Source organism: Canis lupus, chromosome 24 (genome assembly GCF_011100685.1).
Source record: "Canis lupus familiaris isolate Mischka breed German Shepherd chromosome 24, alternate assembly UU_Cfam_GSD_1.0, whole genome shotgun sequence".
In the NCBI taxonomy this organism is placed as follows: Eukaryota; Metazoa; Chordata; class Mammalia; order Carnivora; family Canidae; genus Canis; species Canis lupus.
The window spans coordinates 5,323,205-5,385,040 of record NC_049245.1 but is presented as its reverse complement, the minus strand read 5'-3'; the positions used below and the strand labels follow the sequence as shown (position 1 = coordinate 5,385,040).

The 61,836-nt window shown below is 41.7% G+C and overlaps 2 protein-coding genes and 1 long non-coding RNA gene across 4 annotated transcripts; 2 read left to right on the top strand and 1 right to left on the bottom strand.

Annotated features, from left to right (window-relative positions):
• Window positions 1-15,281: 15,281 nt before the first annotated feature.
• On the bottom strand, window positions 15,282-22,221 carry LOC111092039. The gene is made up of 2 exons (XR_005377511.1): window positions 20,368-22,221; window positions 15,282-15,973 (listed from the first exon to the last, which is right to left on the bottom strand). It is a non-coding gene; the product is annotated as an uncharacterized LOC111092039 (long non-coding RNA).
• A 60-nt stretch (window positions 22,222-22,281) lies between these two features.
• LOC100688040 (protein PET117 homolog, mitochondrial) lies at window positions 22,282-25,628 on the top strand. Of its 2 annotated transcripts, none has more exons than XM_038571521.1 (2): window positions 22,282-22,479; window positions 25,444-25,628. In XM_038571521.1, exons 1-2 carry the CDS (start codon window positions 22,384-22,386, stop codon window positions 25,591-25,593), a joined length of 246 nt encoding a protein of 81 aa, XP_038427449.1. In that variant the 5' UTR covers window positions 22,282-22,383; the 3' UTR covers window positions 25,594-25,628. The 2 variants fall into 2 exon arrangements, 1 of the variants encoding a protein (XP_038427449.1); XR_005377510.1 differs by lacking the exon at window positions 22,282-22,479 and adding an exon at window positions 22,656-22,906 and having other exon boundaries at window positions 25,444-25,581.
• A 248-nt stretch (window positions 25,629-25,876) lies between these two features.
• Window positions 25,877-60,869, top strand: KAT14 (lysine acetyltransferase 14). Its single transcript, XM_038571520.1, has 10 exons — window positions 25,877-26,156; window positions 28,103-28,221; window positions 33,036-33,157; window positions 39,197-39,378; window positions 41,427-41,843; window positions 41,977-42,545; window positions 54,093-54,229; window positions 55,748-55,923; window positions 57,262-57,452; window positions 60,162-60,869. The coding sequence occupies exons 1-10, from the start codon at window positions 25,898-25,900 to the stop codon at window positions 60,333-60,335; spliced, it is 2,346 nt and encodes a 781-aa protein (XP_038427448.1). The 5' UTR covers window positions 25,877-25,897; the 3' UTR covers window positions 60,336-60,869.
• Window positions 60,870-61,836: the final 967 nt, after the last annotated feature.

The window sequence follows — 61,836 nt, the reverse complement described above, 5'->3', positions numbered from 1 at the left end:
ATTCCACAAAGATTGGTTCATCCTTTTATTTTTTTTTTATTTTTTTCATCATCGTTTTAAATTTCATTTGCTTTTACTGACCATGTGGTAAATTCTGTAATAAATGATACATTGCCAAAAATAAATAAAACACAGCTTTCGCCTCCAGGAATTTAAAATGCAACACCAGTGAAGAAATCTATAAGTGTGGCTAATTCAATCATAATAATAATACAAGAATTATGCAAACTACACAGGAATATATAGGAATTTTTTAAGACTCCTACAAGAACATCAGAAACAGAGGTGATACCGGAAGATATAAAATGATTAAAAGCGATTGCGCTAGGTTTATTTTATTGCCTTTTTGGTAAAAAGGAGGGAAAATATTTGTAGTTGCTTACATACATTTACTCTGGAAAGATTCATGAAAAACTAAAACAGAGGTTATCCTGGGGCAGAAAGAGAACTGAACAAATGGGAAGAATAGCTTTCATTCACAGAGGGTCCTCTTATACTTGGAAATCTTGTGAAATGAACAAGGGTGTTTTAAAATGTACACAGAATTTTTTTTTTGTTTTTTCTTAATTTTTCTTAAACAAATATTTTTGTACATGAAATTTGTTTGAATCAGTTATTGTAGGACACACAGACATGGAAATGACTTCCACAGAGGAAGAAATTTGTACTAGTAGTCCCCTAGAAACAGGAAGAACAGCATGTAGGGGAAGCACTCGGGGAAGCACCAGAGTTGGTCAAAACGCAGAGGGAGACAAGAGGAAAATGTGGGCAAGCATCTTTACTGTGGTTTCTAAGGAACCAGTGAGGTAGGATCAGCAGGCTTGATATTGGCTAGTTTGATTATTTCAGTGGGCTCTGGGGCCTAGGGGCTGTCCCTACTTTCCTATTACCTGGTTAGAGTGTAAAAACCTGACAAAGAGGTGGTTGGGGTATGGACTCTGGATTGGTGGTTTACATGTGAAAGGCACACTTGCTGATAAGTCCTTCACTAGCTCTAGGAATGGCTAGCTCTGGGAGGAGAAGTATCTCTGGGTTCAGCAAGATGTCAAATCATCAAGAAATATAAAAAATAAAAAAACACGTTTCCCACAATGTGTGAAATGATTAGATAATCATTAATGTGAATGAATTTGCTCCTTCTTGTGATAGCTGTCTGGCATACAGCTCCACCTTCTCTGATACCCAAGATGGCCCCTAGCGGTAGTGTCTTCAATATTACATGATGGTGCCTGGCCATGGCTGATTGGTCCAGAGGAAGCTCATGATGGACCAATGAGAGTCTCTCTTCTGGAATCTGATGCTTGAAACAGAGAGGCAGGCAAAAAAAATTCTGGAGCTGAGCTTTTTCAAGGACAATAACAACTATTTTCCATACCTAACTGCCCAATATGGTAGCCACTAGCCACATGTGCCTATTAAGTACTTAAAATGTGGCTAGTCTGAGTTGAGATATACTGTAAGTGCATCAGATTTTGAAGACCTAGTACAAAAGCAGAATGCAAAATATCTCATTAATAAATTTTTATATTATTATATGTTCAAAGGATAATATTTTAGGATATATTGAGTCAATAAAATATATAAAAATTAATTTCACCTGTTTTAAATATATATATGTAGGACTAGAAAATGTAAAATGTTATCTATGACTCATGTTCTGTCTCCTGGACATCATTGCTTTAGACAAAGGGAGATCTGTGAACATTCAGTGGATTTTTTTTTCTTTTTATTATCCAGTGAAAAATTTCTTTCATCTTCCCTTCCCCTATTTTGGTCATTCAACTCTTCAATTATGTGAAAAGCTCACACGCTTCATATATCTATGTGTATAGACTAGCTGGAGTTCATTTCTATTTCTTGCCACAAAATTAAATGATACGATGCTGTGAGTGCTTAGAAAAGGATTAACCCAATCAAAGAGGGGTGATCGTAAATTAAACATGTGAACACATAAGTTAAATATATGAACATATATATTTATCCCCATTCATCCCTGAGTACACTGAAGTAATGACATAAGGATTTAAATGAAACCAAACCAAATCAAAACAAAACCAAACTAAGCAAACCCTACGAGGACACAGAGAACAGAAGCAACAACATGCAGACAAGAGATGTCAACACGGTTTTGAAAGATGGAAAGTAGATGGACAAGCTAGAAACATCAGAACACTGGAAAAACCTGCAAATTAGAACTACAAGAGATTGCCGGATAGGGGTATATTAGTTATCTACTGCTGAGTAACAAATTTATCCCTAAAGCTTAGTGGCTTAAAACAAATAGAATATCATTTGTCATGGTTCCAGTGGGTCAGGAATTCACACAGCAAACTGTGAGGACAACTGGTCTGTGCTCTATAGTGTCTGGGACTCAGCCAAAAGACTAAAAGGTGGGGGCTGGAGTCATCTGAGCATTTATGCACTGGCAATTAATGCTGGCTGTTGGTTGGGATCTTAGCTAGTTAGAACACCCACAAGTGGCCTTTCCACATGGCTCAGGCTCCTTCAATCTGGGTTCCATGGTAAATATCCCAAGAAAGAAGAAACTCCAGGATAAAGTCATATTACTTTCTGTGACCTAGCTTGGAAGCCATAGAGCATTACTTTTGCATGCATTCTGTTGTCAGTCAAGGTAGTTATAAAGATCCATACAGACTCAAGAGGAGGGAATATAGACCCCCCACCTCTCAATGGAGGTGAGTCAACATCAGTTTGTAAAAAGTATGGAGTGGGATATATATTTATGTGGCCATTTGGGGCAATTGAATCTGCCATAGGGATAAGAGATAAGACATATCACATGGATATCTATATAAGGAAGGTGCTGTTAGAACCATAAGGCCTCGGGATCCCTGGGTGGCGCAGCGGTTTGGCACCTGCCTTTGACCCAGGGCGCGATCCTGGAGACCCGGGATCAAATCCCACGTTGGGCTCCCGGTGCAGGGAGCCTGCTTCTCCCTCTGCCTGTGTCTCTGCCTGTCTCTCTGTGTGTGACTATCATAAATAAATAAAAAATAATAATAATAATAAAAGAACCATAAGGCCTCTCCCCTGTCCCATGCTGTCCACCATCTTGTTTTGCCCTGCCCTGAGAATGAAGAACTTGAATCACTCAGGGACACCAGGCACAGATGAGGCCTTACTGAAAATAGCAGACTTGAACAAAAGTCTACCTATGAATGGGGGATTCCTGGCATCCTTCTCCTACTGGGCTCCTAGGATGTTGACTTCCAGACCTATTACCTCCCAATCAGGACATTAGAAGATTTTTTTCTGAAGAATTTCTCAACATAAGAGAAAAGACCTATAGATATAAACATTCAGGGTTCCCCATTGAAGTGAAAAATGAAATCTTGTTTAAAAAAGGGGGGGGGGGGCGGCAGCCCAGATGGCTCAGCGGTTTAGCGCCGCCTTCAGCCGAGGGATCGTGTCCCACGTCAGGCTTCCTCCATGGAGCCTGTTTCTCCCTCTCTCTCTCTCTCTCTCTCTCTCTCTCTCTCTCTCTCTCTCTCTCTCTCTCTCTCTCTCGTCAGGCTTCCTGCATGGAGCCTGTCTCTCCCTCTGTGTGTGTGTGTGTGTGTGTGTGTGTGTCTCTCTCATGAATAAATAAAATCTTAAAAAAAAAAAAAAAAAGGATTGCTTGTAAATGAAAAAAAGGGATCTTCCCGTCCAAAAATGATGAAGTAAAGTCAACATTTCTTCTTTCTGATGTGAAATATCCCAAGTCAACTATGAGGCTAAGAAACAGAAATGCAAACTCATTGTCAGGAAAGATTAGACTACTCTGAAGCCTTAAACCAAAATTTGAGGTTATAACAGCCAAAGTGCAGAAAAGATATGGAGAAAGAATATTTACAACTGCAGAGATTAGAAAATAATCAGCCTTGAACACTTCTCTAAAATAAGTGTTGCATCTTGAGACTCTAAAACCAACAACCTCCTGTTGTAACAGCAGGAAAAAGTTCTATAGGCTGTTGGTAGCACCTTCCCTGGACCCTTCAGCTAGAAGTCTTGAGACACACTCCTCCTCAGGCTTTTTATCCCCATTGTTGGCATCAAGAGAGAACCTAGCATCCTTAGCTCTCCTTTCCTCCAGGGCTCAGGAAAGATCAGGGCTGAGGATCAGGAAAGATCCCCAAACCCCCATTTCTATCTATGTCCAACTTTTACAACATGCTTTTACAACATGTCTTGAATCCAGGACTTACATCATTATCTTCACTCATGTCTCAGAAGCCCTGGAGGCCTAGCTCACCCCTCATCACCCACACTTCTGTCCCTGAAAAGCTCTGCACATTCTTTGTTCTGTCCTTTTCCCCTCTACTGCCTACTCAAACCTCTCTTCTACTGCACAAAAACAAAACCCCCTGTATCCTTAATTTCTCTCAACAGTTCCTTCATTCATGCTCTAGTGGAAGTCTGACTTTCCCCTGAGGACATTGTAATCCCTTTGTCACTGTATCCCCTTCATCCCTTTTAAGGGTGGCTGTTTTTTCTCCCACACTGGGGAGGAGGTAAGGTAGGTGTCCTCCTTGCTCCTCATTGCTGCTTCCAGATCATTCTTCCTCTTTCTTCCTCAAATCTCAGCTTTAAATATCCTCTATCACCTTGTATTACCCACTATCCACTATGGCTATCACCTATTTCCCTGGGTGTACCCCCATCCCTTGACATCTCTTGACAATCTTAGACCTTGGCTCAAAATCACTCTCTCTGAAACTTTTAACTCTGAGTGACTTCAATATACATGGAGGTGATCTTTCCAACCTCTGGTCTTTCACTTTTCTGAACTTCTCCAACAACTTTGGTCTTTATCTAACCTCAGCCACTCATTTCTATGACCACACACTAGACCAGTGCTACTTAGTGTGGGCCATGGGCAAGTGCTAGTGAAGGAATTCTTATCAGTAGTTCTCAAGAGGTAAGCCAGAAATTCTAGAAGAAGCATTTAGATACTTACATAGCAATTTGACATTGCTGTGACATACAACCATGTGACCAGTGCTTTTTTAGTCAGTGTATTTTATAAAATATCTTTTAAAAAAACTACATCTGTTCCAGCTGTGTGTATCAGGTGGGTGGGTGGGGTTGTGATGGATTGCATGAAGGAGAAGAAAGAAAAACATTCGCTGTATCACTGCAGCTGGCTAGCTGGCTTGAGATACCCTGCCTAGACCTTGTCACTACCAATAACCGCTTCTGTGACATAATCTCACTCTTTTTTTTTCTTTTTAAGATTTTATTTATTTATTTGAGAGAGAGAGAGAGAGAAAGAACAGGAGGAGGAGGGGCAGAGGGAGAGGAAGAGAGAATCCCAAGCAGACATCCTGCTGAGCAGGGAGCCAGTTGTGGGGCTCAATCCCAAGACCCTGAGGTCATGACCTGAGCTGAAGTCAGATGCTTAACTGATTGAGCCACCCAGGCACCTGCATTTTTTTTTCTTTAAGTGTGACATAATATCCCTTTTCATGCATTCCACTTCTTACTACCATCCCTTATTGTATCTCCAACAATCATTTGACCCACTAGAACCCCCAATCCATTAATCTGGCCACTTGTTCACCTTCCCTCTTGCCTTTTGTTCCATCCCCACCCAGCTTACTTTCCATGACCAGTAATTATCATCACACCCTCCCCTTGCTTATCCCTCTTTAATTTCAACATACTCACTTGGCAAAGCCTCAAAACTGATTAAATCCACCTCTCCACTTGTTCTGGCCATGTGCCCATGGAGCTGAACAAGCTGGAGAAAAACACTTTAAATGCATGTCAAGAGCTTTAGTTGGATCCCTGATGCTGCCCAGGATTCAAACTATATTTCACTTGTCCATTCACTCCCCTATTCTAGATGGCCATTGCACACATTCTCCTTGGTCCTCAAATATCTGACACCTCCCTCTCTGTCTTCACTCTTAACCGATGGCCTTGCTTCCTACTGCAGGGATCTTAAAATCTTAGCATGTAGCTTCTACATCTCCCACTACCCCATCTACCCACCCTTACCATTGGCACTCATATACTGTTGCCATGGATGCTGCAATCACTATTCATGCCCTTATCTAAAATAAATCCCTCCTCTTGAACATTAGATCCCATCCTCTCTTGTTCATTCAAAGAAATCACTCCAGTGATTCTCTCCTTCCTTTCCCACACCATCAGTGTTTCCCTCTCTACTACTAGATCATTCTCATCTGGACATAAGTAAGGTGTTGTTGCTCATACCTTAAAAAAACAATATAAAACAAAAAGTTATCTTAATTTTACTTTAATGATCATCTACCACTCTATCTCTTTACTTTGTAGCCAAATTCTTCTGAAGGGTCGTCTGTGTAACTGTCTTGGTTTTTTTCTACATTCTCTCTGAAATCCTCTCTACTCTGGCTTTCACACTCACATAAAAAATTCTTGAAGTGGTTCTTTTTATGATCACCAGTAACTTTCACATAGAGAAATACAGTCTTAGTCCTCTTCTTCCTTAAACTATTAGCAGTTGACACAGTTGATCACTCTTCTACTTCACTGGGCCTTAGGACATCTGGTCTCTTGGTTTTCTTTCTACTCATTGGTCATTCTCAGTCACCTTTGCTGGTTCTTCATCTTCAACCACCTCATGCTGGGTGTCCGAAGATTCTTTCCTTGGTCTCCTCTAGTTATGCTTATTTCTGCAGTGATGTCATCCAATCATATGACCTCAAATTCCAGGTGTATAAAACCCCCCAAATTTATATATCTAAATAGACTTCAGTCTCAAATTCCAGATTATGTACTCAAATGCTTACCCAACATCTCTATTTGAATGTCTAGTACACACCTCACAATAACCATGCACAAACTGAACCATTGATCTCTGCCCATAAGGTCCTGTATCCACAGCCTTTCCCATGGTGAACTCATCATTCCAATTAAGATGAAAACTTTGGAGTCATTCTTGATGGTCTCCTTCTCTTAAACCCCACACTCAATACATCAGCAAATCTGGTAGATTCCATCTTCAAAGCACATCTAGAATTAACCTACTTCTCATCATCCTTGCAGCTGCCTTCCAGGAGTAAGATACCACCACTTCTCGTTAGGATTAACAAGATGACTTACGACTGGCCTTTTGCTTCTACTCTTATAGTCTATTATCTACTCAGCTGCCAGAGTGATGCTTTCCAGTGGTAAATCTGACTGTGTCAATTCTCTTCTGAGAATCCTGCAATGGCACTCATTTCATTCAGAGTAAAAACCAAAATCTTTCCCATGTTCTACAGGGCACTAAATGATTTGGCTCCACCATTACCTTTCTAATTCCCTCTCTTATCATTCTCTACCTTGATCATTTCACCCTCACCACACTACTCTCTTTGTTGTGCTGCAAACATGTCAGGCATGGCCCCTCCTCAGAGCCTTCACACCTACTCTTCCCTCTGTCTGGAACACTCTTCTCTCAAAGGGCCACCTGGTTCTTCTGTCAGCTTCTTCCCATCTTTGCTTAATATCATACTGTCAGTGAGGTCAACACAGATCATCATATTTGTAATTGTAATCAGACTTCTCCCCACTGGCACTCCTAGTCTTCCTACACTGCTTGGTTTCTCTTACTACATTCCAACAGATACGCTATGTTAGGGCAGCCCTGGCGGCTCAGTGGGTCTAGCGCCGCCTCCAGCCCAGGGCGTGATCCCGAAGACCCGAGATCGAGGCCCACATCAGGCTCCTTGCATGGAGCCTGCTTCTGTCTCTGCCTCTCTCTCTCTCTCTCTGTATGAATAAATAATAAAATGTTTTTTTTAAAAAAAAAAAGATACGCTATGTTACATTATCTGTTTTCTCCACAAGAATCTCTTAAGTTTAGATATTTATCAGTTTTGTTTATATACATATATTCCAAGTACCTAAAGCAGTACCTGACACTTGGTAGGCACCAAATAAATATTTGTTGGATGAATTTAGACTCATAGATACAGGAAATAAACCAATGAACACAGAGTGGGGGTGTGGGCAGCAAAATAGGTGAAAGGGATTAAGAGGAACAAATTTTCAGTTACAAAAGAAACGTCAGGGACATGTAATGTACAGCATGGGAATATAGCCAATAGTATTGTAATAATTTTGTAGGGTGATAGATACTAACTAGACTTATTGTGGGGATCATTTCATAGTGTATAAAAATATCAATATACATCTGAAATAGGATGTTATATATCAATATTCCTTCAATAAAAAAATACTTGTTGAGTGAAGGAGTGAATGAATGAAGAATAAGAACAGAGATGAATAAGAAATCACCAGAGAATTCTTATTTGCAGATTCAATCTATCAGTAAGGTTGGGGAGGATGAGGGGATAGAGAGAGATTTCTGACTGTGAGTAGTCAGTCTTGGTTGGTTGAGGAGAGGTAAAGGCTAAAATAATTCACTAACCATGAACCCTATGTTATGAGTAGAACTCTTCATGTCTTATATTATGTCCTGACCTTTCTTCCATACATTTCTCCTGCAAATAGCACCACAGAGAACTCACTTCCTTCAAAGATTAAATGATGATGATAATAATTGCAGGAGAAGAAGAAGAAATGGTAAAGGATGTATACAGATACGCACAAGGAAATAAAAAAGGAGAGGGGCGGCTCAGTCGGTTGAGCATCTGACTCTTGGTTTCAGCTCAGGTCATGATCTCATGGGTTGTGGTATCTAGCCCTATGAGCCATAGTATAGTGGGCTCCTTGCTCAGCAGGGAGTCTGCTTGAAAGGTTTTTTTCCCTCTGCCCTTCCCCCTGCTTGTGCTCATGCTCTGTCTCTCTGCCTCTCTCTCAAAATAAATAAATAAATTTTTTTAAAAAGGAGAAAAAAACAGGAAAAAATGGTAGATGAAGAGCTTTTGCTCTTCCAGGAGTAGACCAAAATTTGACCATATGTAAGCTCAAGAGCATAAATTAGAGCTCCACAAGATTAAGTAAGCTATAATGAGACAACAAAAGGAAATGAAGGGAGTGACATGGGTAAAATGATGGACTAGAAAGCCCTACTTCAAGGAATCTCATTTACCTACAGAAACATTGAGAAAACAATCAAATGTTGTCTGAATAAACATTATAGGAGCTCTAGAAACCAACAGAAGATTTTCAGCAACGAACCAAATATTCTATCAAGCAAAAACACCTTCTCAATGGTGAGAAAGTTTTATGGTAAAGGTAAATACATAAATAAAAATAAAATCCATATCATGATAGTATTTCATATTTTATAATATATTAAACTTTAACATTTTACATTTTATAATTGCAACACTGTAACTCCACTTTTTTTTAAGGTTTTATTTATTTATTCATGAGAGACACAGAGAGAGAGAGAGGCAGAGACATAGGAAGAGGGAGAAGCAGGCTCCCTGGGGGGAGCCCGATGTGGGACTTGATCCCAGACCCCAGAATCGTGCCCTGAGCTGAAGACATATGCTCAACCGCTGAGCCACCCAGAATCTCATGTAACTCCACTTTTTATTTCCTGCAGGACTTAAAAGACAAACGCATAAAAATAATTATGTTAGAGTGCACAAAATTACATAAAGATGTAATTTGTGACATTAAGGCATAAGAACATAAAGAAGAATAAAGCTTTATAGGAATAGAATTTTTTTTTTATTTTTTATTTATTTATTTATTTATGATAGGCACACAGTGAGAGAGAGAGAGGTAGAGACACAGGCAGAGGGAGAAGCAGGCTCCATGCACCGGGAGCCCGATGTGGGATTCGATCCCGGGTCTCTAGGATCGCGCCCTGGGCCAAAGGCAGGCGCCAAACCGCTGCGCCACCCAGGGATCCCAGGAATAGAATTTTTGTGTGTAATTGGGGTAAGTGGTATCAATTCCAATTAAATAATAATAACTATAAGATGTTGTATGTAATCCCCAGGGTATCACAAAAAATATCTATAGAATATACATCAAAGTAAATGAGAAGGACATAAAAAATTAACTAAACACAAAAGAAAGTAGTAATGGAAGAAATGAAGGACAAAAAGGTTATAAGACCTACAGAAAATGAATAGCAAAATGGCAGAAGTCATTCTTTATCAGTAATTCATTTTTTAAAGACTTTATTTTGGGGGGCACCTGGGTGGCTGAGTGGTTGAGCATCTGCCTTTGGCTCAGGCTGTGATCCTAGGATCCTGGAATTGAGTCCTGCATCAGGCTCCTTCCAGGGAGCCTGCTTCTCCCTCTGCCTATGTCTTTGTCTCTCTATGTTTCACATGAATAAATAAATAAAATCTTAAAAAAAAAAAAAAAAAGATCTTATTTTTAAGTACTCTCCACACCCAACATGAGGGTCAAACTTGCAACCCTGAGATCAAGAGTCACATATTTTACCAACTGAACCAGCCAGGTACCCCTTATCAATAATTACTTTAAATGAAACAGATTAAACTCTCCAATCAAAAGGCATAGATTAGCAGAATGAATTTAAAACATGATCAAACTATATGCTATCTACAACAGACTCACTTTTGATTTAAAGATGCAGAATAGGGCAGCCGGGGTGGCTCAGCGGTTTAGCACCGCCTTCAGCCCAGGTTGTGATCCTGGAGACCCAGGATCGAGTCCCGTGTCAGGCTCCCTGAATGGAGCCTGCTTCTCCCTCTGCCTGTGTCTCTGCCTCTCTCTCTCTCGTGCTCTGTGTCTCTCATGAATAAATAAATAAAATCTTAAAAAAAAACTGTTATAAGAGACAAAGAAGGACATAATATGTTGATAAAAGGGCCAATTCACCAAAAGGATATAACAATTATAAACATATGTACATCAAACATTAGAACATCAAAATAGAAGGAAACATTGGCAGAATTGCAGGGAGAAATAGACATTTCTATAATAATAGTAGAAGACTTCCACATACTACTTTCAATAGTAATAGACACTCAATAAGGAAATAGAGGACTTTAACAACGCCATTAAACAAACATATATAGAACACTCCTCCCAACAATAGCATATACATTTTTCTCAACTGACTTCCTGAACACTTTCCAGAAAGACCATATGTTAGGCTGAAAAACAAGTCTTAATGAATCTTAAAGGATTAAAATTGAAGTATCTTTTCTGATCATGATGTAATGACCCAAGAAATCAATGACAGAAGGAAAACTGGAAAAGTCAGAAATAATTGCAAATTAATCATCATGCTTTTACATTAAATTCCACACCTGAAACTAACATTACACTGTATGTTAATTAACTGGAATTTAAAGAAAAACTTGAAAAAAGAAAAAATAAACAGCGTGCTTTTATATAAACAATGGATCAAAGGAATAATGACAAGGAAAATTAGAAAATACCTTGAGACAAATGAAAACAAAGACACAACATACCAAAATGTATGGGATTCAGTGAAAGCAGTGCTAAGAGGGAAATTTATAGTGATAAACGCATACATTGAAAAAGAACACATATCTCAGATCAATAACCTAACCTACACTGAAAAGGAGAGCAAATTAAACTCAAATCTAGCAGAAAGAAGAAAATAATAAAGATTAAAGCAGAGATAGAAATGAAATAGAGAATAGAAAAACAATAGAAAGAAACAGGAAAAAAAACCACTAAAACTAAAATTTCTTCAAAAAAAATCAATGAAGTAAACAAACTTTAAAAAATATCTAGGGGATCTCTGAGTGGCCCAGCGGTTTGGCGCCTGCCTTTGGCCCAGGGCATGATCCTGGAGCCCCGGGATCGAGTCCCACGTTCGGGCTCCCGGCATGGAGCCTGCTTCTCCCTCCTCCTGTGTCTCTGCCTCTCTCTCTCTCTATGTCTATCATAAATAAATAAATCTTAAAAAATAAATAAATAAAAATATCTATTTTATTTTAAGTAATCTCTACCCTCAATGTGGGGCTTAAACTTACAACCCTGAGTTGAGAGTTGCATGCTCCACCACCTGAGCTGGACAGGAGCCCCTAAACAAACTTTTAGTTCAATTGACTGGGAAGAAAGGATATAAAAGACTCAAATCATCAGAATCATAAATGGAAGTGTGGACATTATTACAAATTTTGTGGATATAAAAATGATTGTAAGAGAATATTATGAATGTTTATATGCCAGTAGACAGGATAACCTAGAGGAAATGGACAAATTTCTGGAAACAATCTAACAAAACTAAATCATGAAGAAATAGAAAATCTGAATATATCTATATTATTGAGATTGAACCACTAATCAAAAACTCCCAACAAAGTAAGGTCCTGGGTCAGATGACTTCACTGATGAATTTTACCAGATATTTAAAGAATGAACACTAATCCTTCCCCGACTCTTTTAAAAATTGAAGAAGAGGGAATACTATCTCACTCATTCTATGAGACCAGTGTTACCCTGATACCAAAAGCAAAGACACTATAAGAAAAGAAATTTACAGGCGTAAAAAGAAAAAAAGAAAAGAAAAGAAATTTACAGACCAATATCCCTGATGAAAATTGATGCAAAAATCCCCAATAAAATACTAGCAAACTGAGTACAAATGATACTTAGCCATGCAAATAAAAAGTTGGATATGTTAAAGAAAACATACCAGCAAACCAAATTCAGCAACATATTAAAAAAAGATTATCCATCTTGACCAAGTAGGATTTATTTCTGGAATGCAAGCCTGGTTCAATACACGAAAATCAATCAGTATAACACATCACATTAATAGAATGGAGGAGGAACCCACATGATTATGTCAGTTGATACAAAAAAAAATTTGACAAAATTTAACACACTTTTTAATAAAAAAAGAAAACCACACTTAATAAACTAGGAACGGAAGGAAGCTTCCTCAACAAGATAAAGGCCATGTATGAAAAACCAATAGCTAACATCACCCGCAATGGTAAAAGACTAAAAGTTTTCCCCTAAGATCCAGGACAAGACAAGGATGCCTTTTTGCCACTTCTACTCAACATAATACTGAAGTCCTAGCCAGGGCAACCAGGCAAGAACAAGAAAAGTCACCTACATTGGAAAGGAAGAAGTGAAATGATTTCTATTCACATATAACGTACTTTTATATGCAGACCCTTCTGTAGAAGTTATACACAATAAAACAGAGCTAATAAATTCTGCAAAGTCGCAGATACAAGATCAATGTAAAAAATCATGTGCATTTTTAGGGATCCCTGGGTGGCGCAGCAGTTTGGTGCCTGCCTTTGGCCCAGGGCGCGATCCTGGAGACCCGGGATCGAATCCCACGTCGGGCTCCCGGAGCATGAAGCCTGCTTCTCCCTCTGCCTATGTCTCTGCCTCTCTCTCTCTCTCTCTGTGTGACTATCATAAATAAATACAAATTTAAAAAAAAATCATGTGCATTTTTAAAAAAAATTTATTTATTTGAGAGAGAGAGAAAGCATGAGTGTGGGGGAGGGGCAGAGGGAGAGGAAGGGAGTCTCAAGCAGACTCCCCACTGAGCACAGAGCCCCATGCAGGGCTTGATCTCAAGATCCCAAGTTCATGACCTGAGCCAAAAGCAGGAGTCGAACGCTTAGTCGAACGCTTAACTGAATGGGTCACCTGGGCACTGCTCGCTGCAATTCTATACATGAAAAATGAACAATCCAAGAAAGGAATTAAGAAAACAATTCTGTTTAAAACAGCATCAAAAGTAATAAAATACTTAGGAATGAATTTAACAAAGGAGAAGAAAGACTTGTACATTGGAAATGCAAAACATTACCCCCCCCTCAAATTACAGAAAGAGATAAACCAATGGAAAAAGATTTCCTGATGAATTGAAAGACTTAGCACTGATGGTGACAATATTCCCCTACGTGATTTACAGATCCTATGCAATCCTTACCAAAATCCAACTGGTACTCCTTGCAGAAATAGAAAAGCCAGTTCTAATATCCCTATGCAATCTCAAGGGACCACAAATTGCCAAAGCAATCTTGAAAAATATCAAAGTTGGAGGATTCAGATTTGATTTCAAAACTTATAAACCTACAGTAACAAAACAGTATTGTTCCGTCTGGCATTAAGACAGACATACAGACCAATGGGATGGAATAGAGACCCCAGGAGTAACCCCTCACATGTATGGTCAATTTTTAATAAGGGTGTGAATTTTAATAATAATTCATAACAAATGATGCTGGGTGAAATTGGGGGAAAGGGGAGTCTTTTCAACAAATGATTCTGGAGCATCTTTTTTAAAAAATATTTTATTTATTTATTCATGAGAGACACAGAGAGAGAGAGAGACAGAGACACAGGCAGAGGGAGAAGCAGGCTCCATGCAGGGAGCCCGACGTGGGACTCCATCCCAGGTCTCCAGGATCCCGCCCTGGGCTGAAGGCAGCGCTAAACCCCTGAGCCACCCGGGCTGCCCAATGCTGGAGCATCTTGTGCCAGAAAGTAAGCAAGTGTAAAAAAAAGGAAAACCCACATTGGTAGGGATGTGTCACGAGTACAGGAGCCAGCTGAAGGAGCTCTCAGTGGTCAAAACTGGAATAATTTGAGCCACAAGATAAGGTGATGCTGCGTTATGGCTCAAAGTGTAAAATAAATATGTGTGTGAATCCATACTGATATAAATAAATGATTGAATATGTTACTAAATGGGAGAGAAGAGACAAATCTCCTACACAGAATTCCAAATAAATTAAAACAGCTCCTTTACTGAATTCACAGCAATCAGTTTCAGTGCTAGAGGAAACACTGGGTTGGGCTTATTGAAATGAAGTCTATTGTCTCCAACATATTCCCTCCTAAGGGATTTTCAAGGGCACTTTCAATGGTGATTTTTGCTTTCCATGCTTTCCATGCTGAGGGCTGACTTTAGAAGTTAAATCTGAAGAAGATCGGGCCCTATTATAAACACTGCCTGTTAAAGCCCACTACAGGGCCATACTCGAGGCAGGACTCCACGTTTGCTTTTTAAATAGTTCTAAGGGTGCTTTATGGGGTATCATGTGATGTGATGTTTCTACAGTCATTTGGTGCTGAGACTGGAACATTGACCCCAAAATCAGATGCTGGTACCAATTCAGCTGACAGCCTCCACCTTCTTCCTAAACAAATCAGCCCCTGGCTGCCTCCTTTCTCTATCAGAGCCCTGCCCCATACAACCTTCTCATTCATTGCCTTAGGTGTCCAGCCTCGCATGTTACATTTGTGCCCACCCATCTATCCCACTTTATACCTATGTCTTCCTGTGAACACTTCCCACTAGAGGACTGATGATTAATAGTCCCTAAAACAGAAGTGACTTGGAAACCTGGCTTTCCCATAATAGCTGCAAAGACCTGGCACCGATTCAAGCCCACAAAACACGAGCCAAATTACACACTGAGTGGTGAAGGCATTTTTTTTTTTTTTTCAAATCTCGCCCTTGTATGAATTAAGGTGGAACAAGCATTATGTGACCACATTGTTCAAATATAGGGAGATGATTGTACTCCCCTCCCCAACTTTGTTTGCATTTCTTGGTTCTTCTCCAACCCCCTGATTTGCAACTATACTTCTTTTTGATGCCCCCTCTTTCTTAGAAGAGGCCAGAGGGGAGGGTAGAAGGCAGTGTGGGGCTTCATCCCCTAGGAATGCAGAGCCAGTGAGAGGTCTTTAAGGAGGTCAGATTTATATTTTTGTGTTAGAAATCAAGCTCACTCTGATGGCAGTTGTTGTGTCTCCCAGTGATTTTACATAGGAAGAATTATCATGCAAGCAATCAATCTCAAAGGGATGTCAAGGGTTGAAAACCCAGCGAGGGTAGAGTATCCTGAAACCCACAGGCTCCAGTACACCTGAGTTTGAGCAGATATACTTCTGAGGCTTCCTGTTTTAATATCATCACTAGCCCCCTTTTTTCAATCAAAACTAACATTGAAGGGACAGGAATTGTGAATGGAGCACCGTTGTCCTTCTATGGTGAGAGGAATAGAGAGCAGTGGTCACTCTGGTCATATCTGGGTCAGTCGAAAGTTGTGAGAGGTGGGAGCTCATGTGAGCTCAGGATACCAGGACACTAGAAGAAAGGCAGAGACATGAGGTTCAGACATTCTGGTCCACGAAACAAACTGTACTAAACTAGCCATGTTTCCAAATCTTTGTCCCATCCTGATATACATAAAAAAGGGATATTTGCATAGCGCACTGGGATCAACTTGAGGGAGCTTGGATAATTCTAAACAGAGCTTCATGGAAGGGAGCCTGGCTAGCTCAGTTTGTAGAGCATGGGACTCTTAAATGCAACCTCACAGATAATAATTATTTACATAGTCTTTATATATATTCTTATAAAAATAAAAACAAAAAAATCTATGGTATTCTATGAGAAGAAAAATGAAAACAAAATGTTGGGGCAGATTTAAATATTGAATCCATGTAAAATTTCCTGATAACAACTCTGTGTTGTTGTTGTTGTTTTTATTTTTATTTTTATTTTTTTGTTGTTGTTTTTAAATGAAACTATAGCTTGTTTCTCTGTGTCGTTTTTATACCAATTTTTATGTTTAAACCTGCACAGAGGGGTGGCTGGCTGGCTCAGTCAGAAGAGGGTGTGTGACTCTTGATCTCAGGGTCATGAACTCAAGCCCCATGTTGGGTGTAGAGATTACTAAAAAATAAATAAGCCTTAAAAAAATAAAAATAAGGAAATGAAAAAACGTCTGCACATAAATCCTGATTAAGACATTTTAAATGATAATCTTTTCTGTTCTTGATAGTTACGAGAAAAAAAGTTCCTTGGCACAAGAAGCAACGATGATAAGACATAAAGCCATTTTTTTCTATCATTTCGTACTTTTATGTAAGACTTGTATAGAAGTAGGTCATATAGTAAAATCTATGTGCCACTTGATTAATTTTCATGAACTCCCAGTACCACAAGCAGATGAAGAAACAGAATGATACCGGGGCACCTGAGTGGCTCAGTAGTTTAGCATCTGCCTTTGGCTCAGGTCATGATCCTGGGATTCCGGGATTGAGTCCTGCATTGGGCTCCCCGCAGGGAGCCTGCTTCTCCCTCTGCCTGTGTCTATGCCTCTTTCCCTCTGTGTCTCTCATGAATAAATAAATAAATAAATAAATAAATAAATAAATAAATAAATAAAATCTTTTTTTTTTTTTTTAAAGAATGATATCAGCATCCCAGAAGCCCCACACATGCTTCTCACAGCAGATACTCCCTCTGCCCTCCCAGGAGGGTAACCACCATGCAGACTTCTGGAAGTGTAATTTATACAGATATGCTTGTGCCCCTGTCTTTTGGTGCACATGTGTATGCGGTTCCGTTGAGCCTATATCTGGGGATGAAGATGCTGGGTCATGGCGTTCACATCTGTTCAGCTCCAGCAGAGATAGTTGAAGTGCTTCCAACCCACAGGAGTACAGAGCGTTCCAGCCGTTCCAGGTCTTTGCCAACATGTGGTAATGTCAGTTAAAGTCATTATTTTTTTAACAACGATTTACAAATTTACAGCAGTCGAAATTATATTTAAAGGCTATAAATAAATAAATAAAGGCTCTAATAGCTCTTTTCTTCCATTAACAACGGTAATGTTAACTTTTTTTTTTTTTTTTTTTTTCTGATAATGGGACGGGATTTTGAATCCAAAGGAACTCAGTCACACCAAGTATTTGGAAATGATGAAACTAATGCATAGTTTGGGCAAGCTGGGTGGGAGCCCTCCCTGCCACCCCAGCTAAGATGTCACCGAAAGGCCCACTCAGCTACAAACAAAGAGATATTGCCCAAATATATGAGGCAAGGATTCGGGGCCACTCTCAGCAGTAGTAGTGACAGGAGCCCGCCCCCTCCCTCCAGGGCCGAGGGGTTCCCATCTTCAGGCTCCCTAGCAGGAATGCCCCAACTTGCATTATGGCCACATGCCTGTCTTTGGTGCAGCCATGATACTAATTCACTGTCTCGGTCAGAAAGCCATGGAGGTAGCAGATATATCATTGTCACCACAGTACAGAGGAGGAAACTGAGGCCCCAAAGGTAAAGGATTGTCCCCTGAGTGAAGCCAGAATCCCTGCTTCCCACCCCCTCCACCCCCACCGTTTATTCCTGCAGAGCCGTGCTCACAGTGTCCATCTTCTGAGAACAATATTCTGTTGGATGCTGCAAGGCTCTCTTATCAAAGGGAGGAGTAGAAGACCCAAAAACAGAACTCCAAGGGGCTACATGAATGGGGCACATTTCTCAGAAGTCCATTTTCCAGTGAACATCCCAGGGAGGCGAATGCTATTGTCCCAGAACCACGGAGAGTTCCTGTCAGTTTCCCTGTTCTCTTCCATTCTCTCTCTCTGCCCCCTCTCCCATCAGGTGCCTAGTCCGGTCTTCCTCTCTCTTTCCTCTCCCCCCTCTCCAGCCTAGCTCTCTCCTCCTATTTTTTAAGTAGCTAAAATACAGGATTGGAAGATTCTAGACACACGTGTTCTCCTTGTATCTATTGACAGAAGATATATGTTCTCTGTTTTAAACTTTAAACCAGGCACATTTAATCTTTTATGTCTTCGAAAATAAAATTAAAAACCAATTAGGTTGCTCTGTAACTTTCTGGCTGTGGATTCTGGGTGCTTTATGTACCGCTCTGTGCCTCAGTTTCCTCATCTGTAAAACAGGAACGCAAACAGCACCTATTTTGTAGAGTTGTTGTGAAGATGAAATGAGTTGATACTTAAAAACAGCTTTTTTCACTTACTTGAACAGCTTCAGTGAAATAATTAATGTGCCATAGAATTTACTCTTTTAAGGTGCCCAATTCAGGGGTTTTAGTAGAGTCAGAGTTGTGCACCCATCATCATGATCTAATTCTAGAACATAATTATTATCCCCAATAGGAAACTCATTTGCAGTCACACTCTCTATCTCCCAAATCCCCCAGCCTTTGGCAAACAGTAATCTGCTTTATGTCTACAGATTTGGACACTTTCCTATAAATGGAATCATACAATACCTGGTCTTTTATGTTTCTTTTACTTAGCATACTGTTTTCAACGCTTCAAAGTTCATCTATGTTGCAGCATGTATCAATACTTCTTTTCTTTTCATGTATACATAATATATTTTTTCACCTTGGTGCTTAAAAATTTTAAATTCTAAAATTTTCCTACAATTTATTTTCTTCCTAACTTTATTGAGGCATAATTCACAAATAAAAATAGTTTATATTTACAGTATACAATGTGATGATTTGATATACCTATACATTATGAAACAATTACTGCAATCAAACTTTTTTTTTTTTTAAGATTTTATTTATTTATTCATAGACACAGAGAGAGAGAGGCAGAGACACAGGCAGAGGGAGAAGCAGGCTCCATGCAGGGAGCCCGATGTGGGACTCGATCCCGGGTCTCCAGGATCACACCCCAGGCTGCAGGTGGTGAAACCGCTGCGCCACCGGGGCTAGCCTCAAGCTCTTTAATACACCCATGACTTCACATGGTTATCTTTTTGGTGTGTGGTGAGAACACTTAAGAACTACTCTCTAAGGAAATTTCAAGTATACAACACAGTGTTATTCACTATAGTCAGCATGCTGTACTTTAAGGTCCCTAGAACTCATTTGTCTTATAACTGAAACGGCCAATAGGTAGATGACAAGGTTCTCGACATCACTAATTGTCAGGAAAACACAAATTATAACCACAAAGAGGTATCACCTTACACCTGTTAGAGTGGCTGTCATCAGAAAGACAAGAAGTCACAAGTATTGGCAATGGTGAGGATGTGGAGTAAAGGGAACCCTTGTACACTGTTGGTAGGAATATAAAGTGGTACAGCCATTATGAAAAACAGTATGCAGATTCCTCGAGAAATTAAAAATAGAACTACCATTTGATTCAGCAGTTGCACTTCTGGGGTATACATCCATAGGAAATAAAATCAGGATTTTGAGGAGCTATCTGTACTCCCATGTTAGTTGCAACATTACTCAAAATAGCCAAGATATGTTAACACTGTGACCACTGACAGATGAATGGATAAGGAGTATGTCATTCTCTCTCTCTCTCTCACACACACACAGGAATATTATTCTGCCACGAAAAAGAGGGAAATCCATTTTCTTTTTTTCTTTTCTTTTTTTGGGGGGCGGAATCCATTTTCAACAACATGGATGAACCTGGAGGGTATTATGCTAAGTGAAATAAGCCAGACACAGAAAGACAAATACCATCTGATCTCACTTCTATGTAGAACCTACAAAAGTCAAAGTCACAGAAGAGAGAGTAGAATGGGGGGAATGGAGATGCTGAGAAAGGGATAAACAGCTTTGAAATGCACACAGCACACTGATGTCCTAAGTGTCCTTCAACGTTACGAAGTGATTTTCTTTAACCCTCCCAGTGGGTCCGTGGGTCTCAATTTTACGCCCTCTCACTTGTCGTAGGAGCTCTGCCCCTCCTTACCTCTGTGATTATTTCAGGAGCACCTCTTGCTGAGATTCTCTGATGGTTAAGCAGGACTCTTCCATCTAGTTTACCACTGAGAAAAAGAAAGCAAGGAATTCAAGACCACTAAGTACCTGGCTCCTGGAGGAGAGTTGCTAGAAGGTTCTGACAGAAAACTGGGTCTTGAATCTTGTATGTTAGATGTGACTCTGGAGCAGGATTCCACACCCACACTTGACCTTGGGGAACAGTTCATTGCTGTTTTAGCTTGGGTTGCTGTAACAAAAATACCGAAGACTGCATAGCTTAAACAACAGAAAATTGTCGTTATGGAGGCTGGGAAGTCTGAGATCAGGGTGCCAGCCTGGGTGGGTTCCAGGGAGGGCCCTTCCTGGTTTACGGATGGCCATCTTCTCGCTATGTCTTCATGTGGTGGAGAGCAAGCTCTAGTCTCTTGCTCTTCTTATAAGGACATTAATCCATTCTGCGGGCTCTACCTTTATGACCTTATCTAAACCTAACTACCTCCCAAAAGCCCCATCTCCTATACCACCCCACTAGGGGGTTAGGATTTCAACCTAAGAGTCTCAGCAGGGGGCACAAACATGGAGTCCATAACTACTGCTACTTGCCTACTTTTCCTGTCTTTTTTTGTTGTGATTTTTGGATATAGGAGTCTGCAGTCATTTTCTCACATACCAGTCATTTATGTGACAATGACCACACAAAATATCCTGCTGAGGTTCATAAATAATTAAACAGATAATCCACGTTTTGACACTGTTAACATATAAATGATTTTTAAAAGTAGAATAAAACTACACTTCAAGAAGACAAATTGAAAAATCAGTCACGATAGAACGGAAGGCCATCTAATTCTGACAAATTCTAAGGCCATGTAGGTCTGTCTGCTGAAGGCTCACTGGCTTACAGAGAAAAATATCTGGAGTCCATCACAAGTAAAAAGCAGTCTAATGCAGTTTGTTTTGTTTTTTTCTTCTATTTGGAAAGTATACAAATATACTTGAATTAAAGCGCTTCCCGTTCCATAGTCCATTAAGGCAGGAACCCAGGTTTCCAATTCAATGGTACATCTTTCTCTGGCTGAGAAAAATGACATGGACGAAATGTGATTTGAAAAGAGTATTTACATTTTTTTGTTTCATTACAGTTCTTAAAAGTGATAATCCCCTCGTGCCATTTACGCTGAAATAACAGAAACTGGAATAGCGAAGCCCCGCAGCAGTGAGCGACCGAGAAGCCCCGGGTGATGCTAAGCGAGCCCCGGCCCTCAACGCCGTCCACGGTTGTTTCCACAGGAAGCAGCCTGCTGCGTGTGGACCCCAGCCGGAGTATTCCACTAACTCCAACACTCCATTGCCTGCGCTGCCAGGTACTTCACAGCTTCTGGAAAGCCACACTTCTTTCTACCACAAGGAAAAGTGAAAATGGCGCACCCTATCATTCATTCATTCATTTTCCGAGAAACGTGGGAATCGGGAGCCCCGTCCTGCCGGCGCAGGGCTGAGGCAGCGAAGGTGGACGGGCGACCTCCTGAAGATCACACGCGCCGTGGCCGTTCGGATGCTCTTTAGGCTTTTAAGGAAGGTTTAATCAGAGACTGATCCGCCAGCGCACAGCACCAGGAGGAAATCAGGTGGCCGTTCCTACGACGTTTTGTTACGAATCTTCAAGCAAAAACTACATCCTCCGGTGGCACCAGCCCCGCCAAAGGGGCAACGAGGCTGCTGTGGAGCGAAGGCCCCGCGGGTCCGCGTCGCGCTCGGAGGAGGCGGGGCAGGGGGGCGGGGAGCGGCTCTCCGTCGGGTCCCAGGCCCGCGCCCGCAGGCACGCTTTCCGCGGAGCAGACGCCGCTCGGCTCTCGATTGCTCGCGCCTGGCACGTCGGCGGCGCACCGGGCGGCCGGGGCTCTGCGCTCGAGCGGTCGAGCCTGACCCGCACCCGCGGAGACTAGCTCGGCCGCGGCCCCGGGCCCCCGGCGGGGAGGAGGAGGCCGCAGCGGCGGGCGCGGGGATGTCGAGGAGCTCGAAGGCGGTGCTGGGCCTCTCGGTGGTGCTGACGGCGGCCACCGTGGCCGGCGTGCATCTGAAGCAGCGGCTGGACCGGCAGGTCGGTGTCACGTGACCGCCTCTTCCGGGGCCCGCGCGGGGCGGCGGCGGCGGCGGCGGCGGCGGCGGCCTCGGGCCCTCGGGTCTGTCTCCGCGTGCTTCTCCGCCGCTCTTCGTCTCTCCCTCCCGCGCTCTCGCCCCCGCGGCCGGGCCGCCGCGTCCTGGCCCGCGCCCGGAGCCCCGGCGCCCCCCGCCAGCCTGCAGCGGCGCGCATCTGCGGCGTCTCCCCCGGGCCGCTGCGGAGTCGCGGCGGGGAAGGGGTTTGCGTGGGTTCCCTCAGCCGGGGGTCGGCTTCGCCCCAGCCGCAGCCCCAGCCCCAGCCCCAGCCCCGAGGTTGAGGCGCCATCCTAATGTGTTTCCGTGCCAGTGAGATTTTATCCCAGGATTAACGAGGCTTCCCGCATCCACTTTCCGTGCCTTTGCCCAAGGTAATTTGGTGGATTCCCGCCCCCCCCCCCCCCCCCCCCCCCCCGCCCTCGGTGTTTTAAGGAGCAGTTTGCGATGGAAATCCTGTTCTGGGAACTAGAGATGCCAGCCTCCGTACTTTCTTTTTTCCGTGCCCTTCCTTCTGGAAATAGCCGTGGCCTCCTGATGGGTAGACCGCCCGTCCATTCTGTGTCTCTCAGGTCATATTTTCTTTACTCTGGCTGGCAGATGTGTAATGACCGATCTCTGTGTGTCGGGCACCACACTAGGCACGTGGGGAAACAAAGATAAGGACCGGCCTTCCTGAGTCTGTAAGTGATTCACAGCAGAGCTGAACGCTGGCTGGGCACAGGCACCTAGGCCAGCGCGTCTGTTAGGGTTGAGCCGAGTTTGCCCGGGGTGAAAGTAATGAACGGGGTGAATCACTAGTAAACGGTCTTTTCTTGCATCGAGCTGGTCAGTGTGCTTAGTATACAGAGATGAAGCAGAAGAGGTCTTTGTCCTCCTCCGAAGTCTGGAAATCCGAGAAAGGTGTGATGGTGTAAGAACTTTGGGGAGGGGATATTGAGGTGAATGACGACAGCATGAAAGAGGTTAGAGATTTGGGAATAAAGTATGACTTCTAGGGGGGTAGCTTTTGGAGTAGAGGCAGGAGAGTCCTCTTCTAAGAAGTGAAAGGAAATGAGGGTTATCAAAAGAAATTTGAGATGGAGCAGAGAATGGTGTGTCCAATGTAGCGCTGAGGTCAGAGAAGGCAGGAATTTTCAAAGAGTGTGGGTAGCGTGGGTGAGAACTTGGTTCTGAACTAGCTGTGCATCTCATGTTCCTGGGAAGTTTTTACAACATAACCTTCTCCAGATCTTTTAAATCAGAATCTCTTGGAGATGGAATGGGGGGGAGGCTTAGGTATGTTTTAAAAGCTACCTAGAGAATTCTGACATGCAGCCAGAGTTGAGTATCACTATGCTAGAGAGTGGAAGAACAGAAAGATTAAGATATTTGGAAGTCAGATGAAGAAACGATTGACCAGAACAACCTGTGTTTATTTTACGTCTGGTCATTCATTCACTGTGGACTTTCTCTCTAGCCTGCCTGGGAAGGAGTAAAACAGATGATTGACATGGTGGGTGTGTTGGAAGGTTCAAGGAAACAAGAAATAAAATAATGACCATAGTTTTCTCTCATTTTTTTTGACTGCCTACTACGTACCAGGCACCGACATTGATCCTTACGGGAACCCTGTGAAACGAGTAGTACATGAGTAATGGTGAAGAGGTCTTCTTGGTGGTTAGTAAGGCCGTTAAGGGGAAGTCACAGGCAATCAGCGTATATTAAAACTTGGAGGAAGATAGCAAATGGTGGCAGGAAAGCAGGTTCCTAAGCTATATGCTGGAGTCTGAGAAAGGAAGGGTAGGATCTCAGAGGCAGGTATGGAAAGAATGATTCCAGCGGATGGCCTGCGCTTTGGGGGGCAGGGTGGGGTGTGTGGGTGGGTGTGTCATGGTATAAGGAACACAGGACCCAAGAACTGGAGAGGGAGGAGGCAAATGTCTTTGCACATCTAGCCAAGGAGCGGTGTTCCAGAAAGTTGATTTTTGGTTGTGTTGTCTGTTCCAGCACGCTTAAATTCCCCAACTCCTCCGTAATAATGAATGAACCTCTAGGTCTGAAGGAGGTCTGGCAAGTAGGTATTCTGTGAGTTTTTTAAATAGACCTAATAATTTAAAACAAAAAAACGAAAACCCAGGCCCTGGACCCCACTCTCATTAATTCTACCTCACAAGGCCACTGTTAAAGACATCAGTTTGTGACCTAAAAGACTATAAAATGGTAGTTATTAGTAATGACTGGATTTTTGCTTTGAAAAGTCTCACCTTAGGCGCTAGGTCCATGTTCTGGAATTTTTTTGCCAGTCTTTAGTGCTTATCAAAGTATCACTGATGGGTCTTTATTTTTTCCTCTGCCAGTAGCATTGTATTTTTTTCCATCTCTCTCGGTTATATAATTGGATAGTAATTCTGTATAATTTTTTACTACTTCTCTTTACACACTAGAAGAAGCCAAGATCTTTCCTTTCTTGTATCCTATTTAAGTTTCTGTAATCTTTTCTTTTTCTTTCTTTGATGTTTTATTATTCAGCTACAATAATTGATGACAGGAAAGTAGTTCATACAGTTACTATAGTAAATCTCACCAAGTCTTTTAAAACCTAGAATACCAATTAAACTTTTAAAGTTCAACACAGGAGCAGTTTTTTTCTTTTTAAATTAATGTTATTTCCCATTAAATTCTATACTGAATGTCCAGTTCAGGAATTTCTTAAAATGTAAGAAATCATTTCTACTGGTGGAACACACTACCAAATTAATCTGATGGTTTATTACATTTTATATTTATACAGAAAGTTGAAATAGTAATTGGGCATTTGGAGTCTGAAAGTTTTAGTGGTTTTTGGTAGCACTGTTATTCCGATTGAATGGCACAAGGATGGGAACCACCTGTTTAGGGTGTTACTAAAATCTGTTTCTTACGTTTTTAGAGGCTTCACGATGGAGTGATCAGAGACATTGAGAGACAAAATCGGAAAAAAGAAAACATTCGTCTTTTGGGAGAACAGATTATTTTGACTGAGCAACTTGAAGCAGAAAGAGAGAAGATGTTATTGGCAAAAGGATCTCAAAAAACATGACTTGAAATGAATGTCACATATTAATGGGACAGTGTTGAGTGTGGTTGTGCCACTGTGGATGGAGAATAGCTTAGTGAGGTCTTCCAAGTTTGCTTTGGTCACAGTCCTTTCAAGCTTGGCCAAAGAAAAGGACAGTGGATCATATATTCTAAATTATTGCTTTAAAAGTCAGTAAATCAGGCAGACACTCTTCTGAAGAATTTCTGTCAGTTTGTGTGATCCTGATAGAAGCCTCTTTGTAAGCTTGGTGTCTAGAGTTTAGGATTATTAGTGAAAAGCACCTTGGAACCTGTGAGAGGAAGGGATGGATAGTAACATCCACCTGAGTAGTTTGATAAGCCGGCATGATGATGAAGCCACCAGAACATCTACCTCAGAAGGGCTGGAGGAGGGGGAGGTGGAGGGGGAGACTCTCCTGATCGTGGAATCGGAGGACCAGGCTTCAGTGGACTTGTCTCATGATCAGAGTGGGGATTCCCTCAACAGTGATGAAGGAGATGTGTCGTGGATGGAGGAGCAGCTGTCCTACTTCTGTGACAAGTGCCAAAAATGGATACCGGCCAGTAAGGAGCTTCTTAATTCCTTTGATTTGTCAATTACTATGTGAAGGTTTGTTTTTTTAACCTGTGAACAAAACATGAATGTAAAATGGACCTAAATAAAAAGATAATTATTATATTTATCATCAGTTTAGTTGGCTAATGACAGATTTATATAAAACGTAGATAACATTTGTATTAATAAAAATTACTATCAACCTCATGTTAAATTAACATTTTTGATGGCAATCCAATAAAAATCAGAAAATTGGAAATTCTGCGTTATTTAAAGAATTAGCCACATTGTTCTAACAAGATCATGTTATGGATTTGGGACCAAATAATAGGCCCAGTATAGAATTAAAGTTCAAGTTACTCTGGTAATATTTAACTCCCATGGAAAACTATTGTTAAATGCTGAAATCAGAGTTAGCTGATTAAAAGTATTTTGTGCTCTTTTTCTGGGACCATTCTTGTTTTCCACTTGCCGGCCTCCTCGATCTGCTGGCAAGAGATACATGCACACACATTCCCCTGATACCACACTCTTTCAGCTTAATCTTTGCATCTGTCAGCTTCTTGGCTCTCAAGGAGCATGCTTTGCCAGCCATCACGAGTCTTACCAAAACAGGATTTTCCCATTAGGCAGAGACTAGTAAAGACATATGTACCAGAAGAATTCTTTGTGTAATAGAGTTTGTAACTGGTCAGAGAAATTTCTGTGTATGTATGTATATGTATGTACATATACATACACATATACATACACACATGTATACACATGTTGATGTGAAGGGGGTAATTTTCTGGTACGTGGAAATGTGTCTAACATGAATTTAACTATTCAGATTAAGTTACTAATAATAAATTAACATTGTCATAGGAAACCTTCTAGAACTTGCTATGCATTAGCTAGTGTTTGTTTCTGAGCAGTTTCTGATTATTGATTCATGCACCTGCCTGAAGATCTCAGTGACATTCCCCTTGTCCTCTAAGGATGTATTTTAAACTGTCCTTCACAGTTGTCTCCCTGCTAACTTCTTCAGCTTCTCTGTGTGGTGTCCTTTCCCCACACAACCAGACCTTTGTATTAGAGTAAGCTTTTAATTCTCCACAAACAACTCTTTTCTTATCCTAAGATCTTAGCATCTCTTAATTTCTTCTCTGGAATATGTGTCTCTCCAGCCCCTGTGGCCTCCCTGCCATACACACAGGCACCCCTCTTCACCTGGCCAATTCTAGTCATCCTTCAGGTTTCCTGTAGACCCCACTTTTTCTAGCTCTACCATCTTCCCAGCATGGTTTGGGTCTCCCTTCTGTGTGCCCTCTCGTTTCCCTAAGCCCACACCACATTCTGTTCCAGAGGTTACCCTGTCTCCCAGAGCATCAGCATCACCTGGGGAACAAAAAATTCAGAGACTCAGACTCCTCTTTCAGAGATTGATTCATTCTGTGTGGGATAGGCCCAGGCACTTAAAAACAAAACAAAACAAAAAAACACTCCCTGGGTGATTCTGATGCACAGTGAGGATGGAGAACCATTGTGCTATTCTGAGGACCTATTTTCTCATCTGTGGCCCTTAGAATTTATAAAATGCCAAGAGCAGGCTTTCGTATTCCAGTTCCTGCACCAGTGCCTGCCATGCAGTGGGAACTCAGATACTGCTTGAAAGAATGTATAAAGACATCCATGGGAGTCAGGAATGTTAACAGTTGGAAAATCCAATGACAGCAATAAAAACTTGCTTTTCCAGTATCTTTCTCCTTAAAATTAGGGAACCACGATCTCAACAGGCATACACTATGTTAGAAAAATAAAAATCTTTTCTTCTGCCTTCCCTGTTCTTATCCTGCTATCATGGGTTGGCTGAAAAAGAAGAAAAACGTGGAAAGTGTGGAAAATCTGGTTGATAAACTGATAAATACTGCTGTAGATAAACCTATGATGTGCCTTTTTGTTTTTCTCCTAGGTCAGCTGAGGGAACAGCTCAGTTACCTTAAGGGTGATAATTTTTTTAGGTTCACTTGTTCTGATTGCTCGGAAGATGGCAAGGAGCAGTATGAAAGGCTGAAGCTCACGTGGCAGCAAGTGAGTAGAAAGCTTTTCCCCTCAAATTTATGAATTCGATCCCCCAAAGAATTTAGTGGAATGAATATTCAGAGAATGAGGAGCTTACTTCTAGGCTCTTGAGCTGTTTTGGGGTCGTTGAGCTGTTTATTTCACAATGACAGTGTAATGAAGTTAGACACTTCAAATACATGGAGAAAGGACTTCTTTGTAAAAATACTCAATGCTAACTTAGTGAATTAGGTTTGAGATTCTTGAAAACCTCAGACACAGAATTTCATATTGGAATTGAAAAGGAGGTCCATATGTTTCTGGCAGCCATGTTTAGAACAATAAAACCGTTTAAAAAATATAAAATTGCCACATTAGAAATAGTTTTGGGAGGTATAATATGGCTCAATTGCAGAAACTGACATAAATCCAGATTTTCTGTATTTAAACTCAGACATGCGTGTTGTTTTTTTTTTTTTTTTTTTTTTAAGATTTTACTTATTCATGAGAGACAGAGAGAGAGGCAGAGACACAGGCAGAGGGAGAAGCAGGCTTCATGCAGGGAGCCCGACGTGGGACTGAATCTTGGGTCTCCAGGATCATGCTCTGGGCTGAAGGCAGCACTAAACCGCTGAGCCACCCAGGCTGCCCTTGAATATATATATATATATTTTTTTTAATTTATTTTTTATTGGTGTTCAATTTGCCTACATATGGAATAACACCCAGTGCTCATCCCATCAAGTGCCCCCCTCAGTGCCCGTCACCCAGTCATCCCCACCCCCTGCCCACCTCCCCTTTCGCCACCCCTAGTTCGTTTCCCAGAGTTAGGAGTCTCTCATGTTCTGTCTCCCTTTCTGATATCCTTGAATATTTTTTGTTTGAGGTATACCTTTGTCCACCTTTTAACCATCTCTAGTACCGGCACCCTAATCCAACCCAACTATAGCCTGAACGATAGCTTTTTTTGTGATCCCCAGATTGCCTTAATTTTTTTTTTTTTCTTAAATTACTATGTCTATAACAGGGTACCAATGTCAACAGTAAGTTCTAAAAATGAACGAATTATATGTTACTTTCTCAGTATTTATGTTTATTCACTTTAACAAATAGTGCCTACAACAAACCCAGTGCTGCTTAGGCCTGGAAACTGCTGTGCTGAGCGAAGCAGCTAGGTAGCTGGCCTTCTAAGCATTTATTTTAGACAATAAGCAGACAAACACGTTAATTACCCATAGCACTTTTTTTTGCCATGAAGGAAATAAACAGGGTAATGAGGAAGAGAGATTAGATGAAATGATCTTAGCCACTTAAGATATTCCTTATAAACTGCAGTTGCTGTAGCAGCTTTGACTGTTATCTCAATTATCAGTGCTTCACTGGGAGATGTGCTAATGAAATCTGTCAGGGGTGAATTTAGGGAGGATTTTTTGACTTAGTTGAAAATATGCAAGTGGAGTTTGTACTGAGGATATAGTCTCAAATTTTATAAATGTGATGTTTTTCCCATCATGTACATGGGATATTTCTAGGCAAGGTCAGATTGATATTAACAGATTATTCTGAGGCATATACCCATGGCCCATTTGCTTTTGATCTGCAAGTAGCTTCTCAAAAAGCTGTAAAATGGAAAAATAGCAAATATGTATAGTTCACTTGCAAGAATATGAGTTTTCTGTCTGTGGAAGTTCTTTTGAAAAGGACAACTGGCTTTTGGTTATATTGTTCAGAAGATGTAATGTTGGTTTAGTTTGTATATTTAATTAGGCCAACATCACTTGAAAATTATGTTTTCATTACCAGAAGACAGATTGATGGGAGATAATACCCTGGTATGATGAAGTGGTAGATCAGACACATCTGGTTCTTGGTAAACTACTGACCATATTTTCTAGTTGCACCTAAAAAAGCCAGCCTCTCAAGAAAGAGCTGAAAGAAAAAAAAAATCAGATGCTTTTGGTTAGAGTCTATTGATGTCAGCAAACGGTGTACTGGGATGTGGGTTTTCTGTCTTTTTAAATCTTAAATTTTGTATTTGTTGATTTATCAAAGTAATAAATAGAAATGCATATTTGATCACAAAATACCATTTGTAAATAGGTCTGGTCTCCTGATCCTGAACTTTCTTCCATGCCCTTTCTTTGTGTCCTTTCCACCTTAGTGACTTGTGAACGACAGTTGGAAATTCAGGAGGAACTTTATCCTGTGTTTGGGAAAGATAGGGTACTTGTTACATTCTCATCTTGGACACTTATTCTTACATGGCAGGTGAAGAATGTACCATGATCTGTACTCCTTTTTCTAGGTGTTTTCCAGTAGGGACTTGTGAAGTAGCTACTGAGGCTGTGTCAGCCCTGGGCTCAGCAGCCCTGGAGATACACTGTTACTGATGGGATTGGGCTGGTAAAAAACAAAGTATGAGAGCAGAAAACTGAAGTAGGATTCATTTCTTTAAGATTATAGATTCCAGGAGAGGAGGAAAACCAGGTCTTTCATATATTGAGTTTGCAGTTTGCTCATAAATATTAAGTCATTATAGAAGAAGTTATTTTCAAGTAAATATGTGAATTTCCACTTTTTAAAGTCATGAGATATTTCAAACATACAAAATAAAGTAGCAGACAATGTTTCTACCCCTGAGATTAGCTGCTAATATGTGTGTCTTCCATGTGTCTTCCCGTACTCTAGGGGTCTGGGAGTAGGCAGAAGCAGCTCATTTCAGTCTGTCTTTAAAGTATTTCTTGAATAGTAACTGTTTTAAGTTGTAGTAAAATATAAATAACATGAGTTTACCATTTTATCTATTTTTTAAAGATTTTTTTTATTTATATGACCCAGCACAAGTAGGGGGAGCAGTAGGCAGAGGCAGAGGGAGAAGCAGGCTCCCCATGGAGCAAGAAACCCAACATGGGACTCGATTCCAGGACCCAGCAATCATGACCTGAGCCGAAGGCAGACGCTTAGCTGATTGAGCCACCCAGGCACTCCCATTTTATCTATTTTTAAGCATTTAATTCAGTGGCATTATGTACATTCATGTTGTTTTGCAACCATCACCGCCATCCATTTCCAGAACATTTTTATCTTCCCAAGCTGAAATTCAGTATCTGTTAAGTAGTAAGTCCCTATGGACAATACCTCTTTTAAGGAAGATGTTTGTTGGCTGATACGAACCTGTTGCTAGAGTGCATTGAAGAACTTGAAAACTCCGTTGATGGGATTAATTGTTTGGTGGGCCATCTGGAGGATTCCTGAGTCTAGGGAGTGGAATTACTGGAAGTGTTAGCATTACCAGGCCCTCGGAGTCAGAGGTTCATCAGGGTTCTTAACCTGTGGGTATAGGTACTGGGGAGCCTGAGTTGCAGCTTACTAGCCCCCTTACACTTTCAGAATCCTCCTTCTGGAAAGAGGAATCAAGTTAGATTCTTTTTCATGGATTCTCTGTCCCCTTTGTGATTTCAGGGGCCCCAAATCAATCATTGTTTTTATTAGGTTGAAACGTAGTTTTGAATAGGTGATATAGTTTTGTCCATCTACATGACATAATGTAATTCAAAATTGCGGGCAGCCCTGGTGGCTCAGCGGTTTAGCGCTGCCTTCAGCCTGGGGTGTAATCCTGGGGGCCCGGGATAGAGTCCCGCGTCGGGCTCTCTGTGTGGGGCTGCTACTCCCTCTGCCTGTGTCTCTGCCTCTCTCTCTCTCTCTCTCTCTCTCTCTCTCTCTGTCTCTCATGAATAAATAAATAAAATCTTAAAAAAAGAATTGCATATAGATGTAAGAAGAAATTCCTGAAAAGATAGTAATTAAATATGTCAGAAGTGATTCATTCTTTCTTTTTTTTTAAGATTTTATTTATTTATTCATGAGAGATACAGAGGCAGAGACACAGGCAGAGGGAGAAGCAGGCTCCATGTGGGGAGCCTGATGTGGTACTCGATCCTGGGTCTCCAGGATCAGGCCCTGGACTGAAGGCGGCACTAAACTGCTGAGCCACCCAGGCTGCCCGAAGTGATTGTTTCTTGAAGGTATATCTAAAGTGATTTTTACCTTCTTCTTGGTTCTTCTCTCATTATTGAAGTCTTTTACAGTGAACATGTGTTACTTACATTTCTAGAAAACGCTTCCCAATTCGGGGCCATGAATTCATTACCTGTAAACAAGCTAGGCTAAACCAGATGAGAAGTTTTCACATGGAGCTCTTGGAGCCTTTGAAAGTGGGCTGAGCAGCTAGGCCTCTTGCCTCTGGGCCCCTCTCTAATGCTATTACCGTCTGAAGAAAAGTTTCCACATATGAAAATGGCTAACCACTGCATAGATGGTGACTAACATTATTTTCAGCTTTGAAATTCTGAGAGTCTGTTGTTTCTGCTCTCTAAAGAGCTTAGAAAAATACATAGGCTGGGGTGACTTTCAGAATATTTAATAAAGGTCAGCACCATCAGTCAGAAAATGTGGGTCTAGAGGCCTGCAGGCTGGAGGTTATCTAGAGCCGCATCGTGTAAGATGGAGAGATTCAGGGACAGAGCTGGGGGGTGGGGGGGGTGAGGTGTTGGCCAGGTTGCTTAGGATGGTGGTTGTTTATCATCATCGGTTCAGCCACACCTCAGCTCTGGGTGTGCAGCATGCCAGCAACAACTGCACGTACTTAAGTGGATTAGTGCTATTCATCAAATGAAAGCAAAACAGGAAATAAAATTCTTTACTGAGTCCATTCCAAGATATTCCTTTTCCCCCTGTGTTCCCTGCCATTTCTACTCAGAATAAAAAACAAGGAACTGATGCCCCTGCAGGTCAACATCCCCAATCATGCTTTTCTCCCAGCCCCTGTTGTGTTTGTGTTCCAGGTTGTCATGTTGGCAATGTACAACTTGTCCCTGGAAGGAAGTGGACGGCAAGGTTACTTCCGATGGAAAGAAGATATCTGCGCTTTTATTGAGAAACATTGGACCTTTTTACTAGGGAATAGGTAATGTGATTTTTTAAAATATTAGACTTGCGTGAACAGGTAAAGAACAAGGTACATGAGATTTGAGACTGTCTGATGAAGCCGTTTAGGAATGAGTACTTGTGGCAATTACAAAGAATGTTTTAATTCCAGAAAATGTTATTTTTTAAATTAAATAACTTGTTTACTATGGAAAACCGAAGTGGAAGTATATACTATAAAAGTATAGGTTTCCAGGGGGACCTGGGTGGCTCAGTCGGTTAAGCGCCTGCCTTCGCTCAGGTCATGATCTCGAGGTCCTGGGAGTGAGCCCCGAATTGGGCTTCCTGCTCAGCTGGGAGTCTGCCTCTCCCTCTCCCTCTCTTCTGCTTGTGCTCTCTCATTCTCAAATAAATAAGATCTTTAAAAAAAAAAGATAGCTTTCTAGACTTTTCTCATCCTACTTTATTTTTTTTTTAATTATTTATTTATTCATGAGAGACACGGGGGGTGGGGGAGCAGAGACACAGGCAGAGGGAGAAGCAGGCTCCATGCAGGGAGCCTGACATAGGACTTGATCCCAGGTCTCCAGGATCACGCCCTGGGCCAAAGGCTGCGCTAAACCGCTGAGCCACCCAGGCTGCCCTTCTCATCCTACTTTAGAGGAAACTCTTGGTTTCTACTGAGCATGAAGAGATTTGAAGAGATTCTTAGAAAGTTAAAAAACAGAAAGTTGGATTGCCCGAGGCTGTTTAATAATTGGATGAGTAACCATGTAATGTAAGGATATAGGATCATTATGTCCTTTTGAAATCAGTGTCTTACAGAAGGTCAGAGGAAGAAACGCAATGGCAGTGACAGGCTGTATCTGTTTAAATTGCTCTTTATTAACAGACTCTTATCAGTATTTGTTTTTATTAACCAGAAGGTAGAACCTGTAGATACGTTTCAGTATCACAGCACTTAGCTAAGTCTAGGCGCATTAATACATATACACCTTGTTCATTCATTCCACTACATGATAGTGCATTGACTTACTGCTGAGCACGTCTCCTTGGTGGTGGCTTTGGCTCATCAGACCTATGTATTCCAGTGCACAGATATTGAGACCACATGTTTTAACTAAAGGTCCATGCAGCTCAGACAAGATTTTTATTGCTATTAGGGATCAGTGAGTTTGCAAGTGCATTGGCGAATTGTATGAGATGCTGATTATTAGTTTGCCGTCTGAAGTCCCATGTGAGGTTCATAAACCTTGCCTAATTGGGTCAGTGTAGATGTGCTACAGACTCTGATCACAATCAGAAGAGGAAGTTTGTACCTGCCCTACTCTGAAGGCATTGTAGCCTGTTTCCTTGGGCCCTGAGAGGTCACAGCTCTGCCAGCATCATTTGGAGCTCAGGGAGGGCAGACGAGAAGAGAGGCAGCTTTCTGAAGGCTCGCTGTGAGGAGAAAATAGAAGAGATTCAGTACATTTTTACAAAAGGGGTTATTTTTGTTCTTGAGTTATTTAGTGCTACTAAGAAAAGAAATGACAGTATAACTGGTTCTTTTCTTAAAGAAAGGAAATCTGTTGTCTTAGTTTAATGATTTAGCACTATTTATGGAGCTTAATATACCCCATTTATAAGGCACAAGAAAGGGAAAAAAACGATAAAATTAGATCTTGGAATGTTTTCATGATCTCTCAGTGCCATTCTGCTTAGTAGATTGTCTTCTGGAAGAAATTGGATTTAAATTGCCTGTTTTTAAGGATTTTGTCATATTTTAATATAAGTTCAGTTGTTTCATTTGTTCATTTGTAGAGCACGTCTAAGAAGAATCAGCCAAGGCGTTTTTCTTTTTTTTTAATACTTTACTGAAAGGCATTAATTACTTTCCAGTTCCTATGTAGTTTAACCATTAAACTAGTGGATTTTGGCTGTGTTAGTGTATCACTTGAATTACCATTTACTTATTTAAATCAAGTCACTTTTTTTCCTAATAAATACATTCATTTTAAAAAGGAACTTTATACTACCATAAGTGGAAAACCCATATCATTTGCCATACATAGAATGACACTATAAAAATAGATGTGCTAAAAATAAAACAGTGCTATTAAATTATAGCTGGATCCCAAGGCCTGTAAAGGCAATCGAGGCCCTCTGTCTTGACCTAAAAGGGCAGCAGTGTGTGTTAGGGAGAATTTAAAGCAACAAACTTACTCCTTGATCTAACGGAGGAAAAAAAGATTATTAAAAATTACTCTGTGAGGGGCACCTAGATGGCTCAGTTGGTTATGCTTCTGACTCTTGGTTTCAGCTCAGATCATGATCTCAGGGTTGTAAGAACCAGCCCTGCCTGCTCCATCCTGGGAGTGGATTCTCTCTGTGCTCCTCCCCTGCCTGCTTGAGCCCGTGTGCTTGTGCCTGCACGCTCACACGTGCACACTTTCTCAAAAAAAATTCCCTGTAATTCCTTGTCAGTTTCCTGCCTCGGTACTGTCCTTCACTTTGGGAACTGCTGTGAACATCAGTGACTGGAAAAGTCACCTGCAGCCCCTCACCAGAGGCAGTCACCATGTGCTCATGGTTCTCTGTGAGCATACACAGAATGACTATGCTCCAGGGAAGCAGCCCACAGAGGACATGCACAGTTAGACTTTTTTCATAGCTACTGAAGATTTTAATTCTGCTATCCACAGAACATTCTTTAAATTCTTAAGGATAAGCATTTCTCATTTGCCATAGGATCTAAGAGTATAGTATATACTGAGTAATGAAGTACAAGATTTGAATACATTTTCTTTCAGATGTTTAGGCTCTATCAGGCTTTTCTTTTATGCCTTTCAGAAGTTTAAATACGTAAAGATTTATTTTACTATGTACCTATTGTGGAAACAAATTTAAACATATACAAGAGCTTTAATTAATTGGTGCAGTTTAATTGCCTTTGTTTTTTTGTTTTTATTTATTTATTTATTTATTTTTTGTTTAATTGCCTTTGTATGTGTGATCATTTAAGCTGCTTTTATAATCCTGGCCTTGAATTTTTCCACCAGGTATAACTTTTTTTTTTTTTTTAATTCCAGTGTAGTTAACATACATTGTTCTATTAATTTCTGGTATATAGCGTATAGGAGGTATATCTTTGATTAGTGAAGAATACTTTGAATATTTTTCTCTATTACCAATTATTATTGGTATTATTATCAATCTCTATTGATTCTTAAGATGCACACATTTTAAATTTTTGCATCTTTGGCAGCTGGATACAATTTTACAAGAGGTAGTGTGTCATAATTGATGGCTAGTTTTTTTGTTGTACATAAAATGATATATCTTAAAGTCAGTGGGTCTTACAGTTGATGAAATATGATAAAACACATTCATAGTATTTAGAAAATTTTAAATGATACGACAAGGATTTCAGGAGGATGGCAGAGTCAGAAGCACCAGAAGTCTTTCCCCACCTAAACTGTAGTTGCAATGGTAGAATCTGTCTCATGTAACTATCTTGGATCTCCAGAGCTATATTGGAGGTTTGCAACTGCCAGGGTGATGCTTGGAAGGTAAATTGCAGTTGATTTTGGTGGATTTCATCTCTTAGCACAGTGACATTTCCCCATTCTGCACCTCTCAGCCAGCAGCGGTGCACTTGTTCCCCAGATAACTCATACATAGCTTGTGGGATCAGGGTAGACAGAGGGACCCTGTCCTTCAAATATTAGGAATCTGCTCTGATCACTGATTGCTGCTTCTGATCACAAAATGTAGATAAAGAGGTGGGTTGCACCTCCCCTGAATTGTTGCAAACCTTTCTCCCTCTGGCTGAAATGACCTTGAGGGGACATGAAGGGCTGACACTCTCCTCCCAGCCTTCATTTTTCTCTTTGTCCCGTTTTTGGAGTCAGACATTGAAAACTGAGACAATCAAAAGTAACCACACATACAGAGGGAATTAGAAAGTCACCATGCATGCCCATGGGAAGGCACAGGCTTAGAGATGACCTGAGAAGAACTTAAATTTTTACCTCGGGCTGATCTTTGATACAGAGACACCCTACAACAATCAAAAACAAAAACCTTTAAACCACAGAGAAGGAAAAGAATCTGATCTCCAGAGTTACTGCACTATTAAATTCAAATATCCAGTTTTCAACAAAAAATTATAAGGAATACAAAAACAGGAAAGTATGGCCCAATCAAAGGAAAAAATAGTAAACAGAAACCGTCCCTGAAAGCCACCTGCTGGTGGATCTGTCAGACAAAGACTTTTAAACAACTGTTAAAGATACCCAGAGAAGTGGTGTGGAAAAAGTCAAGAAAATGATGTATAAACAAAATGGAAATATCAACAGAGAGATTGAAAACCTAAAAAGAAACCAGAAAGAAATTCTGAAGCTGAAAAGTACAGTAGCTGAAATGAAAATCTCCCGGGAGGGATTCAGAAGCAGGTTTGAATGGGCAGAAGAAAGAGTAAGCGAATCTGAGGGAAGGACAGCAGGAGTTACTAGTGGTCTGAGTCACAGAAAGAAAGTTGGAAGAAAAGCTAGCAGAGCCTGAGTGACCAGGACGGGGACAGGAGGAGGGGGCACAAGCAGCTGGACTACCATACCCACTGTTTGAGGAAGCAAGTGGAACATGCCTCCCCTCCTGACCCTGCCCCCCCCCCAAAAAACCCTTTGGGGAAGAGGGGGCTTGGAAAGGTTAGAAAAAGGTACAAGGACTCCTGGGTGATTCAGTGGTTGAGCATTGCCTTTGGCTCAGGGTGTGATCCCGGGGTCCTGAGATCGAGTTCCACATTGGGCTCCCCACAGGAAGCCCACTTCTCCCTCTGCCTATGTCTCTGCCTCTCTCTGTGTGTCTCAGATGAATATATAAATTCAGTCCTAAAAAAATAATAATAATAAAGGTACAAATGTGAGACAGGTGCTCTGGGACCAAAACACTGGGGCAGAAGCTAAGGTGTCAAAGAGTGGTCCTGCCTATTAATGTTTATATTTGTGGTTTTTCTTTGTTTTCTAGCACTTCTTTGTCTCTAAGAATGCTTTTTTCTTTTTGCCTCCCTAGCAATATTTTCCAACAGTTAAGTCTGGTTGTCTTAGGAAAGACTGGTTCAGGATTTCTGGTAATTATGTTTTCAAGGTGGAAATAGAAAAGTTGCCTTTAAAAGATTTTTTTTTTCTTTAAAAGAATTTTCAACAGGAATCTGGATAGTTGACATTTTATGTATCATTTAAAATTTTTGTTACATATTTCTTCTTTTTTTTTTTTTTTTGTTATATATTTCTTCTTTTTTTGCCCCCCCCCCCCCCCCAAGCTGGTTATTCCCCCAAAGTTCAACTCTATTTGTGGAACATAACATAGTTTTATTCCACTCTCCTACGTATGGGCATATAGGAGCAGACAGAGGTACATCCAACTTCTGAGGTAAATGAACTGTTTACAAGGGCTAAGGATTCTCTTCCTTGCTTTCTTGAGAGCTTAAAAGCAACTCAAGTTCATTTTAGTTAGCCCGTGGAACTCCATAATCATGATGATTGTGATAAGTGTTTTATGAGCTTTGTTTGAATTATTTCATTTTAATCCCCATGGCAACCTTATGAAGTAAGTTCTGTTATCCTGATTTGAAAGAAGAAACTGAGGCATCTAGAAGGTGGTAGAGCAAGGACTTGAAGCTGGACAAGCTCCAGACCCTCTCTCTTTTTTTTTTTTTAAGATTTTATTTATGTATTTTGAAAGTGTATGAGTGCAGGCATGAGTGAAGGGACCGAGTGGGGGACAGAGGGGGAGGGAGAGAATCTCAGTCAGACTTCCTGCTCAGTGCAGAGTCCCACGCAGGGCTGGTCTCATGACTCCAAGATCATGACCCAAACTGAAACCAAGAATCAGAGGCTGAATGGACTGAGCCACGCAGGCACCCCTAGAACCTTTCTCTTGACTCTTAGGCCTTGTTTCTTCAAAAAATTTGAGGTTCTGTAGCATATCATAGGCTTTGATTCCTAGAGTATATGGAGAATGTTATATTCTCCATATATGTTATACATAACGATAGAATGGAAAGGCCAATAATTTTTAAATTTTTGGACTTTTCCAGGAAAAAGACTTCGACCTGGTGGAGCACAGTAGCGGGTTGCCTCAGTGTGGGAAGTCCGATGTTCTTCCGTTCAGGTGCTCAGGAATTTGGAGAACCAGGGTGGTGGAAGCTTGTTCACAACAAGCCTCCAACAATGAAGCCTGAAGGAGAGAAGCTGTCTGCCTCGACTCTGAAAGTAAAAGGTACTCTTGTGAGAGTGGTACAGGATGTGCTGGCCAGGCTGAAGTCAAGCAAGTGTGAGCTTATGAGACATCCTGCTTGTACTAGGCAAGCCCATCTGCCTCTCTGGAGCTACTCTATTTGGCCATTTCATTATGGCGTGTTTTGTGTATGCTATAAATAAATATTCTTAAAAAAAATTATCATTTCCTAATCAAGTGGCTAGTTGTATATGTGCTCCTGAGGTGAGCATTCAAGTTACAAGTTCTGTAAATTTCCTTTGGTATCAAAAAAATTCTCTATTTCCAACCTTATTTTGTTTTACAATTTTTAATATGGAAATATTTGGTTTTTAATTTTTTTTTAAGATTTTATTTTTTTATTCATGAGAGATGCAGAGAGAGGGGCAGAGACATAGGCAGAGGGAGAAGCAGGCTCCCTGCAGGGAACCTGATGTGGAACTTGATCCCAGGACTCTGGGATCACGACCTGAGCCGGAGGCAGATGCTTAACCACTGAGCCACACAGGTGCTCTATGGAAATGTTAAACATATACCAATATGAATAGAAAAATGTAATGAATCCCTATGTACCTTTTCCCTCACTTTGGCAGTTAACTGCTACCAGTCTCATTTCATTTAGACTCTTGGGTACCTTCCCTCAACCCTCCACCCATTGGATTATTTAGAAGCAGATCCCAGGCATCAACATTTAATTCTTAAACATCTCAATCTGTTATCTTTAGAAGATAAGGAGTCTTGTAGCCTATGCATGATGCCACTCTCACACTTAAAAAAAAAATTAACTCCTTACAATCACACATTGATCTGATTTTTTTTTTTTAAGTCTAAAGAGCAGGATGCCTAGGTGGCTCAGTCTGTTGATCATCTGCCTTGGGCTCAAGTCATGATCCCAGGATCCAGGGATGGAGCCTGGAGCTGTGGGTCTGGCTCCCTCTTGCTCTGCCCCTCCCCCTGCTTGTGTGTGCACATGCTCCATTTCTCCTTCTCTCTCAAATAAATGAAAAATAAAATCTTAAAAAAAAAAGGTTTTAGTGAGCTTTAAATTTTTAAAAATATAATTGAGAAAAAATCAAATAGAATTGAAAAGTAGAAAGCCTGACAATGTCCCCCTCCCCCAGAGTAACCACTGCTGTCTCTTGTGAATGCTGTTAAAAATTATCTCTGCATATTTAAGCTTTTTATTTTTATTTTTATTTTTTTTGAAAAAATAAACTCATACTGTCTCTGTTGCCTCTTCCCCTCACTTGGATACCCTGGACATCTTTCCAAAGCAGTACATGTAAATCTACCTCCTTTTATTTTTATTTTTATTTTTTTTTGTTTTCTCATTGTGTTCCTTTGGGTGGTCTTAATATGGTAATATATAATAGGCCATTCCCCTGTTGATGGATGTTTTGGTTACTTCTTCCTCTTTACTGTTGTTATTTTAAATAATACTACAATTGTACACATTTGTGTGTAAATTATTTGTGATAAATTCCTGGAAATGGTTGCTGTATCAAAGGATGTGTTTATTCAGAATTTTAATTGGTATTGCCAAATTATCCTGCAAAAAGTTGTGATAAGACTTCTGCCTTACTAGAAATGCATGAAAGTACCCATTTACCCATATTCTTGCCTAACATTACCAATCTTTTTTTTTGTTTTTTTAAGATTTTATTTATTTATTCACGAGAGACACAGAGAGAGAGGCAGAGACATAGGCAGAGGGAGGAGAAGCAGACTCCATGCAGGGAGCCGGATGTGGGACTTAATCCCGGAACTCCAGGATCACGCCCTGAGCCAAAGGCAGATGCTCAACTGCTGAGCCACCCAGGCATCCCACCAATCTTTTAATATTAACCAGTTTTGATAGGCACAAGATAATATTTATCATTTAAATTTGCATTATCACTTTTTTCTTAAGAAAGCTCTAAGACTTAGTTTAGGTCCATTCATTGACATTTCTCTATTTTGAACATAGTAAGTTCATAATAATAAATTAGCAAAAGAAACTGAAGTTGAAATATTTATTCTTTAAAATTTAGATATTTATTTTTTCCTGGCAGCCTCAAAGCCAACTTTAGATCCCATCATTACTGTTGAGGGCCTTCGAAAACGGGCAAGTCGAAATCCGGTGGAATCTGCCATGGAATTAAAAGAGAAAAGGTCTCGTACTCAGGAAGCAAAGGACATTAGGAGAGCCCAGAAGGAGGCAGCTGGCTTTCTTGACAGGAGTACTTCTTCAACTCCTGTAAAGTTTATAAGCCGTGGCCGCAGGCCAGATGTGATTCTAGAAAAAGGAGAAGTGATTGACTTCTCATCCTTGAGCTCCTCAGACCGCACCCCACTGACCAGCCCATCTCCGTCTCCATCTCTGGATTTCTCTGCCCCTGGGACCCCTGCCTCTCACTCGGCCACACCCAGCTTGCTTTCAGAAGCGGATCTGATTCCAGATGTGATGCCACCACAAGCCTTGTTTCATGGTAAGACTTGTTCTTGCGTCCTTTGCTTTACATGTGGGCCATGATATCATGCATGCGTTTTCATCTTGTGGGCAGTGTGCCCTGCATTCCTTCCTTCCTTAATCTTGATCATACTGTCTTGCCCTCTGTACAGATGATGATGAGATGGAAGGCGACGGGGTCATAGACCCAGGGATGGAGTACGTTCCACCCCCTGCCGGGGCAGCAGCTTCTGGGGCAGTAGTTGGGGGCAGGAAGAAGGTCAGAGCACCAGAACAGATAAAGCAGGAGGTTGAGAGTGAGGAGGAAAAGCCAGACAGGATGGACATTGACAGTGAAGACACAGATTCCAACACATCTTTGCAAACCAGGGCTCGAGAGAAGAGGAAGCCTCAGCTGGAAAAGGAGAGGAAAGCTAAAGGGCCCAAGTTCACCCCGGTGAGCATCTATGAGGAGAAATTGCTCCTGAAGCGGCTGGAAGCTTGTCCCAGTGCTGTGGCCATGACACCAGAAGCTCGCAGACTGAAGCGGAAATTGATTGTCAGACAAGCAAAAAGAGATAGAGGATTACCACTTTTTGACTTGGATCAGGTTGTTAATGCTGCTCTTCTGTTAGTTGATGGGATTTATGGAGCCAAAGAAGGAGGAGTTTCTAGGCTTCCAGCTGGACAAGCCACATACAGAACGACCTGTCAGGACTTCAGAATCCTTGACCGATACCAGGTAAGACTCTTGGGGGCACAGTGGAGGTGGGACAGGCAGCACCATGAAGTGTGCACAGCTCTGCTGGGACTTAAAATCCTGAGTGATTCTGAGAGGGAGGGAAAACAGCAAGGGAGAAAGATACAAAAATTACTGGGCTTTATTTTTTGAAACTGAATTATTCATTATGAAAACCCCTTAATACATCTGGGTTTGTTTGTTTCCTTTTGGGTGTTCAAGACAGAGCCTTGACATTTTCTTTGCCTCCTCTAGTTTCTGGCGGGGACTGAGTTTACACATGGTTTGTGTCATAGCTCTGAGTGACCTTTTTTTTGAGGACATATGATACACCATTCCATATACTGAGCAAGATCGGAGGACACATAAACATCTACATAGGTAGGAGACAACACATAGAGGTAGATAAGTGCATGTCAGCGCTGCTTGAGAATATCCAGAGGAATATTCTGAGAATGATTAATTCCACTCAGAACTTCAAGAATATACCTTTCCACAGCACAAACAAGAGGCCTTATTTTCCTGAATTTTTGCTAGCACTTGTTCATAAGCAGCCTTTAACTACTTCGGTTAATCTCATGGCTGTGAAGTGAAATCTTATTTTTTATTTACATGTCTTTATTTACAAATGAGTTTAAAAAAAAAAAAAAACAAATGAGTTTAAACATTTTTCATGTTTCCAAGTTGTTTCTGTGTCAGTGAATTGCCTATTTGGATTATTTGCACATTTTTCTGTCTCCTTTGGAAACTAGTGGGCTGTTATTGCCAGTGTTCTGATCTTATTCTGTGATGTACCATGTGTGGAGCTCTTTCTTCTATTGTGTTGGGCATGTGGTGTGTGGGCCTTTTCAATTTGAAACTCTTCTGGAGTTTTCATTTCCTGTCTTCTATTTTCTCTCTCCTGTCTTTTTAGAGCACACCTATTATTTAGATATTTGACCCTCTGGACCAGGGGTCAGCAGGCTTTCTGTAAGGGGGCAGACAGTAGATGGTTCTGGCTTTGCAGGCCATTATACTCTGAGTTGTAACTACTCAGCTCTGCTGTTGTGTGAAAGCCAGATAAAATGGATGGGCGTGGCTGCGTCTCAGTGACACATTATTTTCTACAACAGGCTGGATCTGGCCTATGAGGTATAGTTTGCTGACAACCCCTACTCTAGATGGATCCCTTAATTTTCTTTTTTTCTCCTGTTTTGCATCTTTCCTTTCCTGGGAAGTACTTAGCTACCTGCCTGCCTGCATGCTAGGGGTGGGTATGGAGGGCCAGGAGCCTACCATTCAGCTGGCAGACTTCCCTGAGCCTCCCGGTTTTCACTCCCACCCTTGGCTGTGTCCAGAAGAGATTCTGGACACTGGGGCATCGGGCAGTCTAGTCTTCTGCCCATGGAGGAAAAGGTCGTTTTTGGATGTGGGCAGTGAGCGTGTAATCGGAGGCTTTAACCTCTTTTTTTTTTTTTTTTTTTTTTTTTATTTATGATAGGCACACAGTGAGAGAGAGAGAGGCAGAGACACAGGCAGAGGGAGAAGCAGGCTCCATGCACCGGGAGCCCGATGTGGGATTCGATCCCGGGTCTCCAGGATCGCGCCCTGGGCCAAAGGCAGGCGCCAAACCGCTGCGCCACCCAGGGATCCCTAACCTCTTAAGTAAAGAGACTCTCACCCACAGTCCCTTCACCCACTCTCAGTGTTAGCAGGACCCACTGCCTTGCTGCCTTTCCTGAGGCCCTTCATGTAAATCATGCTGTTCCTGGTCTGTCTTCATTGCTGCCTTAGGCTCTGGTTCTCTGGTTTCAGCTGTTTGCCACTTACTCATAGTCTTTTGTTGCAGTCATCTGTTCATTTTTTCTTTGTTCCTGTGGGTTTGTCTTTTTAATGCCTATAGTTAATTTTATAAATTGTGAAATGTGTCCAATGACAATAGAAGAATACATAGAACATATCTGTATGATTTATAGATTAATAAAATAAGTGCTTCTATGTCTATCTCTTGGGTTAAACAGAACATTACAAGCACGTTGGAGGTTCTGTGTACTGCCTACTCCCTCCTCAGAGGAGCCACTCTGAGTTTTTTATGTCACTAAGTAGGAGGCACTGATCTAGCTGTGTAAGGACTTTGCCACTATTAGAGGAAGGCTTTCAGGAGAGGGTAAGCTGAGCAGTGCCTCCAGGTCATTGTTGTAGAGGGAATTGTGCCCTCCCAAAGGACATATTGACATTTCAGCCCTTGGTACCTGTGAGTGTGACCTTGTTTGGAAATCAGCCCTGGGACACCTGGGTGGCTCAGTGGCTGAGTGTCTGCCTTCAGCTCAGAGCATGATCCTGGAGACCCAGGATCCAGTCCCACATCAGGCTCCCTGCATGGAGCCTGCTTCTTCCTCTGCCTGTGTCTCTGCCTCTCTCTGTGTCTCTCATGAATAAATAATACCTTTAAAAAAACAAACAAACAAAAAAAGGAAAATGGGCCTTTGCAGATACGATTAGCTAAGGTTTTTTTTTTTTCGTTTAAAAGATTTTCTTTATTTGTGAGAGACACACAGAGAGAGGCACAATTAGCTAAGTTGAGGTCACATTGGAACAGGGTGGACCCTTCATCTAATCTGACTGGTGTCCTTATAAGAAGAGGAGAAAAAAAAAAGAGAAAAAAAAAAAAAAAAAAAAAAAAAAAAAAAAAAAAAAGAAGAGGAGAGACACAGAGACAGACCCAGGGAGGCCACCATGTGATGGTTGAGGCAGAGCAATGAAGCTACAAGCTAAGGGACATTGAGGATTGGTGGCATCACCAGGAGGTAAGAAAAAGCTTGGAACAGATCTCCCTTAGAAATTCAGAGAGAGCACCGCCCTGCTGACACCTTGATTTCTGACTTCTGGCCTCTGGAACTATGGAAGAAGTTTGTTGTTTAAGCTACTGGTTTGTGGGCCATTGACCTAGCAGCCTGGGGAAACTCATAGTCATACTCTGGCTCCAGCTTCCCTGACCCCTTTCCAGAGAAGTCAGTATCCCAGGTCATTAGGCAGTCCCAGGAAACTTGAGGCATCTCACAGTCTGACCATCAGGCAGGGCTGCTCTGTGTACCACACAATGTGGCAGAAATCTGGGCAGGGGCAGCAGGGCCCTCTCTTTCTTGCCTCTGGACTGATGTGCTTCCTTCCAGCTTGTAGGAAGCCAACGTGATTATTTGTGGGGCCCTCTCCTGATCCAGGGAGTGGGCATGGGGGGAATAGAGGAGTATTAGAGTACATGGTGAAACCCAGCTGAGTACTGATGATATTCTGAGCTACAAGTCCCTGGGTTTAATAGAGGATCCAGTATACCTTACGATCCAGCAGTCATACTACTGGGTATTTACCCAGAAAGTACAGATACGCAAACTCAAAGGGCTACGTGTATCCTGATGTTTATTGCAGTATTACTTACAATACCCAAACTATGGAAGCAGCCCAAGTGTCCATTGATAGATGAGTGGGTAAAGAAGATGGGTTTTACAGGTATACATAGGTGTATATAGATACACACACACACAGAGTAGAATATTACTCAGCCATAAGAATGCCATCTTGCCATTTGCAACAACATAGAGAGTTATAATGCTAAGCAAAATAGGTCAGAGAAAGACAAATACCATATGATTTCACTCATGTGGAATTTAAGAAAAATGAAGGAGCAAAAAAGGTAAATCAAGAAACAGACTTTTTTTTTAATGATTTTATTTATTGATGAGAGACACAGAGAGAGGCAGAGACATAGGTAGAGGAAGAAGCAGGCTCCCTGTGGGGAGCCTGATGCCAGACTTGATCCCAGGAGCCTGGGATCATGACCTAAGCTGAAGACAGATGCTCAACGACTGAGCCACCCAGGTGCCCAAGAAACAGATTCTTAATTACAGAGAACAAACTACTGCTTGCCAGAGGGGAGGGGGAAATAGAGGATGGGGAGCGAGGAAGGCATTTACAGTGAAAAAAAATAAAATGACAAAACTAAATAAAAGGTGGTGCGCTGCAGCAGGGACTTAAGATGATGGCCTCATTGTGCATGCCCCTCAAGTGACACTTGTCACTCAGTAGTGTTGGTTACACCTTCTCTAGAGAAGGGACCTCCAGACGTCTCTGGGGAGGCAGCCACCTGGCAGTAGGGGGTTGAGGATTATTTGAGGATGGAACTGCTGTGCACACAGCTTTTACCTGCTCCATATTCTACCTCCCCATTTATCCCTAGCTCCAGAGGAGTCTGACGCTGCTACAGAGTTTTAGGAGTGTGCTGCAGTACAGATTGGTCTGGTTCTCACCTTACCCAAAGCCAACTTGGAATTTTGGCTTTAAAGTAGTATTTGTCCATCTGCTTCCCAGATGTTTCTTCCCATGATCTTTCTATTTTTGTATGCTACTCTTTTTTTTTTTTTAAGTCTGATTCTGTAGTTTTAGTGGGTTTTTGGGAGGGAATAAAATTATGTGATTAATCCCCCATCCTGACCTGTGATTTTCATATCATTTTAATGTGGTGACACATGAGAACAGCTATAAATGCATTTGCTCAACCCATACCCTTTCTTGTTTTCAGATAAATACAGTCATAGCTGTAAATGTACCTATAATACTGATTTAGCTATGACTTACGACTTTAGATATACAGAACTTTTAAACTATCTTTTAGTAATTGATTTAATTTCTAATTAAATTATGTTGTGGTCAGAGAAAATAGTATATATGATGTTGATTCTTTGCTATAAAGAAAGTTACGTGCTCTGTTTTTATTCTTATAGGCCGTAACTCAGGACATATTTTTCTCTATTGATTTTTTAATAGTATCATGTAGTCTTCCCTCCAGATAGGATATTTTTGCATGCTTTTATCTGTTTTTTTTTTCTTTTGTATTTACTTAAATAGCAGTAAACCTCACTTACTTGTTTATTACTCTTATGTGAGTACGACGATCATGAGTAGGAACTTGCCTTCTAATATGTCAAAATACATTATAAAATATATTAACTAAAATAATGTGTTATTGGCATAGAAAGTACAATATACATCAATGAAATAAAAATAACCCAAATATGTGTATATGTACACACAGTATAAATGAATATAAGCCTAGATTAATTTCTTGCTAGACTACTTCCTTTAACAATTTTTAAAAATATGGTTGTTTTGAGGTTAATTTTGAATACCTATATGCCTAAAAATACCTTCATTTCACTCTTGTATTTAAATGATAGTGTAGCTGGATATAAAATTATCATTTTGGTTTTTCCTTCAACATTTTGAAATTATTACTCTATTATATATATAGTGTTGCTGAGAGCGGGCCCCTCTGTTGGTCTTATTCTTGTTTCTTTGTAGGTGGTCTCCTATTTTATTCTCCCATACCCTGGAAGCTTTCAGAATTTTGTCTTTGTTTCTAATCTTTAATTCTTTTTGAGCATTTAAAGTAGTATTTTCAGTCTCCTTTATTTTGTTTGACACCACTTCACCTTCAGTCACAAGTGTCTTATATGCTGATTTGTTGACGAAAACCACTAACCTCTATGCTTCAGAGCCAAGTACAGCACGAAGACAGAGTTTGGGATAAAAAAGGAACAATAGTTTTGTTGCTTTACTAGGCAAAGGAGGTTGCAGCAGGCCAAGGCCTTTAAAACTGCGAGCCCGCCCAGAGAAAAGATCTAGCTGGTTTTGACAGGATTTGTGTATGTGCTGCCAGCCTTGTTGGACATGTCTTCAGGATCATACTGGGTCCCTAAAACAAAAGGCTGAGAAGGGAGGCGGAGAGGTGTGTGGAAGAGAGGGAGAAGGTTACTTTAAAATCGAGCTTCACTGAAGCGTTAGTGCAACCATTTTGATTTTTGTTCAACTTTATGCTTTTAAGCGGTTTCATCTTGACATTTTTTTACATTGCTTTTATTTAAGTTCAATTTGCCAACATACAGTATAACACCCCGTGCTCCTCTCATCAAGTGCCCATCACCCAGTTACCCCAACCCCCTTCCCACCTCCCCTTCCACAACCCTTTTCATTTCCCAGAGTTAGGAGTCTCTCAGGGTTTGTCTCCCTCTCTAATTTTTCCCACTCAGTTTCCTTCCTTTCACTATTTCTTATATTCCACGTACTCATCTTGACATTTATCCTACTTTTGTTCTTTGAACTTTCCGGATTTGTGATTTTGGTGTGGTGTCTGATTAATTTGGTGAAATTCTTCATCGTTACTACTTCAGTTATTTCTTCTGTTCCTTTCTCTTCTTTTTCTGGTATTCCTCTTAAGTGTATTTTACACTTTTTGTGGTTGTAACACAGTTTTTGATATTCTGTTCTTTTTTTTTTTAATTTTTATTTATTTATGATAGTCACAGAGAGAGAGAGAGAGAGAGAGAGGCAGAGACAAAGGCAGAGGGAGAAGCAGGCTCCATGCACCGGGAGCCCGATGTGGGATTCGATCCCGGGTCTCCAGGATCGCGCCCTGGGCCAAAGGCAGGCGCTAAACCTCTGCGCCACCCAGGGATCCCCCTGTTCTGTTTTTTTTTAGTCATTTTTTTCTCTTTGCTTTTCAATTTTGTAAGTTCCTTTTGACATATTCTCAAGCTCAGAGGTTCTTTCTTCAGCCCTCTCTAGTCTACCGATGAGCCCACCAAAGACGGTTCTTCATTTCTGTTACAATGTTTTTGCTCCCTAGCATTTCTTCTTGATTCTTTCTTAGAATTTCCATAAATTGCCCATCTATTCTTGGGTATTGTCTGCTTTATCCGTTAGAGCCCTTAACATTTTAATCATAATTGTTTTATATTCCCAGTCTGATAATTCCAACATCTCTGCCATGTCTGAGTCTGGTTCTGTCTCTTCAGGTGGTGTGTTTTGCCTTTTAGTGTACCTTGTAATTTTTTATTGAACTCCCAAATATGATATCTTGGGTAAAAGGAACTGAAAAGTAAGCCTTGAGTGGTACAGTGGTGAGGTATAGGGTGAGAAGGGTTCTGTGGTCCTATGATTAGTTCTCAGTCTTTTAGTGAACACATGCCCCTGGGCTGTGACTATCACAGTGATTCTCAGATTTGCCTCCTCAGTTAGGTGACATGGAAGGTCTGGCGGGAGCTGGAGGTGGCTAATTCCCTTTCCACAAGTGGGTTAGGCTCTGGTAAAATAGTTTCTCTTGTGGGCAGACCTTGTTAAGAATAAGGGACTCTGACATATTTTCAAAACAGCTACCTTTTCCCTGCCAGAAGCCCGAGGGGATTTTTCTTTGATCCTTACAATGAGAACCTGGTAGAGCTCCTGGAGGTAAAAGTCACAAATGTCCCCTTCCCCAAGTTTTTTCTTTCTGCATTATCCACACTGTGCCTCCAGCAATTTGTCCATTGCTGGGTAGGTTTTCCTACCCCAGCACTGGTTCCTGGAGGTTTCTACTCTGCTAAGTTATGATTCCCTGTATTCACCTGTTTGTCTTTCTCTGAGCTCCCAATTCTCTGATGGGTCTACGAAGAGTGATTTTCAGTTTGTTCAACTTTTTACTTGTTAGGATACAGTGACGACTTCCATTCTCCTTATATGCTGGATGGGAAACCAGAAGGCCTTTTACATGTTTTTTAATCTGGGAAATTCTTCATCATTGCTTCTTTAAATATATTCCTCTTTTACTTTTCCCCTCTTTTTCTGGACTTCTTATATGGATGTTGACACCATTAATTCTTTTTTTTTTTAATTTTTTATTTATTTATGATAGTCACACAGAGAGAGAGAGAGAGAGGCAGAGACATAGGCAGAGGGAGAAGCAGGCTCCACGCACCGGGAGCCCGACGTGGGATTTGATCCCGGGTCTCCAGGATCGCGCCCTGGACCAAAGGCAGGCGCTAAACCGCTGCGCCACCCAGGGATCCCGACACCATTAATTCTTTCATTTATCTCTTCCTTTGCCTCTTTGAAGAGTTCCTCAATCTATCCCTAACTCATTCACTCAGTGCTTTATTTCAGTGATCATGTATTTAATATCCAGTAATGAATAAGAGATTCTTCATAACTATACTCATTCCTGTTCCCAGGTTCCTTTATTATCTTGGAGTCTACTTATGCTTTTTTTTTTTTTTAACAGCCTTTTTGAGATACAACTCCCATACCATACAATTCCCCCCATTCAAAGTGTACAATTTGGTGGTTTCTGCTATATTCACAGAATTGTATAACTATCATCATAATCAATTTTAGAACATTTTCATCACCCTGAATGGTGTAGCTATTACTGGCCAACCTCTATACCCAGCCCCCATTAATCTATTTTTTACCTCTATGGATTTACCTATTCTGGACGTTTTGCATAAGTAAAATCACATAATAAATGATCTTTTCTGACTGTATTCTTTCACTTAGCATGTTTTCAAGATTCATCCATGTTGTAGTATATATTAGCACTCCATTCCTTTTTATGGCTACATAATACCCCATTGTATGGATGCACTACATTTTGTCTATCCACACATCAATTGATGGACACTTGAGTTGTTTCCAGTTTTTGACTCTTGTGAATAGTGCTGCTTGAACATTGGTGTAAACGTCTTCTTGTGGACATAAGTTTTTGTTTCTCTTGGGTATATACCTAGGAGTGGGATTCCTCAATTAAATGGTAACATATTTAACATTTGAAGAACTGCCAGACTTTTCCAAATTAGCTGCACCATCTTATATTTGCTCCAGCACTTTATGAAGACCTTGACTTCTCCACATGTCATTACCAGGACTTGATACATCTTTTTGATATAGCCATCTTAGCGGGTGTCAAGTGGTATCTCATTGTTGTCTTAGTTTGCACTTCCCTGATCACTGTTTATTTGCTTTTTAAAAATGCTTAGTTGACTTGTAAATTAATTCTGCCCTTTTCCAGTATAGTTTGTTTACTTTCTTTTGCACTGCTTGTTGACATATCTTGATTTTTTTTCCCTTGTGAATGAATATTCCCTTAGTATAACCAGGTACCTTTGCTGGTATATACACCTGAGGAAAGGGCAAAAGTCTGGTTCTTAGCTTGTCACCCTCTTGGCAGTTTTAAGGCTCTAGCACTATCCTGTTGTGACCCCTCCAGCTGACACTTGCTGGCAAGTTGATTGGCAGAGATCCATTCAGAGCAGAGCTTGCAAGAGGAAATGGCCTAACTAGGAAGTGCCCCCATCCCTACCTGTGATGGAGAGCCTTTCTCTGCACCAGGCTGCCCTTTGCTGCCTCACCTACCCGGCCATCTTCGGTTGCTCCTGGGGTTTCTCACAGCCTTTTTGTTCCATCTTCCCTCACTCTTGTGGCATCTTTCAGGATGGGTTTGGGAAAGGGACCCAGCAGCCCACCTACTGCTCCATTTTGTTTAGAAGTTTGAAGAAACCCATGTAACATTTTCAAAACTGTTTAGCTTTGGGATGCTTCCCTCCTCCTCGCCCCATACCATTTCATCATTCAGCAAACCTAAGTTGAGTACTTGATGTGTGCCACACACTCCTCTAGTTGGGGACACTGTAGTGAATAAGGGCAGAAGGTGCCTGCTAGATGGAGCAGGGAGATACTCCCATGAACAGGAGATGACAGGACTAACTAAATGGGATCATTTCCTGCAAGGTGGATGTGGCAACGGGTAGGAGAGCAGAAGGCAGTAGTACCACTTGGGACAGGGTGCTTGAGGACAGCCTTTCAGTGAAGGTCTCACTCGACCCCATCCTGGTCCACAAGGAGACCCAGATTGAGGAAGGTTCAAGGCAGAAGGCCCAGGTGCACACTGGAAAGCACCAGATAGTTTGGTGTCTGGAGCTGGAGCATGGTGACTGCAGAGGAAGTGGGTAGGAGATGAAGCCACAGAGGTTAACAGGCAGATCCTGCAGTCGCAGGTAAGGACTATGAATTGTAAGGAAGCCATGTAGGAATTTTGACGAAGGGAAGGGAATTTATTTATTTTTAAAAGAAACATCTAGCTCTGTGTGGAGAATGGTCAATAAGGGGTGAAAGTGGGAGCAGGGAGACTGATGGGAAGCAGTGGTAGTGATCTAAGCTGAAGTCGAGGAGGGGCTAGATGGAAAGAAGTTAGGGTACTAGATAACGTCTATGGAGTTCCACACAACTCTCCTTGAGACATGAACCAAATTGTCTATTATGGGAAAGTGGTTTGTTGGCTGGTGTTTCAGTTATCTTTTGCTGCATTATAAGCCACTCTACAACTGAGAGGTTTAATATTTAAACTTTCTTCTGATTCTGTGGGTTGACTAAGACTCAACTGGGGGGTGGTTCTATCCCATATGCTGAAGGCTGAGGTCATTCACATGGCTGCCTTGAGCAGGTAGCTGAGTCAGGATTGGAATGGCCAGGATGGCTTCCCTTCCTCCAGAGCCCATCTCTGTAGCCTGTAGACATTCATTGCTCCAGCCTGGACACCATGGCAGTTGGACTCAAAGAGACAGAAGGTGGAAGCTGCTGGTCCTCTTAGGGCCTCGGCTCAAGGTCCCAGAGTGTTGCTTCTGACGCCTTATGATTGGTCAGGCCCACCCAGATTCAAGGGGTGGGAACAGATTCTGCCGCTTGACATGATGAGCCATATGAACCCACAGGCACAGGAAGAAGTGTTGAGGCTGTGTTTGGAAATTATATGCCTGGCTCTGAATTTCCCTCTGAAACTTACTGGAAAGTCTTAGAAGACTTTCAGAGTCATCCTTTGAAAGTTTTGGTGTCCAGTTGGGGAAAGTAATGAGAGCAAATTATAAAAGAAGGAATTCTTGCTCTCTTGACAACAAAGTTATTTTCTAGGGTAAAGAGCAAACTGACTCTCCCACAACAACTCAAGTTTCTAAACTTCATCCAGGCCTTGGCAAACCACTTTATAAATGTGCCTTTTAATCTTCCATCTGGGCTCTTTGCTATAAAACCTTAATTGCACATGTTCTGTTACTACATGGTGAGGGCCCTGGAGCAGCACTCCCTAGTGCTGGCATCTCTAGTCAGGCTTCCAGGGTGAAGCCCACCTGTTCTATCAGGACACCCACCTAAGGAACACAGAGCCACCTCCTCATTCAACCCCTGGTAGGGCCTCTCTGCTTTCATGATTTGTCATAGGAATGATAGTCCTACACCTGTTAAATTTACTCATCGGAATAGAGGCATTTTTTAATAAATCTGTATACAGGAGCAGCTGTAATTGGTCCCTGCTGCTCTGTGGATAACAGAATACTCCTGCAGCAGAACCCACGTTTTTAGTGTGTTAATATCTGATGACTGTGGATTGGAGATGTTATTAGGTAGAATGAAACTTACAGAAACCGTAAATCCAGTGCTCGGTCTTGAATTTCACTCACTTAAATGACTTAAGATCTTTAACTTAAAAATTTTTTTAATTATTTCAATTTTAAACTGTGAGAACCAAGATTGGTTTTTCATATCTAATTTTATGTGGTACCTGTGAGATTTGTATTGAAATCTGAGCGTTCCGAATAAGTAACACAAAAAGGCCTACTTTCTGACACATTAGAATATGTACATACTAATTCTCTGAAATCAAACCAATCCTTTCAGTGACTTTATCTTGACATAACCAGCGTTTCTTTCTCCTAGACTGCCTTGCCATCCAGGAAAGGATTTCGGCACCAGACCACTAGGTTTCTATATCGTTTGGTGGGATCGGAAGATATGGCTGTGGACCAGAGTATTGTCAGCCCTTACACCTCTCGGATCTTGAAACCTTATATCAGGTATGTGGAAAAGAGCTGTGATGTTGAGTGTGTTGTGAGGAATGGTATTTGTGGCTTCTGTGCCCTGGTTTCCCATTGGAGCAAGTCTAGACCAACCCCTGTGAGCAGGCATTGACACAGACTGAGTCTGTGCTCTGTGTTCAGTCTTTTGTTTGCTTCAACTATACGTTTTTTGCAGAAATGATGGTCCTTTGAAAGAAATATAAAAAGCAGGGTGCCTGGGTGGCTTAGTCGGTTAAGCATCTGCCTTTGGTTCAGGTCAAGATCCCAGAGTCCTGGGATCAAGCCCCATATCAGGCACCACACTCAGCAGGGAGTCTGTTTGGGATTCTCTCCCTCTGCCCCTCACCCTGGCTGTGCTCTCTCCCTCACTCACTCTCTCTCAAATAAAATCTTTTCTTTTTTTTTTTTAAGATCTTATTTATTTATTTATTTATGAGTGAGACATGGAGAGAGGCAGAGACATAGGTGGAGGGAGAAGCAGGCTCTCTGCTGGGAGCCTGATGTGGGACTCGATCCCAGGACCCCAGGATCATGCCCTGAGCTGAAGGCAGATGCTCAACCACTGAGCCACCAAGGCGTCCCTCAAATAAAATCTTTAAAAATAAAAATAAAAATAGAAGAAATTAAAAAGCAAGGATAAGTTAACTCCATTAGACTTCATTATGAGTATTATACTCATTATTGAGTTTCTTTAAATTTTAAAGTTATATATATTCAGTAGTCTGTGAAATGAAAAAAAAAAAATGGGAGAGACATCTCAGTTGGGCTCATATTTGAGGGTGATGATGAGTCTCATTGTCTAGGCAGTGCTGTGGAAGCTAAGCTAACTAGAGAGGTCCCTAGTGCTGTCTTGAGAAAGTTGTGTTGTCTTATTGACCATGCTTTCTCTAGATCACCTGATCCTCTTTGCCCAGCACCGCCATCCCTGGCAGAGCCTGTGAGAGGCCGCATGCAAGCCTGCCCCAGCAGCCCCGTTGGACCTGCACCCTCCCTCCTCAGGCTCTTTCCTGGGCCAGAGCACGCAGGCTGGAATCAGGCTGCTGTGTGTTCCCTCATTCTGTCCATTAAGGCTCACCAGCACAAGTAGGGTTCCAGAGTACAGGTACAGAGTGCTTTGGTCTGATGCATGTTAATAGAGAGAATTTTATTTTTAAGGTTTTATTTGAGATAGAAAAGAGTGAGAGAGAACATAAGCAGGGAGCAGGGGGAAGGAGAAGCAGAGTCCCTACTGAGCAGGAAGCTGGATGCAGAGCTCTGTCTCAGGACCCTGGAATTATGACTTGGGCCGAAGGCAGATGTGTAATTGACTGAGCAACCCAGGCACCCCTAACAGAGCGAATTTTAAATTTCATTCCAGAAAACTGTCAGGCTATCAAGTTACCAAGCTGTCTGCCATAGGAAGTAGCACAAGTTAGCTTAAAATTTTCAGGCAGAATAGTTTATGTGAATAACTTGGCTAGGAATAATAACGGATATTTTTCTTACTTGAATTTGTTGTTTTCTGTGATCCTGGAGGCGTGACTATGAAACAAAGCCACCCAAACTGCAGCTCCTGTCACAGATTCGTTCCCACCTGCACAGGAGTGACCCTCACTGGATGCCGGAAGCCGAGGCACCTCTTGATTACTGTTATGTCCGGCCAAATCACATCCCAACGATAAACTCTATGTGTCAGGAGTTTTTTTGGCCTGGTATGTTCCCCTTCGAAACTAAGCAAATCAGTGTTTTGTGTAGTTCACTTTATTGATTTTTTTTTTAATTAATGTATGTCGTGTGATTCTAAAACCTTTACTCATGATTTCATTTAGTTTGTCTCTACTAAGATAGAAATAATAAAATATAAACACGTTTTTTTTTTCTGAGATCAAAAAGAAGCCAGCAATTAAAGTAATAAATAGTGTTTTTGTATGTTTCTCTTCCCTGTCTCTGCTTCCAGGATAAAAGTTTCAACCTGTTTTGCTTCTACATAAGTTTAGATACCAAATAATGTCTACCAGTGATACACTGACTGGTAGCTTGGGCATGTCTGGACACTTTTGATTTTTTGCTTAATAATTCTGTGATTTTGTTTATTTAGCTATTCCTTGGGGAGAGTGTTAGTACAGCCAAAAGGCATTTTTAAAAAGCCAAATACCCCAATTGCAGACTTTGAAAATAAGAGTAAACCCAGTGTGATTTGTCATTTTATCAGCCTCAATATGTTGTCTCTCTGAAGACCCAAGCCACCAAGTAAAGGAATGAATGCATTTTCGTCACTACATATAAACATGTTCTTTGTGGATCTGCCTTACTGCGCTGCTTTGAAACGCAAGAGAAATATTACATGTCTTCTAGATGTTAGATAAGATATCATCGGGATTAGTGCTGTGTCATCTTTCTTGTCTGATAGTCAGGTAATAGTGCACGTGGTGGTAGAGTTGTGCTCATTCTTTTAGGAGTGGTATGGGGGCCAAAAGGAACATTCCAGAAGCATCTGCTACTTCTGACCTTACTCTGGGTGCCTCCAACATTATGCATACAATTATTTTGTGTTTATCCCCTTTATTGTAAAATGTAGCATTTGTACAAAAGAGCTTGTCAGCTGTATATGTATAAGGTGAAGAACAGGACAGTATGGGCTCTCGGGGTCTTTGCTCCCACCCTTGGAAGTCTAGATGTGCAGACACTGAGGCCCACGTTTAGAAAAGTGCTGGCTGACACATGTTGTAGAGGAGGCTAGGTTCACAGCCAGGTATGTCCAGTTCTAGACCTGTGCGCTCTGTGCTACTCACCGTACCCTGCCTCTCTTCTCTTAAAATGTGGACTTAGAAAAAATGGTGTTTGTTTTGATATTTTCTAAAATTCATTTTTATTTTTATGATCTGACGTATGTCTATGCATATATCTTCGTTTTCAGTTTTGTTTTTGGTTTTTTGTTTTGGTTTAGTTTTTAGCATGCAGGTGTAGTTGTAAGTACAGACTGAACAGCTTGATGTTCCTTAATTCCAGAAGGCACACAGTTTGACTCTCCAAATATCTCTTTTCCTTAGGCATTGACCTGTCTGAGTGCCTACAGTATCCAGACTTCAGTGTTGTTGTCCTTTATAAAAAAGTCATCATTGCCTTTGGCTTCATGGTACCTGATGTGAAGTACAATGAAGCTTACATTTCATTTCTGTTTGTCCATCCTGAATGGAGAAGAGCAGGGATTGCAACTTTCATGATTTATCATCTGATTCAGGTACGGCATCTGTGCTACCAGCTTACCTCTGGGCTCCCCTGGAAGACTTGGAGGAAGGATGGAGGGATGACGCCAGCTGAGCCTTCCCAGCACAGCCCGACCGAATGGGCGGGCTCGGAAACCCAGTGAGAAAACACCAGTCACCTTCCCTCCTGAGGCTGTTAACACACACACCAAAAAAAAGCTTTGCCCCTTTAAAATAAGATCACTGTTCAGGCCCAGGTTTCAAAGAAACCAGTTTGTAAACATGTATAGTAAAAATGAGAAAGTATCAAAAGTGAGACCCCAAAGCACTTGTATGACCCATATTGGTAACTGTTTCTGCTTTTAGAAACACTACTGCCATGGCTATAAGAAGTAGAAGTGGAACTGTGATCTCTAGAGGTCTTTTCTTACTGAGGTATAACTGACCTACAAAACATGCTCATTTCAGCTGTACAGTGTAATGATTTGATATTTGACTATGTTGCAAAGTGATCACCAAGGTGAGTCTAGTTACCATCCATCACCACACATGGTTACAGACACAGTTACAAACTTAGTTACAAACATTTTTTTTCTTGGGATGAGAACTCTTAAGATCTACTCTCTTAGCAACTTTCAAATATACAGTACAGTATTGTGAGCTGCAGTCTGCATGCTGTACGTGACCTCCCCAGGATTGACTGCTTTTATAAACTAGAAATCTGTACCTTTTGACCCCCGTTCAGCCAGTTCACCCACCCCCCAGCCCTGCCTCTGGCAACCGCACCAGTCTGTTCTCTGTATCTGTCTGTTCAGCCTTTCATTGTTTGTTTTTTAGATTCCACATATAAGTGAGATCATACAGTATCTTGTCTGACTTCTTTCACTGAGCATGATACCACCTATGCTATTGCAAAAGTTTTGGTATTTTTAAACATCTTAGCAAAACTGTATCAACCAGGACTACATATTCTATTACTGCTGATTATTATTGACTTTACTGTCATTGTATAAGCTGTGTAAGCCTTTGAGACTTGATTTTAATATTGAATTATAATTCATCCTTTGATATATCTGTATGACTGTTGAAGAAAATTTATATACTAATATCGAAAAACATGTAAGGAATTTATTTCTTTAATTAACTTTAATTTAGAAACCATTTGGCATGGAGGATTGTGTATTATGTGGGCAAGATTCTTTTTAAATAGAGGAAGGAGAAGATAAAATATCATTTTTCCAATTATTAACGAAACTTGCTCAGCACTTCCCAGTGCCGTCAAGAACCTAGAACCATTTTCTAGAAATTGCTTTCTTCTCTCTCCATACAGCAGTTAGCATGTACTCCCTTGTGTTGTGTTGAGAGTCTCAGTTATCTGTACCTCACCCCATTCCCCACCCCACTCACAGGCTCGACCGCCCCCTGTTCATCCTGCCGTCCTCACCAGCAGCACTGCCACCTTTCCCTTCATCAGCAGGGGCGATACTCCCAGGTTGTGTCTCATAGAAGGTCTGGTGCAGGGTCAGTGCTTACTGAGGGCTCAGCAGGTGGGTGCAGAAGTGTTCATCCTGTGTGTGGGACTCGGCCCTCAGCCAGACCATAAGCCCCAGGACCCGATGGTACTGCTCAGTCAGGCAGTAGTCCTTGATGGTGCCATGGTTAGACCATGCATCGGAACATGAGTGTCACTCCATGAAACTCATTTAATGCACTCATAGCAGTCCCACTGGGCGCACAATGTAAGAGAAGCAGAGAAAAGAGTGCAGTTGTCTACCTGAGAGTCCCTTACTTAAATCTATGCCTGGGGGAACTGTGGGTTACCAAATCTCAAGGACCCTGTCAACCTCAGTACTTCAGTGCCTTCCTCATCAGAAAGCTAGGTCTTGGGATCCCTGGGTGGCGCAGCGGTTTAGCGCCTGCCTTTGGCCCAGGGCACGATCCTGGAGACCCGGGATCGAATCCCACGTCGGGCTCCTGGTGCATGGAGCCTGCTCCTCCCTCTGCCTGTGTCTCTGCCTCTCTCTCTCTCTCTCTCTGTGTGTGACTATCATAAATAAATTAAAAATTTAAAAAAAAAAAAAAAGAAAGCTAGGTCTTAGTTTATATTTATATGACTTTGAGTTCTTTCTTCTGTGTAGCTAATTAAAGAATCTTAAGAACTTGCCTCATATTAATAGAATGAAGATTACTCCAGTAATGTTAGTTTGGGATGGATGGGAGGGGGCCTGTGGGATTCCAAAGGTCCATACCAAGTCTTCAGCTTTCATAACTAATTAAAAGTCCTAATACCTTGTATCCAGCCTCATACTTAGCATCTTTTCTGGTGGGTCTAGGAAGGGCATTTTTACAAGTTTGAGTACAAGCTAACATCGGTTTTAGAAAGCAGAACTTCTCGTCTTGTTCTCTCCTTCAGGATTGTCAGTGCTAGGTATTGGTATTTGGAAGTGTAATTGAATTATAAATAAAATAATCTGTTGACAATAAACTATCCCTCTGGGCCCTTTGTCCCAGAGAGCAAAAACACGCAGCACACTATCCTTTCCTTAGTCTCGAACACTTCAGTGAGTGTGTGGCTGGGCCACAGACTGGGGCTCCCAGCTGTCCCCAGCGCTGTGGCTCCCAGCTGCCGTCCCGGCTGTCCCCGGTTGTCATAACCACCTACCTACACTTCACAGACTCCCTCACCTACTCATCTCCCTCAGGCTCTTTCCTTCTCACCGGGTACTTTTCCACTCTTTTGGCAGACCTGCATGGGCAAGGATGTGACCCTTCACGTCTCAGCAAGCAACCCCGCTATGCTGCTCTACCAGAAGTTTGGATTCAAGACTGAAGAATACGTCTTAGATTTCTATGATAAATATTACCCGTTGGAGAGTACAGAGTGTAAACACGCATTCTTCCTGAGGCTCCGGCGCTGAGGTGAATGCAGCGCTCCAGAGACGCAGGTGCTGTTCCAGGTGGCTCCTCATTCCGGCCCACAGGCAGGTGCTCCTGTCTCCCAGGGCCCTAATCTCTGCCATCAGACGGCCATTCAGATCTCTCACCCAAGGCTAGATGGGTGGTGGGGCAGTGGAATCAAGAAGCGAGCAGCCCTTCAGCAAACCTGTCCCTTCTGCACAGGCCTTGGCCCCTGTCTCAGGACTCCACAGTTCACTGGAACTGAACAATGCTGTCTATCCGACAGCTTGCAAGAACAAAGGAGTATCTAAGCTGATACCCTCCTCGAGAGAATCTCTTCATTGAAAGGATGAGGAAGTGTGGTAGCCATGAACGATTGATGCTCTAGCCGGTCAGGGCCGATGGGAGAGTTAGCGCACGAGGGGAGGCCAGCACTCTCCCAGCCATGAGTGAGCTGTTGTTGAACCCAAGAGGACTTCTCTAGGGCACTGAGATTCTGCTGTCTTTCACTGACTTTGGCCACAGTCCAAATAAACAGAGTATGTGTGTCCACATGTGTGTCACCTGTTCTGTTACATCTCCTGTCAGGAGCTTTGGCCGGAGGGTGGAGACCCATCCTTCCCATGTCTGGGAAGTTGGTTTGGGCTTGGAGTGTCTGAGCTGCCTGCCAGTGAGACTGTGCTCCTGGCTGGAGGTGTGGGTGGTGGAAGTAGAGCCAGCTGGGGACAGAGCCTGTGTGGTCTGCAGGACCAGGCTCTTTGGTTTATAGAGAGTGTTAGAGATGGACTGTCAGGTGGGGTTTTTTGGATCGAGCAGGAGCTTTTCCAAAAGTATCAGATGTTCTCAAAAATCTTTCCTTGTGACTATCTATGGCCAGAGCTTCAATCTAATTAAGAGCAATGATTCTTAACTTATGGGGATGCGGATCCCTGTGAGAATCCAAAGGAAGCCTAATAGTCTCTAGAAGACTGTGCGTGCACAGTTAGAATCTGCATCGGAGATCTGACCACAGTCAGATCCTTTGTTCTAGGGGCTGCACTCAGAGCCAGCTCAAATCCCTCTGTTCAGGAGGTAGGCACTACTCTTCTGCCTGAGGGCTGCCTGGGAGTTCTGCCCTTGGAAAGCAGCCCAGGCTCTGCCGCCCGTGAAGGTGACAGCCAGGAGCAGCGTTACTTCCTTCCTTTTCTTCCTTCCCTCCTTCCCTTCTTCCTGAGAGCTTTTGTACCTTTTAGAGATTTGGGGATTATGACCCCAAGAAGTAAAACTGAGGAAGTGATATTTTCCAAACTTGGAAACTAGCTTGTGATTGTTGTACATGAACATCAAGCATTTGCTGCAAAACCTGGCTGAAGCAACTGTCTCCATAACTTCAAGGAGCTGAGGAGTTCTGTGATTGCCTTAATTGACTTTTTGTCTTACGTTTTTGCTTTTATTTATTTAAGGATTTGATTTTTAAGTGATCTCTACGTAGACCCAATGTGGGAGTCGAACTTCAACCCCGAGATCAAGAGTCACTTGCTC

Coding starts and splice junctions, on each gene's coding strand:
- LOC100688040 (XM_038571521.1), top strand. CDS start 22,384: ATGTCGAGGAGCTCGAAGGCGGTGCTGGGCCTCTCGGTGGTGCTGACG. Junction 22,480..25,443: donor AGCAGCGGCTGGACCGGCAG/GTCGGTGTCACG, acceptor TTACGTTTTTAG/AGGCTTCACGATGGAGTGAT.
- KAT14 (XM_038571520.1), top strand. CDS start 25,898: ATGGATAGTAACATCCACCTGAGTAGTTTGATAAGCCGGCATGATGAT. Junction 41,844..41,976: donor ACCACAAGCCTTGTTTCATG/GTAAGACTTGTT, acceptor CCCTCTGTACAG/ATGATGATGAGATGGAAGGC. Junction 42,546..54,092: donor GAATCCTTGACCGATACCAG/GTAAGACTCTTG, acceptor TCTTTCTCCTAG/ACTGCCTTGCCATCCAGGAA.